The 71,547-nt window shown below is 41.9% G+C and overlaps 5 protein-coding genes across 7 annotated transcripts; 4 read left to right on the top strand and 1 right to left on the bottom strand.

The window, feature by feature from the left end:
- Positions 1-15,138: 15,138 nt before the first annotated feature.
- Positions 15,139-29,836, top strand: ubtd2 (ubiquitin domain containing 2). Its single transcript, XM_053648896.1, has 4 exons — positions 15,139-15,726; positions 15,971-16,167; positions 23,252-23,488; positions 28,324-29,836. The coding sequence occupies exons 2-4, from the start codon at positions 16,098-16,100 to the stop codon at positions 28,707-28,709; spliced, it is 693 nt and encodes a 230-aa protein (XP_053504871.1). The 5' UTR covers positions 15,139-15,726; positions 15,971-16,097; the 3' UTR covers positions 28,710-29,836.
- Positions 29,837-30,550: 714 nt separating this feature from the next.
- Positions 30,551-39,338, top strand: il12bb (interleukin 12B, b). The gene is made up of 9 exons (XM_053648895.1): positions 30,551-34,028; positions 34,162-34,246; positions 34,621-34,893; positions 36,321-36,423; positions 36,506-36,675; positions 37,853-38,028; positions 38,125-38,240; positions 39,019-39,049; positions 39,176-39,338. The coding sequence occupies exons 2-8, from the start codon at positions 34,162-34,164 to the stop codon at positions 39,044-39,046; spliced, it is 951 nt and encodes a 316-aa protein (XP_053504870.1). The 5' UTR covers positions 30,551-34,028; the 3' UTR covers positions 39,047-39,049; positions 39,176-39,338.
- A 2,953-nt stretch (positions 39,339-42,291) lies between these two features.
- Positions 42,292-49,335, bottom strand: ublcp1 (ubiquitin-like domain containing CTD phosphatase 1). Of its 3 annotated transcripts, none has more exons than XM_053649278.1 (12): positions 49,276-49,335; positions 48,686-48,743; positions 48,238-48,405; positions 46,542-46,633; positions 46,252-46,337; positions 46,029-46,144; positions 45,286-45,384; positions 44,848-44,885; positions 44,628-44,726; positions 43,988-44,104; positions 43,742-43,869; positions 42,292-43,084 (listed from the first exon to the last, which is right to left on the bottom strand). In XM_053649278.1, the coding sequence occupies exons 3-12, from the start codon at positions 48,389-48,391 to the stop codon at positions 43,057-43,059; spliced, it is 957 nt and encodes a 318-aa protein (XP_053505253.1). In that variant the 5' UTR covers positions 48,392-48,405; positions 48,686-48,743; positions 49,276-49,335; the 3' UTR covers positions 42,292-43,056. The 3 variants fall into 3 exon arrangements, with proteins under 3 accessions (XP_053505253.1, XP_053505254.1, XP_053505256.1); XM_053649279.1 differs by having other exon boundaries at positions 48,708-48,743; positions 49,276-49,334; XM_053649281.1 differs by lacking the exon at positions 45,286-45,384.
- A 1,387-nt stretch (positions 49,336-50,722) lies between these two features.
- LOC128622627 (protein kinase C epsilon type-like) lies at positions 50,723-54,335 on the top strand. Its single transcript, XM_053649277.1, has one exon. It carries the CDS (start codon positions 50,924-50,926, stop codon positions 52,202-52,204), a length of 1,281 nt encoding a protein of 426 aa, XP_053505252.1. The 5' UTR covers positions 50,723-50,923; the 3' UTR covers positions 52,205-54,335.
- An 8,356-nt stretch (positions 54,336-62,691) lies between these two features.
- Positions 62,692-65,739, top strand: mrm3b (mitochondrial rRNA methyltransferase 3b). Its single transcript, XM_053649453.1, is given in 7 exon segments — positions 62,692-62,767; positions 62,899-62,982; positions 63,114-63,197; positions 63,329-63,412; positions 64,878-65,012; positions 65,142-65,171; positions 65,174-65,739. Coding segments are annotated over 7 exon segments (957 nt in total). The 3' UTR covers positions 65,638-65,739.
- The last annotated feature ends 5,808 nt before the right edge of the window (positions 65,740-71,547 follow it).

Below are 71,547 nucleotides of genomic sequence, written 5' to 3'. Positions count from 1 at the left end.
AAAGGGTTGAACATGAACATGTGACCTTTCTTACTCGCCCGAGGTCGCGGTGGTTTAAGATAAGTTAAAATACTTTAGTAAACGGAACCAACTAAATTTGTTCGAAAATAGCACTGAGAGGTGCAAACAAAAATGATAACATAGTGGGTTTAGACCACACCCACTTCACGTTTAGATCCAAATACAGATACAGACACATAAAAAAATATATTTAGAGTACTGAACAAATACAGACAGCAGCATTTTGTTACGCACCAAATGCTGAGTCTACTATCTAATCTTTTTGTTTTGTTTTGTTTTGTTTAGGTTCAGTTTGTTTAGTTTTGTTCTGTTCTGTTTCATTTCATTTTGTTTTGTTTTGGCTTGTTCTATTTTGTTTTGTTTGTTTTGGATTGGGTTGGGTTTGATTTGTTTAGTTTGCTCTGGTTTGGTTTGTTTTGGGTTTGTTTTGTTTTGGCCTGTTTGGTTCGCTTTAGTTTGGTAGGTCACACTACAGCCAATCAGAGTCGGATAGAAAAGCTGTAACAGTGAAAGCTCTAGTAGTGGATCGAGGTCGGTTGGTTCTGTGATTACGTTGTCAGTCTTCAATTGATGCAGCACAAACCCGTAATTACTGCGGAAAAGTGTTGTAATTGTCAAGCTTATCGGTCAGTTGCCAGCAAGGGCTTCGCTGATGGAAACTGAAAGTCATTTTATTCATGTGCAACACGTTCAGCCAAAAATTCAATCATTTGATTAAACACTAAGCTGTGCAGACCCTCTGTAACTTCCTGTGGCTTACGTTATCACAGCAAATGGCTGCTGTTAGCAGATAATGGTTTGGCACCGGGGTTTCGGACGAGTCACACGCCCTGACATAGAGGTTTAAACCTTTATTATGGCTGCTGCAGTGTTTTAGTTAATACACTTGAGTGTTTCAGTGACTTCACAGCTTCCAGTTTATAATCACTGGCCTTAAAACAAGTGCTAATATGAATAAAATGAGGGTGAGGCAAACATAAGCCTTAGGGGTTTTTTGGTTTGTTTGGGTTTTTTTTTTTGCATTGTTTATTGCAAACTGGTGTCACACAAGTGGCATTAAAGCAGTAGAAGGAGATTTTGAGAATATGTGCTCAATATCAAAAATAAAATCAAAAATAATAATGTTAACGACTTTGACTCACCCTCACAGCTACGGCCTGCTCCTACTCACATTAGCAAATATTTACTTCCACCGGCATGCCTAATCTCCTTTGGACCCTTTATCCATTATAAATCATTTTTGTGTGGTAAGTGTGAAAGAGACTGGCACAAACATGTTTTAATCTGTGTTTTATAGCACAAATGAATGACTACATTTGAGAAACATTCTCGTTAGCTGAAAAACTATATCATATTAAAGACATAGTAGCTTGTCCATGGTTAATCTTCCTTATTACACATCCTTATTCATAAATACGTACACTTAGCTGTTTAGTTGTGTTAGTCTAGATGTTGTGCATTTTAACTTTAACCATAGAGTTATTATTGCACCTAGTGGTCACAAATGTGAACTGCAACAAGCACTAATAAAACGAGGCCAGGACAGATAATGCCAGGGCTGCCAAGGTCGCAATTTTTCTTCTTCTATAGATTGGACTATTTTAAAAATACTCAGCGGCCACCGAGATCTTGTTTCATATCAAATAATCGGAATTAAATCTAATAAATTTCCACAAACAGCGTGTCTATGATGTACGGAACCCTTTCTATTGGAAGATTCTGTATATCGCAGAAATCGGGAGAGGGAAAGCGGGATTATAGACCGGATAAGGTCCGTACATATATGAAATATGAAATATGTGTTTCAGGGTTCACTATCACTAGGTAGAAGCCTAGGGCATAACTCAATCATGATGGACTCAATCATTAATGTCACCCTGTCCTAACAAAATCGCGTACAGTCACGAGCCAATACGATTCAGAGATTTATACTGATGTGATGTTTCACATGCTCTAATAACTTTTCTGACAAGTGTTTCCATTATTTCATGTATTTAATGTTCGACTGTAGCAAAAATAAAATAAAATTTAAAAAAAAAGTAGACAGGCCGACTGAAAAGACATTCCTTACACATGGTACCTAGCCCTGATTTCCAGGCCATGTCATTTGCACAGATGGCACTGCCAGTTTGCTCTCAGCCTTTCCATTAGGAGAAAGCTAGAGGAAACATCAAACATTACCCAGACGTTATACCCGAGCGTGACAGATGTGTCCCGCTTTCACGCAAGTGTTGTCTTACCGTTCCAGCTGGATGGGGACAATTCAGTTCAATCCATTCAGAGCGTGAATCGTTTCCAGTTGTCACTACGACTCACGATTCATGACGGGATTTCACCTTTTAAATTATACCTGCTTATACCTCGTTATACGATATAATTCAAATTATTTACAAAGTTTATATTTAATGCGCTCTTTCTAATATGCTATCGTTTCTCATTCTTTTTTTTAAAAAAAAAAAAAATGATTTAACAAGGAAAAATAACTGAACGACGCTAATTGTTAATGTAACATTTATGGAAGGAGTCTCCAGCGTCAGCTTTTTTTTACGTAACGGTAACGTGAAGTTTTCCGCCACGAGCGACTCTTCACGACAGAGGGGTTTACGCATCGCGGTAGCTAAAAAGTGCAAATAAAATAAAAGAGTGTACAGCTGCTATAACATAAGTGAGAACAGGAACTAACTTGTCTTGCAGAAAAGAACGAATGTGGTTCATAAATGCATTAAGAAATTGTTATTCGTGGGAAGTTGCCGCTGTATAAGAAAATTAAAACCCTTCGGCGTTGTGCTGTAATTGGGAAACAATCCATTTCAGCCCGAGAGCATGCATCGGGCCGCATCACAACGCCCTGTCGTTGATTATTTTCCTATAACAGCATGTCATGTCATGTTTTATCCCTTACTTTATCCCTTACCGACTCTTATCTAGGTTTTTAAAACACGCACTGATAGCAGGTTTCTTTAGAAAGCGTCAAATTTCCATGGAATTACAATAAATAATCAGCTATAATTAGGTTTCATTGTCACGTATTAATAACTCACATTGTAATTCAGCAACACGACTTTCACAGAAACATCAAGCTGAACTTGTGACAATAATATCCTGTTTGCGCGGCTTAATATGTGAAATGAAGAAACAAAGGAAGGAAGTAATCAAGGAACTGCTGCAAAAGCACAGCAGCCTTCCCAGGACTTCCACCCGAGTGCTAGGAAGCCGTAACGGGGCATTGTTGATGTTCTGAAGTCTCGGGGTTGAGTGATATAGTTACCTCTGGCAACAGAGCTCATATCGGTTATCATGTACAATTAGAAAGCATGCGTATATATATATATATAGGTATATGCTTACGACGGTATAATTTAATACGTGATATAGCCGTGAAACGTGTTTATTTAGTGTTTATGTTAGCAGCACTTAGAAAACAGATCGACAGAGTAATCTCAGGCTTAACTACACCATCAAACCGGGAACAGGTGGAGACCCACAAGCTCCAGGAAACAAAATGAATAGTAATTATCAACACTTCCACAATGCAGTAAGATGAAACCCAGGAACTACATTCACTGACACCTGCTCATTCATGCCGTTATCCAATCCGTTGCATTAACGCGTGCATATACAGGTCAAGAGCTTGTTCGTGGCAAAAATCAGAATGGGGAAAGTATCTGAAGTGATCTCGGGGACATTGAGCATGGCGTGGTTGTTGGCACACACGACAGGTGCTAGAGTTTACACAGAATCGTGCGAAAAAGAAACAAACGAAAATATTCTTGTGGATGAAATAGGCACTCTTTACAACCGTGCTGAGCTGGAAAGCATCTCAACAACATCTACAGCATCCAAAGACCATATCAGGTTCCTCTCCTGTCAGCCAAGAACAGGAATCTGAGCCTACAGAGAGGGCACAGGATCACCCAAACTGCACATTAGAAAAAGATCAGATGAACATTTTGTGTGCGAACACCGGAAACCCCCACGCAGATATATGACACGAACCTTAGCCGAAGGATCTGTATCAGCATGATTTTAGGAATGCAGGGTGAATGAGCTGTAAGTGAGCAGGGTCACATGATCACCCAGACCACAAACACCACGGCCTGGCAGGAAAGGAAGAAGATTCCAGAAGGATTCTGTGAGGAGCTTTTTTGCTTCCGTAAACCCTGAGAAACTCACCGGCGTCCAAACACACGCTGCGGAACGATAGGGACTTTTCTAGCGGCGTCTTAAACAACAAACGTGCTTACCGCACAGGCCCTTAGGTGATTGTGCACCTTTCCCAAACGATTGACTTTTCTCTGTCGCCTGCGTGCGAACCGTCCAAATCAGCTTATCCTGGAGGTATAATTCTCAACCGAATGTCAACAGCCAAATAAAAATCGGATTGGAGTTAGTTTTTGTGCTGTTTGTGCCTCAGACGCCTCGCATCATGCTCTTTTTCTTTTCGCATTTTTCCCTCTTTCAGCCCTTGAAGAATTCAACTCGGGCATATTCACCTGCACGTGGAACGCGTAATAAAATTGTTTTAATCTCACGTCGAGGAATTTTTATAGGGAGCGCATAAAAATCGATTTAATTATTTCCATCCAGGCGCTCTGTACGGTCGTATTATAGACACGTGCTAAAACACACCGTAGTTAAAATAATGAACGATCACCAGAACACTTCTCACCGGCCGGCACGGAACTGTAAAACGTGATGTTAATTATTAATGATGAAATCCTGGTGGGAGAATTCACTTGAGCGAGCAGATTACAAGCAGAGCATGCAAATCAACTGCTGGAAAAAATCTGCGATAACACCGAAAAACTGATAAACACGCACCGGACAGACGTTATCGAGCCAGTTGGGTTCCTGTATGCAAATAAACACCACGTGCCAGTAATGATAATTTCACACTGCAATGTACGACCAAGCGCTAAAGAAAACAACTTCTTCTAACAAGAACCGCTAGCATAATTATTTTCCCGTGTCGTTCCGCTTTATTACACATAACCTTAATTACGGACTTTGATGTCGTGAATTCTTTATATTTGTTGGATTTGGATTTCTTGCGTGAATACTGAAGTCTGGTGAAAAATTTCACGTGAACAACTTCATTGGAAATATATTTAGTGAAGAAAACGTTGACGCGTTCAGTACGAATTTCCCCCCGCTGTATTCCTCAGTAGGAGCAGATGGAGAAGTGATTGGCAGATAAGAATGCTTTGGATTGAATAAATAGCTCTTTTCTGCACAGAAAAGAGCTCGGGACGCATTAGCATATGCATCAGCTTGAAACAAAGCCGTTGAAAGCGGCGGATTGAACCCTGTATTTAGCCTTTCAGAGAGAACGTGACCAACGCTTCTGGTAGAGCTTTTAATTGGGAGTGACACGTCGCGCCTCGGCTGTTCTAGTTTCAAAGATCGAAGACTGACCAAAGCTTTATTTCATTTCATCTTATTCCATTAAAATAAATAAATAAATAAATCTTCAACCATTTAGACATTTAGTGAGATTTTACAGGTTTACAAAAAAAAAATAAAAATCTTAAAATGACGTAAATCTCAGCTTTCCGGTTCTTTCTGGAGTTTAAAACGTATCTTGTTTTTATTTATTTCTTTTTTTAAACAGGTTTTTTTTTTTTGCCGTTGTATTTGCAAGGACGCTCTCTATTTGCCATCAAGCCCCTGCGGCACGGCAGTACCCTTCGAGCTTTAGGGTTAAACATTCGCTCAGCATGTTCTGAAAGCAAAAGGGCCCTTTTAAATATCCGACCAGATATTTACTCTGCCATGGAAATTCAGCTTTGGGAGGGCAAGCACGCACTCACACACACACACACACACACACACACACACACACACACACACACACAGCACTATCGCACAGCAAGCCAAATATACCCTTGTGTTATCAGTGCACTCAGTCACAAGCCTGATGTAGAGAATCCTGAAGCTGGATGACAGCATGATACTTTACAGTCATTCAGACTGAACGGCCTTGGAATCGGAGGGATACAGATACACGCAGGCGTAGTGCTTCGTATAGATCAGGAGTGTTAAATATACGTAAAGCACGTGGGCCGAGACCGGCCCGATAAAGTTCTGATAGAATCCGTGATCTAAATGAAAAATCGTCTGATTGGATTAAAAGGTTCTAAACAAGTAGAACTTGAATCCAATGTCAGTACGTCTAGGCCTTCTTGTTAATAATTTGTTTGCCAGAAATACCCTTAAAGTGTACGTCAAACAGGAAGGAAGCTATCGAAGAAAAACTATTTCAGGGATTTGACCTTGCTGTGACCTTGACCCTATTTGGATCGGTTCTTAAATCGAATCGAATCTAATCTGCGGGTTACAATGATAATTCCGTGTAAATCCTATAAACGTTCAAACACCCGTTCTTGAGATATCGTGCTCGGACAAACTCGGACAAATGCGTGGACGGACATCGTGAAAATCACCGCTAGGTGGTAGAGGGATTAAAAAATCAAAAAAAGAGCTCTGTTATTCCACTAGGGGGCGAAATAAAGCAGCTACTGACAAAATGTGTAATTCTTCGTTAGAAAGCTAAAAAAAAAAATCCCAGTTAAGTCCATTTCAGTTCCTGCATGTAACACTACAAAATGTGGATCAAGAGAGGGTGAATATCGATTCAAAACACTTTGTGCTATGAATCACAATTTGGAAAATGAATTTTCTTGCAAATGATGACATGAAATTCATGTTGTTTTTTTTACGCGATACACAAATCCATTTGTAAATTCAGGATGTAGTTTTCGAGGTAAATGGAGATAAATTTGCCCTATCGTTGGGAGATCGCAAGTTTCAATCCCAAACATTTATTTTATATCCCTATTATTTTTCATGTCGACACGCAAGTGTTTAGGTGCCTTAATTTCCAAATATGGCTGTTCACGAATTCTTCTGAGCCATAAAAGAGCAATAAACCCGTTCTCACAGTGCATTATAGCACGTGTTTCATTCATCACGCCATTTTTCATCCTTGTATTCATGATTCCATCTGTAAAGCCATGGCACCATTCCACAGAAGTGTGCTCACGTGTAATGAAAAACTAATTGCCAGAGCCACCTTTTTTTTTTTTTTTTTTTTTAACTACTCGGACACCTCTGAGTATGTCAAATGTACGATTTTGAAATCTTTTCAAATGCTTCTCTTCAAATTCCTCATTTTTTCTCCTACGCGGCAAAAACGACACCTTAGAGTAGAAAAACGTCTTCAGTATACTCAAAAATGTGGAATATTTCCTATAATAGGATTACAGTAAACTGAATATATGATTATTAAACCTGTTTCTAGCCGTTTCTCACGCTTGAGATGATCTGCCAGTAGACTGAGAACACTTAAAGCATGAGATGTGTTTAAATGCATCTAAAAACAGGATGATTTAAAAAAAAAAAAAAAAAAAAAAAAGGTTCTTGCTTCTCACAAATAGATAAAGACTTTAAGCCCTTCAGAAACATACTGGAGCTGTGTGAGAGGAAGACGTAGGATGATTAGTGACCCTGAGCGCCTCTTCCGCGCACAGCAGGATGTCTTTACAATCAGGACATGAAAGCGAGAGCGCAAAGAGAACAAGAGACTCAAGGAGGATGGAAACAGAAGCTAAATGTAGATGGCAATTCACCGTTCTGGTGCAAGCGAACTCCACCACCCACTGACTCCGCTGAAAGCCAGTGATGATTTCACTCAGTCCTGGTGTTGAGATCCGTAACAACAACACAGGCGAATGGTCGTAACCCTGCCCTGCCAGCAGGTGATCTGCTGTTGGAATAGATGTGGCAAGAGGCGAAGAGGTCTTTGAAGCAACTGTTGGTTCTAATTTTAGCACTCTCCATTTACTGGGAATGTTTCTGAAGTTGTGATGTACGGACATTATCTATAATCCTCCTTTCCCTCTCTCAATCTTCACAATATACTGTATCTTAGAACAGAAATGATTCTGTACATCATAGAAACACTGTCAGTACTCACACTTTACCTTAGTTTGATGAAATTTGTTGGATTTAATTCCTGATTATTTGCCTGATTTGGTGTAAAAACCATGACCATGGCAACCCTACCGTTATCAGTCCTATCCACTGCACCATCTCCACTGATAACGTTTATAAAGCAAGCATGGGGCAGCGTGATTCCTTCCCCAATGGGCCTCTATTTATTAGTGCTTGTTGCAGTTCCCATGTTTGACCAGTAGGTGTGATGATAATACTATGAACAATCACAAGACGTCTAGAAAGGCAAGCAAATCGACGGAACGTCGGACTATATCTATTTAAAATATATGGAGTGTAAATATACCTCTCACTGAGAGGTGTGTTGTTTTCCAAACGCAGTCTATTGTGAGCCATAATGTAAACGTGTTGGAGAAGGGAAAGCAGAAAAATATGTAGAGTAAAAATCAGTGTTTTCAGCCACATCTATCCCTAATATACAGCAAAATAGTCACGAGATAAAATACTAATGGGTTCTACTCATAGCCTTGACACTTCCCATGAAGTAATTTTGCCACCGTTCCAAATAACAGCGCTCGAGAGAAAATTGTTTGCGGCTCTGAACGTGATAGATGCCTTGTTGACAGCAGGGGACAACGGACAGGGAACTAATCTCGGAAAATAGATCTGTTTCGAGATGACTTCCACGGTATAAGTTATGACCACGATGCCTTTTGTTTTTTTGTTTTTTTGAAGTACCAATAGGCTTTGGATAAAAATGCTAGGAAAAAAGCGCTAGATTGTAAGAATCTCCACATCAGCAGAAGGATAAACTCTGGATGATAGAAGATGTGGAATGTTTTATAATGGTGCATTGAAGTATATTATAATGCAAGTCATATAGTTTCATGCAACGTTTTGTTTTTGTATTTTCTAAATTAAAACTGTTAACACGACATCTACAGAGAACAAACCTGAAGATCACATATTTCTGCATGGCGATGTAGGACTCGAGTCTTCAGATGTTTCAAATTCTGACTTGGACTCGTCAGTTTTTGAGCATTATTACTCTGTCTAAATATGGTCGGTCTCAACAGTTGTCTTTTCTCTTCACATACATTTGGCAGGAAGTAATTCCTTCTTCTAGACACAGCCTAATCGTTGGCGCAGTCCATGAATGAAGTCGTCTAGTTGCAGTAAAGTCTGGACATCAAGAAGGATTTCAGTCTTGGTCTTGATCTTGACTCATTTCAGCTTTCATTTGGACTCAGTCTTGACTTGATCAAGTCTACAGCCCTACTTACATTTACATTGACATTTATTCACTTACCAGACGCTTTTATCCAAAGCGACTAGCAAATGAGAAAAGTACAAGCAAAACTTAAGGACTTAAGGACCTTTAATGTTTTTCTGTTAAACTTTTCTGTTGAATTGGGGGGAAACATGCAATGCAAAAGTTTAAGCCCTTTTCAGGATGATCCACTGTGGTTTTTTTTGTGTAGAGTCTCACAACGTAATTGACTTGTTAGAACTCCAAGTCCAGTGCAGACAGTTCCACAGCTGTGACCCTTCAGGGTGTCCTCCTTAACACTCAACATCTCTGGGTCTCTCTAAACAGCTGACTGAACATCTGTCAATAAAGATAATTAACACTCTCAAAGCAGGAGAAGGCTATAAAAAGATCATCTTTGCCTGACTTGGAGTTTCCACTGAAAGCTAAGGAACGCTGGTCAAGTTGAGCCAAGATCTGGAAGACCAGGAAACCTCCATGCTTGTAGACTGGTCAGGAATGAAAAGCAAAACCCTCAGTATCTATCTATCTATCTATCTATCTATCTGTCTATCTCTCTCTCTGTCTGTCTGTTTTTCTGTCTGTCTGTCTGTCTATCTATCTATCTGTCTGTCTATCTATCTATCTATCTATCTATCTGTCTGTCTGTCTGTTTTTCTGTCTGTCTATCTATCTATCTATCTATCTATCTGTCTGTCTATCTATCTATCTATCTGTCTGTCTGTCTGTTTTGCTGTCTGTCTATCTATCTATCTATCTATCTATCTATCTATCTATCTGTCTGTCTATCTATCTATCTATCAGTCTGTCTGTCTGTCTATCTATCTATCTATCTATCTGTCTGTCTGTCTATTGGTCTGTCTGTCTATCTATCTATCTATCTATCTATCTATCTATCTATCTATCTGTCTGTCTATCTATCTATCTATCTATCTGTCTGTCTGTCTATCTATCTATCTATTTATCTATCGTTCTGTCTGTCTATCTATCTATCTATCTATCTATCTATCTATTGGTCTGTCTGTCTATCTATCTATCTATCTATCTAACTATCTATTGGTCTGTCTGTCTATCTGTCTATCTATCTATCTATCTATCGTTCTATCTATCTATCTAACTATATATCGGTCTGTCTGTCTGTCTATCTATCTATCTATCTATCTATCTATCGTTCTATCTATCTATCTAACTATCTCTCGGTCTGTCTGTCTGTCTAATCTGTTAGACAGAGACAGTAAATTCAGTCCAGTAAACTTCTCTGACATTCGGCTGTGTGCTGCCACCGTGTGTCTGTCTGCTATAAATCTGAATAAAACTGGTGTACACAAATTTGGGCTTCACATCGTCCTCTCTATCACTGCACTGTGCTGATTAACACACTAGAGAGCACCACAAGCTGCTCTCAGTAAACATTTCAGGGGAAAAAAGGAATTAATCTGCCGAAGTAATGCTGGCAGACTGTGAAATTCCAATCAGCCATAACATTAAAACCACCGACAGGTGACATGAATAACTTATTTTTAGCTTAAAACATGGTCAATGTTTGGATTTATTTTAATGAAATAAAATAATTACATTTATTATAAACAAACAAACAAACAAACAAATAAATAAAAGAACACTGTCCCTGATGCGGCTAACATCACATCACAAAAGCTCCTGTGACCATATTCTGGTTTTCCAAAAAGAGGACACTTTTTATTTTTGGTGGGGGGAGTCTTAATAGCGTTCAAAACTATAAGTTACTATAAATGCAGACTTTAATACACTGAAAAGACACACTATTCGCGTCACATAAATAAACATAAATAAATTTGGTTTTACTCCGCCCACGTTTTACATTTTTTTCCTCCGTTCTTTTGAATGTCCATGGAATAAAATATAATATCAGATGTCGAGAGTGAACCTTCTGGCATCATTTACACATTTGAAGGACCGCGTAATACGAAGCAATGCGATAACATGAAATAAAAAAATGACCGTATATGGTCATGGGCGTCGTTTCGACTCAGAACAGCTGTCGTTCGCTGCTATTGTGGAGTAACTGTTTGACACCGAACACAACAGCGCTTCACCTTCGTGTGTTCGCTGAGAGGAGGATAACGGTCGAGAGGCAGGAATTTGGCCAATAGTTGCTGCAAGTCTTTGATAATCGACCAATCGGTGTGCGAGAAGGCGGGACTTACAGAGAGGGTTAAAGCGATGCAAACACACGCACACATGATGCAGTATTAGACCATAAACACATCATAACGACACTAAAGCGGAATCCCGGGCATTTTCTCGAATTTACACGCTTATCTAAGGTCCAAAAAAGAAGACATGTCCTCGGAAAAGAGGACGTATGTTAGGACCCTAACAAAAGTATTTCAGAGAACAATTCGTGTTCATTTCTACCAAGTTAACATATTAAATTATTTGCGAATGCACCAGGAGGTCGCTCATGTGAGTCACGACTGGCGAGAGAGAACCAGAACTATAATCAAACAGCTGTCCGTATTGTCTTCTGTCAAAACTATTCATTTACTTGGATAATTGTTAAAACTAATTGTAATCCTGATTGTATTCCCTTTTTATTATTATTATTATTTTTTACAAAATGTACCTGTAATCAGATTACTTTGTTTTGTGAGTTAACTGTAACGGATTACAGCTACCAGTTTTTTGTATCCTGATTACGTAACACCGCTACATGTACTCCGTGACTCCCCGAGCTTGCGCACCTGTCGAGGGGAGGGATATATTAGGCAGCAGGTGAACGGTCAGTTCTCAAAGTTGATGAATTGGAAGCAGTAAAAATGGGCAAGCATAAAGGCCAAATTGCGATGGCTAGACGACAGGATCAGAGCATCGCCAAAACGACAGGTCTTGTGAGGTGTTCCTGGTATGTAGTGGTTAGTACCTACCAAAAGTGATCCCAGGAAGGACAGCCGGTGGCACCAGGAAGCACTACGGGAAGAAGGGAAGCTGGCGGAGACAGTGTGATGCTAAATAAACATTGGTGCAGACCAAGTATACCCCTTTGTGGCAATGCCTAATTCCGCTAAATTCACCTAAAATTGTTCAGCAACGGTCAGCAAGTAACAGAATCTGAGGCTATAGCAGACAAGATCCTTCTGCTCTTACAGCCTAACTGCCACAAGGTCCGATCTGCCACAAGGTTCGATCTGCCACAAGGTCCGATCTGCCACAAGGTCCGATCTGCCACAAGGTCCGATCTGCCACAAAGTTCGATCTGCCACAAGGTTCAATCTGCTGTGTGTTCTGAGATGCGTTTCTGCTCACCACTGTTGTACAGAGTGGTTATTTGAGTTACCGTAGCCTTCCTGTCAGCTCGAACCAGTCTGGAACCATTCTCCTTTGACGTCTCTCGTCAACAAGGCGTTCTTGCAATTCAGTGAAGGCTAACTTGCAATAATGAACGTATTACACGACAACAACAACAAAGGTAATATACCGTACGTAATCATGAGAAACACATCATCGCCTCCGCAGATCAGCACTACATGAACACAACTTGACAGACATATACACACAATCACACTCAGAAGGAACCTATTGGTTTACATTTAGTGGCCATTTTATTAAGTACAACTAAGTCAGTAGCAATTTTATCTTTGCTTATGAATTCCCTTTCCACCTTCCACGTTTCTACAGCCCAGCTTAAAACTTTTCACTGTTCTCAACACTTTCACTCTTCTCCTCATGCCAGTTGATGTTCATTTTACGGTATTTGTGTGTATTTTGGCTGTACGGTGACCTTGGGTATGAGAAAGGTGCTACCTAAATTCCTCTTCTTCTTGTATGTGAATAATTACTGCTTGATGCTTACGGCGATTTTCTATTAAATATATTTTCCCATCTCTGTTGTTATTTACTGTTATTGTTCATAAAATCACGCAAAGGATTTGAACAGTACAAGCAGTATGGAATCTGTCGATATTTTATTTGCAATATTGACCTGCATAAATAATTACTGCATGTCTGTTTGCCTAAAAATGGAATTAATGTACTGGACATTTCCCCATCATTACTGTTTGCCACCAAAAACTTAACAATAATTACTGAATAGCAGTTTGATTGAGAACAAAAGAGTGGTCCCTGACTACTGCAGAGTACTGTACTTACCTTGTTGATAAATATTTCATATGTACGGTTTTACAGTGTATTCCTCATCTGCCACCCCTCCCCCACCCCCACCTCTACGATTCGTGTCAGTTGTTCTCCAGATAGACGTGCCTAATCAACTCAGCACTGTATAGAACTGTCCCATTTATTAGAAGGAGAAGAGAAAGCCTCAACACCCAAGATCAGCAGAAAGAAAGAAAGGGAAGGATACACCACCTGGGGATGGAAGGTTGGATTGAACGTAATCGATAAAGCGGCGCCCCTCTGACGGACGCGTGCTGCTCGTAGTGCTGTTTAGATTCCTGAAGATGGCTGAGCTCCACAAAAAAACATCACAGGGATTTCCATCAGACATGAAGTGATGCGATTAGGCCAATTAATCTCCGTTACAAAGGGGAATACGCCAGCTGTCAAACAGCCCTGACCTAAAACGAACGGCCATAAATAATTAACAAACTCGTGACGAACAGGAAATGATGGTGAAGTACTGGATACCAAAAAAAAAAGACAAAAAGAAAGCTCTACTATGGATATATGTAAACTAATTAAACTACAGAGAGATTATAGGATAAACAGAGTTTTATCAGGGCATCAGTGGTCATCTTGGGCTCCTTGCCTTCAGTATGAAAAGACTGTCTGCTATACGTTATAGGAAAATGAACGTCGAGCCGTCACCGACCTGAATTGGCTTATTTTGTTCTGTCCTGAAGTGTTTTATTGCTCTTATACCACAGCCACTTGCCAATGATTACAATTTCACTTGTTGAAGAATGACACATCGTGCTTTTTAACCATTTATAGTTGCGTTTCATGTTGTCGAACTTCCGTAGGACGTTAATAAGTTGGTTCCTGTTCTCGCTTACGTTAGAACAGCTATAAACAGACGTTCCCTCACCGGACTCGCTGAATTCTCTTTCTTCAAGTTAAAAAGACAAAAAGCAACATGTTATCGAGAAGCATAAACTCCTCTGTCCTGAAGATGTCCGAACACTTACCGACTGTTACAAAGCTCTGACACTAGAGACTCCTTCCATAAAATGTCTCCTTACAGAAAGCTACACCATATCAACATTTTTCTTTGTTTAAATAACACAGTGTTTTGGTTTTAGAATTTGATGATGCAGACTAGACAACCTGTGATTTGCCCTGTGGTTGGCACAAGTGTCATCGTCATGTTGTTGTACAAAATTCATCAACGGCTAATGTTGTACGTGCGGTAGTTAATACCATCTTTGATAAAACGTCATCTTACTGCTTTTGCAGAATACACAAAGGTTAGTGAGACTTCATTGAACCTAAATTCTTTAACTTAATCTTTAAAGATTTCCTGTTTGCTAGTAAGCGAGCTAATGTCATGCTAACCACTGTGTATATACTAAAATTAGCCGAGTTTAATCTCAAGTGAGCTAACGTTACGCTAACCGCTGTGTGTAAATACTAAAATTAGCCGAAGTGAGCTAACGTTATGCTAACTACTGTGTGTAAATACTAAAATTAGCCGTGTTTGATATTACGTGAGCTAACGTTATGCTAACCGCTGTGTTTAAATGCTTAAATTAGCCGAAGTGAGCTAACGTTATGCTAACTACTGTGTGTAAATACTAAAATTAGCCGTGTTTGATATTAAGCAAGCTAACGTTATGCTAACCGCTGTGTTTAAATGCTAAAATTAGCCGTGTTTGATATTAAGCAAGCTAATGTTATGCTAACCGCTGTGTTTAAATGCTAAAATTAGCCGTGTTTGATATTACTTGAGTTAACGTTATGCTAAATGTTGTGTGTAAATGCTAAAATTAGCCGAGTTTGATATTACGTGAGCTAACGTTACGCTAAACGTTGTGTGTAAATACTAAAATTAGCCAAAGCGAGCTAACGTTACTCTAACCGCTGTGTGTAAATACTAAAATTAGCCAAAGCAAGCTAACGTTACTCTAACCGCTGTGTGTAAATACTAAAATTAGCCGAGTTTGTTAGTAAGCGAGCTAACAGCCCCAATTTTATGATTTCTCTTTTTTTTTTGGAGTTCGTTTCCAAATTCAGTTATTTTATTCCCGACATTGTGTTCATCTGCTGTGTTCAGACAACAAAATTAGCCGCGTTTGATAGTAAGCGAGCTAACGTCTCCAATGTTGTATGCCTTTTGACTTTTATATATCATAACAATTCAGTTGTTTTATTCCTAACGTCGTCTTCGTTCTTCGTTCTCCGAGGACAATTTCCATTCGCGTGACTTCACTGTGCTAGCGAACATCAGAGGAATTGCTCTGCCAGTCGTAGGATTGCTCTCGAGTTCTCGAGTTTTTCCAGCAGCCAGTGATCTGTGCTCATTAATAAAGTGTCGAGAGGAAAATCCGGTTTGTCTGTTTTCATTTACATGGATGCATTTCTGTAAATTTGGTTCATTTTTGTAGATGTGATCGATGAATTAATGCAATATTGTGTGGTAGGATATGTTTATGGTCTCGTGACAACCCTTTGTATTTGTAAAAACAGAAAGTAAAAGAGACAGAATGTTTGCTTTTGGTTAGTGAGGTTGAAGACAAGTTGGGGTTGGAGAGTTAGGGTAAGTGTGTGTGTGTGTGTGTGTGTGTGTGTCAGTGTGTCAGTGTGTGTGTGTGTGCACTCGGCAGCCCGCCTCTGGCCGGCTGATGCTTTCGTCTCGTCCCTGTCCATTCGGTTGAGGAAAGGGGGGAGAGGAAGAGACGCGACGCGAGAGGAATCATCCATGGGTGGCTGTGTGGGCAGTCATCATGACTCTTCGGGCAGCTTAAACGAAAACTCGGACGGAACCGGAGGTAGGAAATGAAACTTGCACACAGCCGGCCATGTTTTTACATCATTATTATATGCTCTTTTCTCTCTCTCTCTCTCTCTCTCTCTCTTTCTCTATATGTGTCTTCTCTCCTCTTCTCTTCTGTCCTCACTCCATGTCCTCCATGCTGCCTCAGGAAATATAAACACCTTTAGACACATCAAATGCCTTATTAATGCATTACATGTTCGCTTTTGCACTCTTTTTTTCCTCCCCTCAGGCGCTTGCTATAAATATTTCATCTTTGTGCTAGCATGCTAACCCTGGCACAGAGAGAGAGAGAGAGAGAGAGAGAGAGAGAGAGAGAGCATGCTAGCTTTGTGGCTAGTAATAATGTGGGTTAGTGTTTTCACCACCATGCATCTCCGTGATGATAGTTTTTACCAAAATAAAAAGTGTACATGTATATAAAACACCGACTAACATGTCCGTTAGGTAGATAGTTGACTTTATTTTTTACAACATGGTGGTTTTGGGTTTGATTAAAAACAGCCAGCTGTAAAGTCTTAATAAGACTTTGTAAACTTGACAAGGCACGAGACCCAGCTAACGGTTTCTTTTTTTTTTTTTATCTTCGTCGCGTTGCCACGGAAACGATCGGCACGAGCCAATCCTATGCTGCATTTCCGTTTGTAATTAGATTGTATTAAGAGTGTCGAGGATTATCAAGAGGATTGTTTATTAATGCCCCTTGTGGCATTCTTCCTGTTGCCCCTGGAGGACTTCCGGTACAGATGTTGATAATGCTACATATTTTTTTTAGGGGCGGGGCTAATGAGACAAAGGAGACTGAGTGACTAGGTTTACATGATGGACAGCAGTAATGTAGCTAATTACTGACCTTATTCTGAATAAGACAGTATTCTGATTAAGGTGTTTACACGAGTCGCTTTTAGAACGTTCCTTTCACGTTCCCGTTTTTACACGTTATGGAACGTAGATCGAGTTCGTCCGAGTTCGCTTTCACACCGATCAGTCCGATTACAGAGTCCGGATCAGATCGACGTTTGGTTCTTTTCACTCGTTTTGCTGCAAGGTTTGGTTTGGTTTGGTTTCTCTCTACGTGTAAGGAAACGAAATAAAATTAAATAAAATGTCGAACACACATGTGCGCGTTACAATAAATTAAACGGATCAAAATTCATGGCTCAGAAGTACGGCAACGGAAGAAGACTTAAAAATCGCCTGCGCGCAGATGTCGCGAGGAAACCCGAAACGCTCCCCGCGTTCGGAGCCGGATCGCTTTCTCGCCGAAATCGAAACGGTCCCGCGTCCCGATTCGCCTACTTATAGGACGCGCAGAAAGCACGTGCTCTTTTTGCGAAGGAAAAGTACACACGTTTGAGCGTGTAGCAAAAGAGTACGCACGTACCGGGACGTTCTATCGAACGTTTTCCACGTCTCTTTTCAGCACTACACACCTCACCGCAACATTTTTATTCATTTCATGTTTTTTTTTGTTGTTGCTTTTTGGTTCATTTACGGTACTTACGTGCAGTGTGAAAACGAAAGAAAACCAAAATAGCAAAAGTACGAAACGTCGCTCTGATTCCGATTCGGTACCCGGGCTAATAGGTGCGAAAGCACTCGCAGGTTTCTTTAACGCAGTTTACGTTTCCGTCTTGATTAAAACCCCGTCGAATCGAACGCACGACGTATTCTCGGGTGTGTGTAGGCAGTTATTGAAATGTGAGCCAACGAACCCGTCACGCGAGTGCCAAATGCGAAAACAAATGCCCGAGGAGAGACCTGGAGGACAACTGAAGTAAAATATGTTCTGGGATAAAGAATCCAATTCATTTCTACAGTTTTGTAATAGTATGCACTGTTAGTCACGCTGTATAGTCCTCCTGTCACCATAACTGCTGTTGTTGGATGATATATTGTCCCAGAAATAATCGCAATAAACGATATTATTGTCATTTCAAGACCATTTTATTCCACTGATATAACGATAATATAACAGCATACTAATCCAGGCACGCCCTTTCGAAGAGCGATGAACTTTTCATTCTTAAGAATTAAATTCAGATTGGGATATTGGGAATTCTTTATGCTTTAGTTATTAATTATGCGTGTTTTAGCGCGCTGTTACGGAAAGAGCGCGTTCACAACGCGACTTACTTCTTGATATGGCTCATACCTTCACCGTCGTATTGATTCTTTTGAAGGACACCGTGGGCGTGTGTGTGGTGAAACACGAACCGTTGGTCCGTCTTGCATTACGCAGCGGTGTACTTCGTCTCCAGGGTCATCGATTCGTCTCGGACGGGACGCATGAAGAGATGCTTTTTAATCTGTCTTCAGTAAGAGCGACGTATTTTTCCAGAGATTTTTAAGACGACACGACATTATTGGTCGCGATATTATCGGTGACGTTTTTGTCTTTTCTGTTGATCTTTATTTACGTGTAGCGCTTGCGAGTAAATAGCGGACGCGTACGATGACGTACGGTGAATTGTTTACGGAGTCATTAACGGTCTATGAGACAGCAACAGATCAACATAATGCGATAATAGCGGCATGAAAATTTTATGCCGGCCCAAGCATCGATGAGTCCTTTATAAATACTGTATTTGACATTCAGCACCTTATATTATCTCGTGTTCAGAGGTAGAGAGGCTGTTCTTTTTTTTTTTTACATTCTTTAGCTGTCCGGTTTTGGAGCTTACTGTTATCAGGAGCGGAACCCGACGCGTTCCTCTGCGTCCGATTGAAATTTCGACCTGTCGAGATGCTTTTCTGCTTACCGCGGGTGTACAGAGTTACCGTAGGCTTCCTGTGAGCCTCGAACCAGTCTGAACATTCTCCGCCTCCTCTTCCTGTCTCGCCGACAAGGCGTTTCCACACTAGATGTTTTTTGTTTTTCGCACCATTCTGTGTTAAAGACTGGTGTGCGAATAATGCTCATCCAGATACATTCGAAAACACGTACTGTTCTCTACGTTTCTGGCCTCACGTCCACACCGAGACGGCGTCCAGGGAAAACGGAGCTTTTTGAAAACGCTCTCCCGAGCGGATAAATACGAACCCGCCGTTTTCGCTTTGTAGCGTGGACTGAGAAAACGGAGATATTCAAAAAAAACAACGACGTGTTTGTAGTCATGTGATGCAGTCATGTGACCCATTCAAACTCAGCTCAGAACAAACAAGACGGTGGACGATGTTGTACGTTTTTTTTTTTTTTTAACATTTTTAAAACGGTTTTCGGATCGATCCGGATTAACTGGACGGATTAAAGCTCACACCAACAACCAAAAACAGTTCACTGAGATTAGTATTATTTCATTTAAAAGCCCTGTATCCACATGATTTTATGCACTGCTCCAACATGATTGGCTGATGAGCCATGAACAGAATATTGGCTGATCGTGGACGTATAAAGAGTTAACGTACAGGCGGAAATCACACGACACATCATCTCCGTCCTGTTTGTGGTTCCCCAGCGCAAGACAAGGCAGAAGTTGTGCAACTTGACCTGCCCCTTATCATGTGATCCGAGCTGAAGCGTTCACGTAAACAAGACATCTGTTGCCATCGTTTTCTTTCCACGGCTTTTCTTCACTCTGGGACACGTGACTCGGCCGGTGAGGATCTGAAAGACACAGATGGCACGAACGAAACTCCTTAACGCTTCACTGCTTTATTAAAAATATTACAGGTGTGACCATCTACCCTTATTATTCCAGCGTCTGAAACAGTCACACAGTCTACCTTATTATTAACTCTTATACATAGATAATGAAGACAAATTTATTCATTTTTTCCAGATGTAGCACAATTGCTATTAAAAAAACAACAACAACTACCAGACAAAATGTGGTCTCACACGCCAGACTGCCTTGTTCTTGTCCAGGAAATGCCTTCTTTCACAGCAGGAGGCCGTTTAACCGATAATCAACCACAGACATTTTCCCATCGGACATTACTCCTCCCGTCCAGCGGAGGCCACTGTGTGTAATCCGTTGCTCATTTCCTGTCTATTTCCGGGTCTTCAGACCTTTTTTTTATTTACAGCTGCTCTGCTGAGGTAATTCTAAGAAGATTACTGTTAAGAATAAAGAATCAACGATGAAAATGTTTAGATTTAATTTACGCTTTTCTCGGTTACTCCGTAATTCCGTACGTGTTATTCAGAGACGGACCGATAGTCGGTTTTACCGATATCTTTCCCGATATCCGTAATCGATATCGGTTTTGTAATATCGGATCCACCGATAAATGGTTTTAAGAGCCGCGCTCAGGACCACCGCACCCGGTTTTTTCTCCTTCTGTTTTTTAGATTTGTGAGAATTATTTTTGTGCTTTATTTGTTTACCTCATCGAAGCTAGTCAGTAACGGTGCGCTTTATTTTGACATTTCTTGCACTCTTTCAGACGCCTCTCTTGATGGATGTATGAATAAGAGTTGTTTGGTGTTATATTGGATGCGACGAGGAAGTGAAATTGACAAACGCGGTTTGTTCAGTTCAGTGGTGGTGTTATTGTGTCAAAAAAAAACAGAAGCAAAACAATAAATAAATATCAGTTATCAGGCACGTAAACATGCAAAGTATCGGTATCGGTTATAAAATATCTACATCGTCCGATCTCTAGGGTTATTTCCATGACGTCATTCCGATAAAATACTGAAAAAATATTCATATATATATTAACATACTACTCCGAGCATGGCAGGATTTGGAGAATAAACAGTCCGGAGTTTTCCTCGGAGTTTTCTCCACCACACGTTTGGCCTGTGCGTGTGGACGATGTATAAGATCGACTTTGTTATTATTATTTTTTCCTTCAGAGGATGTTGGTTTGGGTTGAGCCGATAGCTCCCAGATGTCGGCGGAGCGCTGTGCGGCGGTTCTGTTCTGACGAGAAGCTCACGCAGTCCGAAATACGTCATTACTTTTTAACTGCGTGTTTTAATAGCAGGGCTGTGTGACTGCTTCTCTCTCGCTCTCTCTCTCTCTCTCTCTCGTTCACACACTCGGCAGGTAAACGCTCGTTTGGGATCGTTCTGCTAATTAAATTCACACAGTAATCCTGAACAAACACGCCTCAGTCAGTGGCTCTCCAATCTGGGGAAAGAGCAAAGGAAATAAAAAAGGAAAGGCTTTTTAAATATACCTGTTCAGATGCTCGTTAAAATAGCTGATTGTTTGCACGTGTCGGTTTGGAGCTGCGTACACCACGTGAGCGGTCGGGTTTCGAAGCGCGAGTACTCCGCCGAACCGCCGGCTTCCTGTAAAGAAATACAATCCGTTAATGATGAGCTGTGGGTGTCTTCCTGTCTGTCTCTGATCTCCATTTGTTCAGTTATTAAGCTGTCAGACTTTACAGCAATAACATCTCCAGACTCGTACATCGAGGACCGGATGACGTGATCGCCTTCAGTGTTCAGAGCAGCACAGGCTGGATAACAATGATAATAATAATAATAATAATAATAATAATAGTAATATTACCGGCTGTGCATTATTTCAGGTGTAATTTCGATTTGTTTACTCAAGATAAATGGACACCAGGGCGTTCCATTTACTTTTTAATTTGTGTAGGAAAAAATGTGATAAAAACATAACGTCAGTCCGTACAGGATTTCGCGGAGTTCTTTATCTGTGATCGTTGTGGCCAAAAAAACGCTCGATTTTGCGGCGGCTTTTTTCAGTTTTTCGTTGAAGGATAAATGGCGCGTTTACCATTTTTCAAATCTCTGGGGACTGGCCGGGGCGTGGAAATACCCTGAACTCGTCGTGTTAAAGCAGTTTAGCGACGTTATTAAGTGGTCGATGCTCGATTGGAATTAAGGTGCCCGGCGTTTGTCAAGAAAACCTTCCTCGCACCATCACACCACCTCCACCAGCCTGAACTGAACGAAATCATGGCTTTGACGCCAAACTCTGACGCCGTGGTCTTCATCGCTAATTGAGAATGGCCGCTTTTTCCCAAGAGCTGCATGTGGTGTGATAAATACGAAAGATTTCTTTTCACTAAGCTGTGTTCACTTAGCCCCGGTGTTTGACTTCTCGGATCTCTTAAATGTCACATTGTGTTCTGGACACCAGTGTAATATAACAGCAGGCAGATGTTTGCCCTAATAAATCGCTGTCTCTCCCCGAGGGGCCTCTGAGGTAATTGTTTGCGATCCAGTCTCTGTGAAAAGCAGCCAGCGAGTTTATCCGTTAGATTTTGCCGTTTGTGTTCGAGCCAGGAGCCTCGGCTTCTTCTGAGGCACCGCGGCCGTTTTCTCCTCCAGCGTAACGCGCGAGGGAATTTCAGATATTTCAGCAGACTCGGTCTGGAAACGGAAACATGAGGCAGGGAGATGTTAGACGAAGAGGAGAATCTCTGCACAGCGAGAACACTTTTTATTTCCCTTGATATTTTTTATTGATTTGTTGCTTTCTGGCCTTTGGTAGAAAACAGTCCACTATTCCGTACTGTATTCGTTTATTCCGTTTATCCTTTTTTTTAAAAAAAAAGTCTTGTCTAAAAATAGCTTCATGTCAGTATCTATAAACAACAGGTAGAAATGCGAAGGCTGGAACGTGAAATTCTTTTGAAGGTTAGCTTTGTCATAAAATAAAAACGTATCGGACCCTAACCCTAGATTATCCGGTTTTCTAGCTGGATCGCACATTTATGGCTGTATTTGTTTTTCATCCTTCCTGCCCTATCGGAAAAAAAACAAACAAACGTCGTCTCGGGCTATTTTGGACGAAAAGTCGGCACTAGAAATGCAAACGATTGATCGATTAGTCTAAGAGACGAACGTTTTCTCGCTTCGGAACACGACTCGTGGCCTGAAACGTGTGCGTTATCGGGGAGTTAGCGTTTCTTTCTGTGTATATATGTTCCGGGGCACGTCAGCCTCCATCTTGTTTTCGGTTCACGTCGTCAAGCCCGAAGCTTTGGAGTCGATCCCACACACTGAAAACTCAACATCGCCACCTTGAGTTAGTTTGTGTCTCATTCGGCCGTGAACTCGTGCTAATCTTCTCATGCCGTGACGGATGAGCCAATACGCGTCAGTAATTCGCTTGTATTTCTCCGATTTTCTCACATGTCCCTTGGCGTAGTGGCGCTGGGGCGCAACCAGCCCCTGAAGAGAGAGAAGCCCAAATGGAAGAGCGATTACCCGATGACGGACGGCCAACTGCGGAGCAAGCGCGATGAATTCTGGGACACGGCGCCCGCCTTCGAGGGCCGCAAAGAGATCTGGGACGCGCTCAAGGCCGCCGCACAGGCCTTCGAGAGCAACGACCACGAGCTCGCTCAGGCCATCATCGACGGAGCTAGCATAACGCTTCCACATGGTAAACACACCACAAACCACTTCTCACCACAAATACCTTTTTCATAGCCTTCGGTTTGCACAGTGTTTTTACTAAGAAAAAAAACACAGAAATAATCCGATTAATCGAAGAAATAATCGACTGATTAAACGATTATCAAAAAATAATAAAAATAATTTCCGCCGTAGAGGAAAACAGGAATTTGATCCGATCCTGTAACAAAAGAAATTGGGTTTGGAAAAGATTTATTTATTTATTTATTTATTTTTACATACAAAGACCATTTGATTGTATTTCATTGGTCAGGATTGCTTTTTTTTTTAAAAATATCGTGTTCAGATACGGTTTTATTAAAGTCTTATTTCAGTGCTAATATAAACACAGTGCGGTGTGTCCCGAAATGTGTTCTTCCGCTTATACCTCGGTGATTTGCCAACAGTTATCATTCTTAATATAGTCTAGAAGAGCACGCTGTTTAATATTAAGAGTGAAATCTGAATATCTGGCGATACGATACGAGCGTATAATGTGGATATTTCTATCACTCATGTCACAGTGTACTTATCAACGTCATCGTGATCTGTTTCCAACATTTAAAAAAAAGAAAATCCTGAATACAATGCGCTGACTTGAAGTGTAATGAAGTCAAATTTAAGTAAAATATTTAAGTATGATTAGAATTTATTTAAATATCAGAAATTCATTTCTGTAGACCTTTTAAATATTTCTTTTTTTTCTTTTCTTTTTCTAATGCAACGCTCCTGCATGGCTGGCGATGAGAATTTGATTTGATTCTGAATGGCGTATTGTACGCGTTGTGATTGTTTTTTGGGTATTTTTTTGTCTCGGTGTCAGTCACGGCGCTGCTGCGTGTCAGCCCGGTCGGTGGTTTGACCCAGCTGGGGGGGGATGCACGTGCTCGAATGACAAAAAGCAGGTCTGTGGTCAGTGGGGTCTTTACAGAGGTTTCAGCAGGCGTCCTCGTTGCGGCCCGTTCTAAACTTTTCCTCCGCGTCACGCTCGCGTCCCCTCAGACAGAAGAGAGAGAAACATCAGTCATAGTGAACGTCAGCGCTCTTCAGGTTTCCCTGAAAGAGCTGAACTTAAAGGAAGGGATCTCACTAGGGTTTTCATCTCTCGCTCTTCAGCTCTGGAGTTAACGTGGCCTCAGAAGGGTCTTTTTATAGCGGCGAACGCTATATTCCGAGACCCGCTCGGATAAAAGGTCACGCCGTGAGGTCATACTTTCAGCTGCCTGGTGGTATTTCTAGCCGGAACATGAGATCACGAGAACCTGCCAAGCAACTGGAGTTGTGAGGAATTTTAGATATAATTTTATTTGTGTAACACGTTTAGCAGTAGGCGTCGTTCGGGCTTTAGATTTCATTTGGACTGTATACGGAGGCGGTATAGCACCGTGTGAAAAGCCGGGCTGAAATCTTTCAATGGACCACAAGTTCTACCAGTCTTGGTTAGATCTGCTGGTTTTCTCTTTTCTCCACCTGAGCGACAGAACCGGGAAAGCCCTGCACGTTCGTTCTGATCACGACGACCGCTTTCGACTGATCATTCGCAAGCGAGCTGAGGTTACGCGGTCTTTGTAAAGGGGATTTACGTACACTCATTCGGGAAATGAAAAGAGAACCTGAGAGGGTGAGAGTGAGAGGTCAGGAAAGTGTGGGCTTTGAATCATTTCAGTGAAAGTAGTATAAACATATACTCTTACATCATCGCCAGTGAAACCCCAACACGCTAGCTGCTAATCTTCTCCACCGGGTTTAACCTACGCTATGTCCGAAATGTCCGTATCACCGCGCGTCTGTGAACGTACGTGACACGCAGCCACGCCGTAGCACCGTGCGACGCCATGCCCGCGACTGACTACAACGAACTAGTGTCGGTTCGAATCGAATTCGTATCTTTACGTACTATTCCAGGCCGTGAGTGAATACAAACACTATTACACATTCGCTATTACACTTAGTGCTTGAATTATTTAAAAAAGTCTGTTTTGAGTTCGCGATTTGAGACGCAGATCATGACAACAATCACGACGACGGCGGAAGGTTTTAAGAGAAACCGAGCTCGTGAGCGCGTTTAACGCTTAACGCTGTTCACGAAACCGCGAAAAACGTTTTTGCGTTCCGATTCGCTTCCGCACACGAGCGTAAAGCCAGGAGTCCCTGTCCTCCTTGTACATTCCAAGCCATTGTGTTTTGCAAACCATTTTTAACGAGAACCTGAATCTGAGAGAATGTGAAAACGTTTCAGAGAGGTTCTTGAGAACCTCCATCCGTGTGATACATCTGCGCTTCTCTAGCCAGCTTGTGTGCAGGCCTTCCCATGTTTTTCCTCTTTCTGATCGTTCAGAGCCATCTGGTCTTTTTCATTCTTCTCACGGCGCTGGAACATGGAGGAGCGCCAGCGGACGGTCTCTGAGCTGGAAACACACCGCGTCAGTGTAGTGTCCGGAATCTCTGCGTTCTCATCTCGTGTTCAGATATCGCTGGGAATGTCTGGAACGTGCGGAGACCAAACATCTGAGCTTTTTCAGGTGTTATTACGGGAGATAGACAACACAACGGAAACACTAGACGATATTTAGACGTGTGTGTGTGTGTGTGTGTGTGTGTGTGTGTGTGTGTGCGTGGGGCATATCAGATGTACAATAAACGGCCGGAAAAAAAGGAAAAAAATTGGGTCGCGACCAAAATCTATCTTTTCTCTGAATGACGAGCTATAATTTGCCGTCTGAACTTTTAAGAAAACATAAATCCATTTTACTAAAACTCCTTATTGAGGCGTCTGTAGAGATCACACCTGCGAAGGAGCCAGTTTAACAAACACAGCTGTGAAAACACTCTGCCGAAAGACGTCCAAACCCTGTCTCAAATCGACAACTCGGCCTAGCGTCAGTACTCGACGGCAGACCGGAGTAGTATATAAGTATGCGATTTGAGACACAATGTTAGTTTGTTCATTGAGTAGCGGAGACAGTAGACAGTGCCCCCCACTGTTGTACGGCGGTATTGCACCCGCACGTGATTTCTGAAGCGGCGTGCCAAAAAACAAACAAACCCCGAAACGCACGATACACGCGGCGACCGTCTGGCGTACGTGTGCTCACGTGTAATTAAAAGCAAGTATGATCTAGCCTTAAGACTAGTAAGTGTTCATCAAAAGCGTGTTACTGCGCTTAATGAAAAGCCAGGCTGGAATCTTTCAACGGACCACGCGTCAGATCTGCTCGCTTTCTCATTTCTCCATCCGAGCGACAGAAACGTGAAAGCCGTACACGTTCGTTCTGATCACCATGACCGCGTCGTATTCTCAAGCAAGGTTTCTGGCTTCGAGGCGAGGTCATGCGGTGTTTAGAAAGGGAACTTTCGTACACTCATTCGGAAAATGAAAAGAGAAGCGGCATTGGGATGACGGTGAGAGGTCAGGAGAGTGTGAATACTTTCAGTGTCCCTTCACTGTCCTTTATATTTATATATACACAGTATAAACGTATAGTCTTACATCATCGCCAGTGAAACCCCACCACACTAGCCTCCAAGAGTAGCATCTTCTCCCCCAGTTGTAACCTACGCTAATCGGAGCACGGACTTCCCGAAACGTCCGTGTCACCGCTCGTACGTCACCGGGACGTCGGGTTTAGACGATGGCGCACACCTCGAATGAAACCACACGTAGCGTCGCGTCATGGATTTCAAAGGGAGTGAAATTTTCCCTAATATTACCCGGGAGCTTCTTTATTTTCCTCTGCTGTCGGTCACTGATGCAGCGTTTGAACTTTGCTGAACTTCCTCTCAGAAACGTGCGCTGACGTGGCGCTTGTGTTGTTAACGACACGTTACAGAGCACACCGCACTGGATTATAATCTGTATTAAAACTTCGAATAATTAACAAAAGACAGGGGGAAAAAACAATACTATAAAAACTTTAACTTTTTTACACGAATCAATTTGAGTGAAGAAGTTCAGATTCTCGAGCTATTAATAAATAAACAAGACGACGGAAACGTCCATGTTTAACTGATATATATATATATATGTGTGTGTATATATCATGAACAAGCCTACTTAGTTTCTTTTATATATATATATATAGTTTTTATATATAGTTGTTTGCATCATTTTGATCTTGCCTTTTTTGAAATGCCTCATTTATTTATTTATTTATTTATTGATTGATTGATTTATTTATTTAACTTGGTTAGAAGTGACTGATCTATGCAGGTATTAACGAGAAGATTATTTTAGTTCTTGATTTTGGTCTCCAAGAGAATCGACATTCTCCGCACGTGAACCTTTTTTTCTTTGTCTTTGTCTTTATTCTTCAAATTTTGTCATCAAACACAAGGGGAGTGTCCGTAAAAGTAAATGTTGCGATAAATAGGACGGGGCGATATGACAAAAAAAATGATCGTATCGCGATACTCAAGGACGTTTCTACGATACACGATGCGTATGGCGATATATAATTTAGCTAACAAACTGTCAACAACACAGTGGTAAAATAACCATAAAAACCCCCGTTAAACTGAGTTTCATGATATCTGTCTTTAATGCCTACAAAGACACAGAAGATTAAAGGTTTTTTTTTTTTTTTTTAAATACATCAACTCAATAGTATCATTTAATTTGTAATTATTAAAAAATAAAAAGTACATCACCGTACCAACGATATCTCAGAAAGGTGTATTGCGTAATCATTTATCACGATATCGAAATATCGTCCAGCCCTAGTGATGAAACTCACCTAGATGTTGCGGTTTTTTTGCGTTCCTGTGTGTGTGTGTGTGTGTGTGTGTGTGTGTGTGTGTGTGTGTGTGTGTTTCTTCCAACTCTAGGTGCTCTAACCGAGTGCTACGACGAGCTGGGTAACCGCTACCAGCTCCCCGTCTACTGCCTCTCTCCGCCCGTCAACATGATCGAGGAAAAGAGCGAGATGGAGACTCCCGAGGCCCCCGAGGCCCCGCCCACCGAGGGACACGAGTGCCAGCTGCGTCTGCGTCTCTCGACGGGTCGCGACCTGCGGCTGGCCGTGCGCTCCGGAGACAGCGTGCTGTTCATGAAGCGGCGTCTGCAGGCTCAGGAAGGTCTCGAGGCGTCCAGCCAGCGCTGGTTCTTCTCGGGCCGGCCGCTCAGCGACCGCATGAAGCTGCACGAGCTCAACATCTCCAAAGACTACGTGGTGCAGGTGATCGTCAGCCAACCGCCGCCCGTGGAGAACTGACGGAAAACTGTGCAATCTTCCAGCATCTTCCCGCTGTGGAGACGATGATGGTTGCTGTTGGGGGAGGGGGGGGGCGGGGGAGGGGAGGTGTTGTGTGTAGAACGTCGGAGATCTTGCCTGGAGAGGAGCCGGGAGGTTTCCCATAAGCACGCTGCTCTAAGGACAGACGTGAGAAGATTCGTGAAGTGCTTTCTCTTCTTTTCTGTCTCTTATGTCTGCAAGGCAGACCTGGAATACGGACGTGTGAAGCTCCGTGGCTCTGAACCTCTGTGAGACTTTCCTACAGCCGGAACTTGTCTCGGCTTTTAACCAATCACTTCTTTTTTTTTTATTATTATTATTTGGTTTTTAATGGAAAAAAAAAATCAACTCCCGAACTAGTTAGGGAATATAAGAATATATACAAGAAGGAGTCTAAATTTCATTTCTTTCCACAAATGTCTTTCTTCTTCTTCTGCGCTTTTTAAGTCAGGTGTGCATTTAAACGACTGTCTCGCACTGTAAAACGATCCTGACGTGAAAAGGCGTCTTTTTCTTTCTTGTCTTATTTTTTTTTTTATTTTTTAAAGAGGTTCTGCAGAAGGGAACTTGTGTTTTTTTTCCCCCCTGTGTAATAAATCAGCTGTTTGACCTTTCGTCTAGATTTCGGCACAGGGGAAGTGTGTCACGTAAGGCTCCGCGCTGTACTGTACATCTGTCGCCATAACGTAGACGATACGCAGCACGGTCGTCACGGACACTCCGGTCGGCCCGCCGGGTTTCCGTGGCACCGTGTTTTGTCTCTTTTTCTTTCTCACCGAGAGGAGTGCGGTGTTTTAAAAGGCGTGTAATCACGAACAACCCCGAGGAAGAAAGGAAGGGTCGATCGATTGTCTCGGCGCCAAAATAGGTGCTACGGAGACAGAAAAAAGAGACGCTAATGCAGTTCGCCTGAACGTAGCGAACGTACGTGTTGGGAGGGGGGGGGGGGAGAGATGGCTTATTTTAATGATACGGAATGTGTTTTTTAAATAAAACATGAACGTTTTTACTCCATTTCTTTGTGGTTTCTCACTTCTTCGGCGCTGCCACTCGTTTTTGCTAATCTGTGGTCATGAGTGGGAAAGTCTCTGATATCGTTGGCGTGGAGTTTTCTGCTCTAAGTCTCTAAACCGCACGATCTAACCCAGATCTCATCACAGTGAAACTCTTGGTCTTTGTGGTCAGAACAGCTCCGTTCTTAAGCAGAAGTGAGAAGATTTTATTTTCAATACATGTGAGGTAGAAGCAGGAAACGGACTCAAACCGAGACACGGGATCATGTGAACGTGGCTCGTTGGAGCGATTTATTCGAGATAAAACAAACAAAAAACATCTCAACTAGGATCGGATCGTATCGTGTCGTATCGTGTCGTGATGTCATGATGAACCGGTGCGATTCCTCCCCGTGGTGGCGATCTGTCATCCCGCGGTATCGACGGTACAGGCGACGACGTGTTTACGCGCCACGACGTGGTCTTCTCGGACGTAGACCGAGAACAAGAGCGGCGGAAGGCGGGGTTCCAACCCTAGACGAGGAAGAAGAAGGAATCCCCAAAAACAGAGGATAGGATGCGAATCAAAGGTCTGTCATTTGCAAAGTGTGTCAAAAACCCGTATCGATAGAGGGCGGAAACGCATCAGATTTGTTTCGCCGCCTCAAGCAAAAGCACTTGCGTTACTCTTTTCATATCGTTACCGCAAAAATATACCATGAAATATCACGATATTGTTTTAAGTCTCTATCGCACATCCCTAATCTCAAGGTTAATAACGATTTATTCGTCTCTAAATGATATTCCACTTCCACCACATCCAGTTACATCTACTCTGATTATATTATATAACATTATATTATATTACATTATATTACATTATATAATATTGCATTATATATTATGTTATATTACATTATATTATATTATAATATATAACATTGCATTATATATTACATTATATTACATTACATTACATTATGTTATATTGTATTACATTATATTATATTATATTATATTATATTATATTATATTATATTACATTACATTATATTATATTATATTATATTAAATTATATTAGCAGGCCAAAAGAGCAGTCTACTCCTCCTCAATAAAATAAATTCCTCCTCGTCTTCAGTCACAGTAAATGGATTGTGTTTTGAGTTTATTAATCCATCCATCTTCTATACCGCTTTATCCTTTTCAGGGTCGCAGGGGAACCTGGAGTCTATCCCAGGGAGCATGGGGCACAAGGCGGGGTACACCCTGGACAGGGTGCCAATCCATCGCAGGGCACACTCACATACACACTCACACACCCATTCATACACTACGGACACTTTAGACACACCAATCAGTCTACCACGCATGTCTTTGGACTGGGGGAAGAAACCGGAGTACCCGGAGGAAACCCCCACAGCACGGGGAGAACATGCAAACTCCGCCCACACAGGGCCACGGTGGGAATCGAACCCCCGACCCTGGAGGTGTGAATCACCGTGCGCCCGAGTTTATTAATGTGAAACAAAATCTATCGATGTGTTCCACTTGCCTAACATTAGACAGTTTTACAGCGAACGTATCGTTAACGTATTTATCAGGGACGCCACCGAAAGACTTTGATTTTGACCCAGAAAGATTCAATAGTCCAACAACAAAATGTCAGGAAGTCCGAAGCGTCGGACGCATCGAAACACTTTGAGCAGTAGATCAGAAGTGAAAAGACTGAAAAGTGATCCAGACTGCTGGGACTACGGCTGCTCCTAACGCCAAACAGACTTCATATAAATCCATAATGAACTTTTTCACACTATCCGTCGTTCCCCAGATGAGGACGGGTTCCTTCTGAGTCGGGTTCCTCTCGAGGTTTCTTCCTCTTAAAACATCTTAGAGAGTTTTTCCTCGCCACCGTCGCCACTCGGTGGCTTGCTCAGTTGGGATAAATTCACACCTTTAATATCTGTACACCGTGTTGATGTTTCTGTAAAGCTGCTTTGAGACAATGTCTATCGTAAAAAGCGCTATACAAATAAAACTGAATTGAATTGAATTGAAAAATGTCGGTCAAATGTGGTTGGGAAATGGGTAAGCATTTCCCAACCACACAGCTGATGATATGATTACATCCTGGAGGGAACACCATCCGTCACACCGTACTGTTCACACGCTCATTCACACGCTCATTGATACACAGTGGAATGTTTTGGCTTTTGGCAGGTAGGAGGAACCTGGAGAACCCGGAGGAAACCTGTGCATGTGAAAGAAAAGCGAAACTCCATACAGACAAAACCCCGAGCCGTGAGGTGGCAACGTGACGCTCTGAGCCACCGCTGTGACGCCGTGGCCACGCGTACATCTTTCTTCATTTGACCGAAAACGAATCGCAGACAACGTTCACTGCCTTCTTAATTATTCATTATTTGCAGCCTGTCGTTTTACAGAGAAAACAGACACCGAGAGCACTCGCAACCATGTGATCATTGATCACGATATCGATATCAGAGTGATATATCGCCCAGCCATAACCTCACACAATATCCACATCGTGATACACTTTAAATACCGACCGACTGAAATATGGCGTCAGTCTTTCAATCAGATTTGTAAAATGTTAATATTTTTGAGACATTTTTATTTATTTATTTATTTTTAGTTCGTGTTAGTCAATGTTTTATTTAATGCCACACGCTGAGATCCCGTGATACATCCTGAACCGCAGAAGTGCCTTCGACACTCGCGATGCGGTATTCCTGTCACATCGCCCTCCTCTAAGCTCATCTTCGAGACTTTGTTTTTTCCGCTCCTTTTTTCCCCCCCAGGTCATTACCCGTAAAAGAAAGAGACAACGAAAAGTCCTCGCGATAAGAGCTCGGTGGAATTCCCTGTGTGTTTGGGTGAAAGTTGTAGTAATAGCACTTATAATGTGGACCAAGTAAACACCATTCCTTCCCTTTTAATTTTGTGAACTTTGCTCAAGTCTGAGAGGAATCTCTGACTTCCCCTGCTACATTTTCCCTGATTCACGTGTATGTGTTGGCGTGTGTGTGTGAGTGTGTGTGTGTGTGTGTGTGTATTTAACCCCAATCTTCATCTACCTACTTGCGTAATTATTATTTCACTTCCTCATTCTCTATAGCATCGCCTCTGACATGTGTTTGAGAATATAATACATTTAAAAAAAAAAAAAAAAAAAAAACATACTTCATTGGACCATAATTATCTGTGAGATGAAAAAGATACTGAATCTGTAGAAATAGTATGACTTACCTAAAACTGATTCTCACTGACGCCATTTTGCCTGAAAGCTTCATTCGATCTCTGTAAGTTTTGCTACACGTGTGTAACCGGCGCTACGTCGCTTCCTAACCAATTCATTAGAAGTAAGTAACCAATGTTGACCTAGAATTAGCTACAATTTGACTTGCTGGAGTCGATGCTAGTCTAACCCGGTATTAGCAAAGAAAGCATGCTAACAGCTACGTAAATATAGCCGGTTAACGTTCTGCAATTCGTGAAACGTGCCTCAACATGCTTTTAGATGGAGTTCATGCCTTCTAGGGAGGTAAAGGAGACGCCTCGTTTTATTAAAACCAGTCTTTACACCAGATCAGAGCGGAGGATGAATTGATTAACGGGTTCTGGATCGGTTTTTTCTACATTGATGAATTCGAGCTCACGTGATTGATGTATAGAGTAAAGTCATGATCTGGATAAGAGACGAAGAGACCTTTAAGATGAATTCGAGCTCATGTGATTGATGTATAGAGTAAAGTCATGAGCTGGATAAGAGACGAAGAGACCTTTAAGATGAATTCGAGCTCATGTGATTGATGTATAGAGTAAAGTCATGAGCTGGATAAGAGACGAAGAGACCTTTAAGATTTGTAGCGAGTCCTTATAAACAAGGTCTAAATAATAAATGTACACAAATTCGATTTCCATAACACTCAAGTGAAGTATCTAAATAATACTTCATTGTAGCAGTGACGATGTATATTTGATGGTGACCAGGACTGGTACTTTTTTACTCTAAAAGCCTCTGTGCACAAAGTAATTAGGTCAGATGTGTAAACTTTCCAAAAGGTCGCCGGTGTTTGGTTTTTATCAATGCCTTTTGTCAATGCGTTTACAGTTCCTCATTAGCTGGTACATTGTCCTGTGCTGGGAATTTTTTTTCTTCTGTCTCACCTGCCTATAAAGTCTCCTGAGTTCAGTCAGTTGTTCATTGTGAGCACAGCCTCAGAAACTTCATCGCGCTTAGACACGACCCAAAAAACCAAAAAACAAACAAACCAAGAGAAGAAGGTAGGATTGATATGACTTGAGTTTCTAATATTTGACTTCTTTACTATGACCTTCATATTATTCACGCGTATATGAACTGTATACACGTGGTAAGGTCTTACACGGTGAATAATCGCTTCGTTTGTCTGTTTAGATGAATTTGTTTTGCATCATTGCCTTGCATCTAACCCTTCTTCATGTCGGGGAAGGCAGTACACTGCGGGTTGTCAAGCCAAACGGTGACTATTAGCTTTATTTTATTACTATATTATTTTACAAATCGGTTTAAAACAAGTAGAACGTTTGGATCCGGCTTTAGGTTTCCGATGTTAGAATTGTAAAATAATTTTAAGCCATATTTTGGAGTAAAACATTTCACACATACTAATATATATATACATATATGTAGTACAATTCAGGGTCTCTATTCATATCTAAAATAATCCACCACACATTTCTTACACAGCTTTTAAAAGTGTTCAGTTTGTATTTAGGTATAGAATGACTGTACCGACCAAGTGTAGTACATTTTATCATATTTATTCATCGGTACAGCCGGAGTATCGATTAAGATGTTGCTGAAAGTCTTATACCCGGACCTCGTTTGTCACAGTTATTGCTTTGGAAGTAAGCGGAAACCCGATGGAACAAAAGACCAGAGTTGCGCTGAGTTGTGGCGATGAGTTCGAAGGCACTGAGATCCACTGGCGGAAAAATCAACATAACATCCCCACCAAGGGTAACAGTATAGAAGTGACCATCGAGGCGATGCTGGGAGGAAACTTCACCTGCCACGCCGCATCGGGAGACGTTCTGAACCACACGCTGGTGCTGGTCAGTCCACTCGACTTTGAGAAGGCCATTCTGCTACGAAACAATAACAAAGGTAACTGGGAAGGGGAAAAAATGAGAAAGCACAGGATCATTTACGTCAGTGAAAATATAGTCAAAAGTAGAAGTCAAAAAATTGCTATCTTTAAATGTACTCAGTGTAAAAGATGTAAATAATGCTGAAATCGTACTTATCTAGAAATAGTATGACTTACCTAAAACTGATTCTCACTGACGCCATTTTGCCTGAAAGCTTCATTCGATCTCTGTAAGTTTTGCTACACGTGTGTAACCGGCGCTACGTCGCTTCCTAACCAATTCATTAGAGGCAAATAACCAATGTTGACCTAGAATTAGCTACAATTTGACTCGATGCTAGTCTAACCCGGTATTAGCAAAGAAAGCATGCTAACAGCTACGTAAATATAGCCGGTTAACGTTCGCCAATTCGTGAAACGTGCCTCAACATGCTTTTAGATGGAGTTCATGCCTTCTAGGGAGGTAAAGGAGACGCCTCGTTTTATTAAAACCAGTCTTTACACCAGATCAGAGCGGAGGATGAATTGATTAACGGGTTCTGGATCGGTTTTTTTCTACATTGATGAATTCGAGCTCACGTGATTGATGTATAGAGTAAAGTCATGATCTGGATGAGACGAAGAGACCTTTAAGATGAATTCGAGCTCATGTGATTGATGTATAGAGTAAAGTCATGAGCTGGATAAGAGACGAAGAGACCTTTAAGATGAATTCGAGGTCATGTGATTGATGTATAGAGTAAAGTCATGAGCTGGATAAGAGACGAAGAGACCTTTAAGATGAATTCGAGGTCATGTGATTGATGTATAGAGTAAAGTCATGATCTGGATAAGAGACGAAGAGACCTTTAAGATGAATTCGAGCTCATGTGATTGATGTATAGAGTAAAGTCATGATCTGGATAAGAGACGAAGAGACCTTTAAGATGAATTCGAGCTCATGTGATTGATGTATAGAGTAAAGTCATGATCTGGATAAGAGACGAAGAGACCTTTAAGATGAATTCGAGCTCATGTGATTGATGTATAGAGTAAAGTCATGATCTGGATAAGAGACGAAGAGACCTTTAAGATGAATTCGAGCTCATGTGATTGATGTATAGAGTAAAGTCATGATCTGGATAAGAGACGAAGAGACCTTTAAGATGAATTCGAGCTCATGTGATTGATGTATAGAGTAAAGTCATGATCTGGATAAGAGACGAAGAGACCTTTAAGATTTGTAACGAGTCCTTATAAACAAGGTCTAAATAATAAATGTACACAAATTCGATTTCCATAACACTCAAGTGAAGTATCTAAATAATACTTCATTGTAGCAGTGACGTAATAACTAAGGTATTATTATTATTATTATTATTATTATTATTATATTATTATTATTATTCCTGAATCTTTAGTAACTTGTGTATATTAATCTATCTTAATCTTTCTTTCCACGTAGAGTACATTACATGCATAGCGAGAAACTACAGTGGCCCGTTCCACTGCTCTTGGAAATGGGATCCCATAAGGAACGGCGTCGTGGTGTTTTTCACAGCTTTCCGGTAAAGACGATCGAAACCGTTAATCGAATTTGCCGGACTGTTTGATTTGGTGGCCTAGTTTTAACTAAGGTTTCTTCCGCAGGAACTCGAGCGCTATCAACTGCTCCCTGGACGCTGATAGCGGCGGGCTGACTTGTGAGGATCTGCAGTGTCCCTTCTCCGAGGAGGTGACTCGCATTAACCTCACCTTGCTGGTCCGAAACCAGTACCGCTTAGAAGAGCACCAAAGGGCGTTCTTCATCCATGATATAAGTAAGAGCTGGCCTGAACCCTCTGTTATACACACTGAACTTAAGCTAATCGGCTTTATTACGTTCTATTTTCTCCCAAAATCTTTTAGCGTGCTCCGGATCATGACGTGCAAAAACGTTCGCACTTATTTAAGAGGAGAATGTACGAAAACTATATAGTCATAGTCTATATATATATATATATATGTATATATATATACATAGTCTGCTGGCTGATTACTCTATCCTGTTTAGGACCCCTCATCATGTCATATGTTCTTCAGTAAATCACTCGTATTTTGGTCAATCGTAGCATGTTCACAGTGTGTAGCGTTAAATTTCACGTAACGCTGCTATAGCTGTACTAATCATATTTAATTATGTGCTTAGTGTGAAATCATTGAATATTTATTGTTATGAAAATCTCCCCTAGCGTTTATTAGTTTGTCAAAACAATGGGTGTCGTTCACGTTCGCGTGGATACGGACAACTTTATTCGCAGATCGTCCTCAGGCGTTTCGTACTGACGCATCCCGTCACGTCGTCAATTACGGCCGCTCGGTGATGTCGCTCCTTATTCGTAAATTTCCACAAACTCGGCAGGATGCGAAGGTTTTTCCGAACGAGCGGGGTTTTCACGAACGATAACGCGACGAAGCGCGACGCACGGAAGTTTTTCCGCGGAAATCACGTGACGTTCGCACCGAGATCAGCTCTACGGGTATAACCTCACGTTAACATCGTAACGGTTTCCGAATGTTTTTTTTTTTAATCGTACCGTCGTTTATCAGACCCTTTACTATACGCTATTATTCGTTCGTTTTCCTCGACGCTGCCATTTTGCCACGCTGCACTTTTTTGCCCTGAATGTCATGGAGTGTCTTTAAAAGGTTATGCTCTGGATATCGTGTCACGCAAATAATTCACTGCTCCTGCGCCGTAACTAGCGAGTCACGCCAGTGCTACGTCACGTTCGATATCCCTGAGCTGAGCGTTTCGCTAGCTATCACGCAGAAAATCGAAAAAGAATTGATCCTGATCCTTGCAGTAGAAAGCTTTAGTACAGCGAAACGTTGATGGAGATGGAGCCCGACATCTGCCCGGTTACCACAGCGTCTGTAAAATAGTTTCCATCACACAGTAAGTTTGGAGTATTTATGTTCCCGGTCCACATTCTGACAATTTTCTCGATTGTACAGTCAAGCCGGGAAAGGTCGACATCACCAAGGCCGAGAACAACGAGTTTGAGTGGGAAGTCCCCAAAACGTGGAACTCACCGTGTACGTTCTTCCCGCTGCGGTACGAAGTGAAAGTGATGTCACATCGCAAGGACTGTGATGACACATCACATGACAACGGAGGAAACCATCCAGATGTAAGCACCTGGTCCAGACTGTCAAAGTGTTTTGCGAGAAAACATGCTCTGAGTCGAAGTACCAAATGAATAATCTGAAAACCTGACTTGTCTTAGAGCCATTACATCAGCGAAACCCGTTATGCGGTCTCCGGCAAGAGGAGTTATACGTTCTGCGTGAGAGCTCAGGACTCCTTCACCAATAAAGTCTGGGGAGACTGGAGCCAGCACAGGTGAGTCGGTTTTATCGTCACGTTTTCTGACTTTCTTCTCCGTTTCCTATGGATCGGTGTTTAAACCAAGAGCTTCAGTTCATTTTCACATCAAACAGGAACATTTTTTTAGAAACTGCTGATCGGGACGACTACGGCAGTGCTCACCAACCCTGTTCCTGGAGATCTACCTTAAAGTAGACCATAATCGTGCCCACCTGAACATCTAATCACTTCCCTGAGAAGTTCTCGATCAACTAGAACGGGTGTCTCAAGGAAGATGGTTGGTGATCACTGGGCTACAGGAACCCAAATAAGCATTCTCTACAACCGTGGTGAGCAGAGAAGCATCTTCACCAGGTCATTTTCCGTTCTTCAACCGGAACGAGTTTGGGTGAGTCTGCGCTCCCTGTAGCCTCAGATTCCTCTTCTAGCTTTCCAGGACTGGAACGCAATAGGATCTTCTGCTGTTGTAGCTCATCCACCTCAAGAGATGCTTTTCTGCTCAGCGCAGTTGTAAAGACTGGTTATTCGATTTCCCTTCCTGTCAGCTCGAACCGGCGTGAACGTTCTCCTCCGACGTCTCTCGTCAGAACCGTCTTTTTATGTTCTGTGTAAAATCTAGAGACTTTGATCTCCGAAACCCGTACCTGCGTGATTTTGTGCATCGCTCTGCTGCCACGTGATTGGCTGAGGTCTTCCTAGTACTGTATATTTAGCGGTGTAATTTTTTCACGATTTGTTTGTGTTTGTTTTTTTCCTTATACCTCAAATACCAAATACTCTTTCCTTTACCAAGGGTCATCAAACAAAAATCGAAAAAATGAAAGGTAAGAGTAAATATATCACATTAACTTAAACCGTGTAATTAATTCCTGACATTATTAATATATTACACAGTATCACATAGACATACATATACATCTAAAATATATATATTTTTTTGTTTTCAACAGGGCAAGAAGAAAACATCCCACTTCCGTCCACTATACATCCTGCTTGTTTTTACAGTATGACAGCTGTGGATCTGTGCGTGTTGTGGTGGTGTGATATTGTTTTATTCCTGTTATACTACAGCAATTCACCAGTATTTATTATTTATTAAAGAATGACACTTCAGCCACCTGTCTCGTCTTTCTTTTTTTTTTTGAAGTTATGTGACAATTTAGCTCGCCGCATACATACGCCAAAGCGCTTGAAAGTCCTGAACATTTCCCCCACGGTGGTTACAATGACAAATAAACAACGCTCCGATACCGAGGTTTATGTCCGTAAAGGTTATGCTGCGTTCGAATAAACTTGGACGTGGGAAATTTTCCTTCATTTTCAAGCTACAACGTGGGAAAAACACACACATGACTAACCCGCTAACATGAGCGATGACGAGTTTATAACGCATTTACATCCTCGAGACTGAGAACTGTGGGGTCAGCGTGAAGCCGGGGTTGGAGGACGGAGAACTTCCCGAATTTCCAAGTAGAAATTCCAATTTGAGGGATCTTTGTTTTTTTTCCCCAGGCTGGAAATTCAGTGTTCTGATATTTAGTCGAATGCAGCATTAGCTAAACGTGTCCCTGTGAATGAGTTCTTACTATAGAAATTGGCAAGGCCAATTCTTTTTTCTTTTCCGCTGTAGACTGAAGACATTTGGGTTTGAGATCAGATGAATAAATGAGCAAAAATATTGGACCATGTGACTGACAGGTGTTTTTTATTCGATTGACTGTTTAAACAGTAAATAGCTCTGACTATCTACTCTTGGTTTTAGCCTTCAGTTTCACCTGTGAAGACTGAATTCGATGTTAAAAAGGATAAACCATCATAAAGACCAGCGAGCTGTCTATGGGAGAAACGTGAGCCATTTTGAAGCTGAGAAAAGAGGGAAAATCTATCAGAGGCATTGCACAGACACTGGGTATAGCAAATACAACAATTTGGAATGTCCTGAAAAATAAAGAAATCACTGGTGTACCGAATAACAGACACCGGACGGGTCGGCCGAGGAAAACTACAGCAGCTGATGATAGAAACAACCTCCACAGGGCCGAGGTGAAGGTCTCACAATCCACCGTTCAAGGAAAATTTCAAGAGCAGAAATATCGAGGCCGTACCACACGATGCAAACCCCTCATCAGCAGTAGGAATCAGAAAGCCAGACCGGAATTCACAAAGAAATACAGAGACGAGCCACAAAAGTTCTGGAACCGAGATGAACCTCGACCAAAGTGATGGAAAGTCCAAAGCATGGAGAAAGAAATGAGCTGCTCATGATCCAGAACATACAAGCTCATCTGTGAAACATGGTGGAGGTAGCGTCATGGCTTGGGCTTGAATGGCTGCTTCTGGAACATTCTGAACAGACTGAAGGGAGAAACCCCCCGAAACAAACAACTACTGAAAGAAGCTGCAGGAAAAACCTGGAGAAGCTTCACAGAAGAAGAAACCAGCAGTCTGGGGTCAGCGAGTCGCAGGATTGACGCAGTTACTGCGAGTAAGGGACATGCAACCGAATATTAAGTGCTGTTTACGTTAACTTATCTGTTCCAATACTTTTGCTCTCCTAAAAGTTGGCTGGTCTAATACAAAAGGTTCAGTGTTTTATGTTGTTGAACACGTCTAGATGTAAACACCAGGAGATAAAAGCTGAAATCCTAAACTCTCGTCTCACCTCCATCTAAAAACCAGATGTTTGGTGGACAGCACAAATAAAATGGCCTCGCCGTTCCAATAGTTTCGGAGGGGAGCGTAACATACTGTATTTTATTATTCAACAAGAGACGCTCACATTCAACGCTCACGACAAAATGATTCTTTTTCTTACGTTTTTATTTATTTAAACTCGAGTTGCATCCATACACTCATTGCTCATGTCAGTGTTGTTGGAATTAAATAAAAAAAAGACAAAATACCACGAGAGGACAGGAAGCGACTTGAGGTTACACGAGTTCATATTACTATATACACAGAAACAACGTATAAAAAAACAACTCCGTTCTCAAAAAACAAAACACAAGTTTTTGTTCTTGTGAATCATTTTCTGCCAAACTAAAACCACTCGGTTAGAATCAACGCTCAGCACAAAGGTAACACACTGTAAACAAATCATTAAATAAGTCAAAAATAAATACCACAAACAGTATTTATGTAAACCGTTAAGATACTCCCTGTCCTCTGTTTACCGGCTTTAATGAACTTACTGCCCAGTTAAAAAAATTTAAAAATCAGCTTCGTTTCTGGAGGAAAAAACGAGAGACGGGGCGGGGGGGGAGAGAGAGAGAGGGGGGAGAGAGAGGAGAGGGAGGGGGAGAGAGAGAGGGGGGAGAGAGAGAGAGAGAGAGAGAGAGAGTGGGGAGAGAGAGAGAGTGGGGAGAGAGAGAGAGAGAGAGAGGGGGAGAGAGAGAGAGAGAGAGAGAGGGAGAGAGAGAGTGGGGAGAGAGAGAGAGAGAGAGGGGGAGAGAGAGAGAGAGAGAGAAGGGGGAGAGAGAGAGAGAGAGAGAGAGGGGGAGAGAGAGAGAGGGAGGGGGAGAGAGAGAGAGAGAGGGGGAAGGAGAGAGAGAGGGAGGGGGAGAGAGAGAGGGAGAGAGGGGGAAGGAGAGAGAGAGGGAGGGGGAGAGAGAGAGAGAGAGAGGGGGAAGGAGAGAGAGAGGGAGGGGGAAGGAGAGAGAGAGGGGGGGGGAGAGAGAGAGAGAGAGGGAGGGGGAGAGAGAGAGAGAGAGAGAGAGGGGGAAGGAGAGAGAGAGGGAGGGGGAGAGAGAGAGAGAGAGAGGGAGAAGGAGAGAGAGGGAGGGGGAGAGAGAGAGAGAGGGGGAAGGAGAGAGATTATTGCATGTTTCATTTTTAAATTTTGCTGTTATGTTCTGATTTTTGTTTTATTTGTGTTTTTAGTTCTGCTGTATTAGTCAGTTTTGTTGTTCATCGTCTTGTTTTTTTGTCATGTTTTGCGTGTCGTCGTCATGTTTTGCGTGTTGGCGTCGTGGTGTTTCAGTTTTGTGTTTTGTTGTTATGGTCTGTCGTCATGTCTGTTGTTTTGACGTGGTGTTTTTTCTGCGCTGTTATGGCCGTGTTTTTCGTCGTGGTGTTTCCCGTTTTGATGTCGCCGTGTTTTCCGTTTTGTCGTGGTCACGCTTTAGAGTTTCTGTGTTTTTTTTTTCTCCTCGTCTTTTTTGTCGTCGTGTTTTCCGTTTTCTCCTCGTCGTGTTCTTTAATTTTCTGTCACGTTTTCCGTTTCGTCGGAGATGTTTAAATGTCACCCGTGACCGTGTAAAAAGCTTTTCCCAGGCCATTACACAAAAAAAGCACACGCCGCTTCTTAAACACGTAAAAGAAACGTCACAATAATAAGAGACATTTTCTCAAAAATATGAACAAGTGCAAAGAATATTTGTGGGTTTGTGGAAGTAACTCTACTTGCACCGAGCAAGACTTTATTATTTATTAAATGTACCCTTTTCCGAGACGGTTCTGTTCAGTGGCTCAGAGTGAGGAGTGTTTCTGCTCGTTTATTCAGCACACCTGTGTAACTGTAAAGGTGAGTGTTTCAAGTCCTTTTCCCTTCTGAGATGGTTCGAGCATGAGAGAGAGAGAGAGAGAGAGAGAGAGAGAGAGAGAGAGAGAGAGAGAGAGAGAGAGAGAGAGAGAGAGACACAGAGGGAGGGAGGGAGAGAGAGAGACAGAGAGAGGGAGGGAGGGAGAGAGAGACAGAGAGAGGGAGGGAGGGAGGGAGAGAGAGGGAGGGAGAGAGAGAGAGGGAGAGAGAGAGAGATGGCAGGAAGTTATTTGGTGACACCTTGCAGGTATCCAGCATCACGTGTTCTTGAGGATGAACTCTCCAGCTACTTCACTGGCTCTGCTTCTTTGAGAGGTACCTGCAGGGGTCAAAGGTAAACACCACCACCACCATCATCATCATCATCATCATCATCAGGTCTTCTCAGTAGTGAGATTTCCATCCAGCAGGTAACGCCATCATGATGAACACGTTCTGACGTAACTGTTGCGTTTTAACTGTTACGCTGCACACGACAAGATTTAATACGTCAATTAGCTTTTAATACATTTTTATTTCTGCCAATTTCACCTCCGCTACCTACTGCAACTTAATCTCTGGTTTTAACTTCGTTTTACTTGATTGTTTCCCTATTTTTAAAAGTATTTTATTTATCTGATTGTTCGTATACATTTCGATCATTAATTGTTTGTTTATAACCTTAACGAGAACGGGTCGAAAATCACACCATCCTGCCGTTCGTTATTTTTCCACACCGGCACGCCCTGGAGCGTTTTATTCCTTATCATTACATAACCTCCAAGGATACGCTCGTACACTAGTCGTTTAATTGATCAAAAGGAAAGGAAGATCGTTCTATCCTCCCAGAAGGAGATGCAGACGTACACGCAGCGGAAGCTCGGACGCAGGCAGAGAGCCACCGTCCAGCCCTGGCTACAGACTCGGATTGGACCGCGAGTCGTTTTGGATAGAAGTGTCTGGAAAGTACGTGAACAGGTTTGTCGTTTACACGAACCTTTCCCAGTGCTTGTGGTTGAGAGCTGAAAAGTCGTCCAGCTTGGCGATCTCCTTCAGGTAGTGAGACAGTTTGAGAAGCTCCTTGTCTCTCTCTCGGTTTAAGTGCGCCTTCATGAACGGTCTAATCTACACGCACAGACACAAAGAAGAAGAAGTAGAAGAAGAGTTTGTATGCTTTCTGTATATCTGAGATATAGTAGCGTGCGTAGTGTAGTGCAGTGCAGTGCGGACCGGCTTCTCGTACCTTCAGTCCATTTTGTGGGTTCATGAGAAAGTTCCTCCCGATGTCGTCGAACATGATGGTGTTCTTTCGGTTGTAAAACTCGCCGTACTTTCCCCAGATCACTCCGAGCGGCTTCACCTAAGAATCGACACAATCCGCTCAAATCTGTTTTCCGGTTTCATTCCCGGTACTGCGGGTGTAAACCTCGCACGTCCAACACCATTAAAAAAAAAAAAACCCAAAAAGCATTCGGCGATAAAACCGAATCCGACGCAGAGATACAATCTTTAAAACCGGCTGCACTGACCGTGCAACGATCCAATCGGCCGATCGTTTAGAGTAAAATCACGCGAGAGCCTCGGTTAATCTTCGTGTCGGAATGCGGAGAAAACCTCGGCGATCTCGACCGTCGTGCATCGTCCGTGCCGGATTCGTCCGGGTATTTCTGAATCAGAAACTGCTGATTTTCTTGGGATTTTCCACAAACGACAGTCTCCACAGAGTCTACGTACAGAACGGCGCGAAAAACAAAAAACGTCCGACTGGAAATGTCGACGTGGATGAGAGAGGACGGAGGAGAACGCCCAGACTGTTTCGAGCGGACAGGAGCGCCACGGTAACTTAAATAAAACAAGTTTTATAGTATAGTACAGTACTTCACCTCCACCACGCCTCTTTTAGGTGTGTGAACTGTGATCATGGCTCCACTATCCAGCATGAAGGTGATCTTGTAGTTAGAGTTATCCGACACACCCAGCTCCTGGGATATCACACACACACACACACACACACACACACACACACACAGAGAGAGAACTAATAAGCTTTCAAGAAGTCATTTTGAGATTTCTCGTTCACAATCGCTATGTGGATATTCCTACCTTCATTTTGGCATCGATCCACTTCATGCTTGTTGCAGCTGTAAAGGAACCACAGATAGAAAAAACAGCGAGTTTGTATTTCCATCCATCCGAAATGACGAGTTTAAAATGATAAATTGATGTTAACTATCATAATAAGTACTGTTATATGTGCCAGTGAGGAATACATCACTGACCAATCACATCGTATAGCAAAAAAACAAACAATTATGACAGGGATGCAAATATGACGTCCAAAGGAAATTTTTCTTCCGGCAGAAATACTTCCTTTCCATCGAAACAAACTTTAGGAAGACGAGACGATTATTAATTTGATTAAACCATTTAAAAAGTCTTGACTTTTTTTTTTCTTTCTCAAAACTAAAAGTTTATAAAGTTACACGAAACGTGACGCTCGTAAATTCTACTGTGAACGCTCAGGACGTCTCGACCACTCACACCAGATGACGATGTCGTAGTCTTCGTACGCGGACGCGAGGAACTCGTGGAGGAACGGCCTCATGAGCTCTTGCCCCGTCTCGGCACACGACTTGTGGTCTGAAAACAGTCGAAAAGATCCGCTATGAGCAACAGATACGATCTCGGCGCCAGATATAAAAGATATACACCATTTCAGAACGTCGTTCTCTCCGGACCGACGTCGTTTCAGAATCTGGGGTGATGATGACGGAGAGGAGAACTATTTTAAAAGGATCGGGATTAAACGCGGCGTTACCGCGGGATGTTTGCGGAAATTACGGCATGGACGGGATCCGTTTGCAGACGCAAAAAAAGGAAACAAAAAGCGATTTTTGTAAAAAAATATCAATTTACAATCATATGACAGAAATCAAATTAAATAAGTAGGTACATAATTGCGTACATAAGTACGCAAGTATGTACGTTATTATGGAAATAAGCACGCAAGTACATAAATAAGTATGTGAGTAAGTTCATAAATAGGTTAGTGTGTATGCACATAAGTAAGCACTATGTAAAGAAATAAGTACTTTAAGACATAAGTAAGTAAGTAGCTAAATGTGTAAGTATGTAAGGAAGTATGGAGTGAATGAATGAAGCTGTTAGATAGATAGACAGAGAGATAGAGAGATAAAACAAGCATACAATGAACTAAACAGGCATTATTTGTTCATCTACTAAATATCCCAATTCATAAATTAGCTCGATTCTTCCCGTCTCACCGAACAGCGTGTAATCGACGTCTAACACGAGTAATCTCTTCCCCTCTCTGGGTGGGTTTAACTCCTCCACCTTGTACTCTTTGACACGGCGTGCGATCTTAGCCAGATTCTCCTCTCTACATATAAACGTTCAGGTATAAACAGGAGGAAAGAAAAGGTTCAAACGTGGCGTTATGGCAGATAAACATACACAGGTGATTTGGATGCATTTCCAATAACGCACCGGTTTTCCACCTCGATCACCTCCTCTTCGATGTCAAAGTCGTTGATGACATCATCGCTTTCAGGAGGAGGAGCCAGGATGTCTTCCTTCGGGGGAAAACACAATCGAGAGACCGATTTTTAAAATTTTTTTTTTTTTTTTTAAAAACACACACACACACACACACACAAACTATGAAATTAATTCCAAAACTATCCGAGCAAAGATGGCAATTTGGACGTTCGCCATGGGAGAAAAACAACCGGCGCAAGCAATAAATCCATAATAATACACGGTGTGAAAAATCATACCAGACTTTCCTCTCTGCTGCCCATCATCATAATCTTGGTGTTGGGTTTAAGCTTCAGCAGGCCGAGCTTCGTGCCGTCGTCAGCCGGTTTACCTGCAAACGGAACGGTTTATATCGACTCTACATGAGATGATTACACTGCAACGACATCCACTGACGTTTACTCTCATTACGTTATAATATATTATACCTCCGTGAGAGCTCGGCAATTTAACATCAGAGTACGCTGATATGAATCGTCACTCCAAAATACACCGGTCTCTTTCTCCTCAATAAAACGGGAGACGATCCGGTCCACATATGAATCGGGAATGATTCGCGCCGGTGTTTTGAGCTCTCGGATTTTAACCGAAACCGCCTGGAAGCCCCGCCCCCTCCTCTTCTATCTCACACGCTCTCGACCGGACTCGCACCGCGCCCTCGCTTTCCGTCACGGTACATAGAGGACGTTTTGAGGTCATTCGTGTGACGTCATCATGGGGTATTGTTTGTGGAATTTCGAGGAAAATAATGAATTTAATCCGTTTTGGAATAAGGCTGTCACATAACAAAGCGTGGGAAAAGTGAAGCGCTGTGAATTCTTTCCGGATGCACGGTGTATTTATTACTCGAGATGAAACCACTACATTTAGGGTGAACATGGTCAAAAACGCCACTTTCAGATGAAAATTCTGACTTGACATGATTAAATAGTCCTACAATAAAGTGTCAAATCTATCACTTTACAAACAACGTTAATTATGATTAGAATTAATTCGCATATAATTAAATACGCTTTTTTATTTGTTTGTTTTGGGGTTTTTTTCCCCCTTTCCTGCGCCGGTCCGCGTTCAAATACACCGAGCAGCAGATCGACGGGGAAAACGTCGGCCATGTGGGTTGTAAAAGGATTTCATTGAAAACGTGAAACTGTTTTGTTTACTGCGGAATCACGGCAGAGTTTTCGTGATTGGCTCTGCCTGCTCAGCAGTTCCCGACTGCACAGGTGGACATATTACTACACCTCACCTACAAACCTGAAATACTAGAAATGACTGTTTTAGCGTCTTTACTTAGGCTCTCGTCGGTTCCGGGAGATTTCAATTCGATTCAATTCAATTTTTATTTGTGTAGCGCTTTTAACAACGGACGTTGTCTCAGAGCAGCTTTACAGAAATATATAAACACAGGATGGAGATTTTAAGTGTGTGAATTTATCTCTATTGAGCGAGACGGTGGTGAGGAAAAAACTCCCTGAGATGATATGAGGAAGAAACCTTGAGAGGAACCGGACTCAGAAGGGAACCCGTCCACATCTGGGAATAGTGTGAGAGTAAAAGAAAGGTCATTATTTTTTTAACATGAAGTCTGTTTGTTGAATCGTCCACTGTTCACTAAAGGAGACCCGAGTGTAAAACTGCATGTGGTAATCGCAGTCCAAGCGGTACCATCCTAAGCAATCTCCAGGCTGTAGCCTCCAGTTGATGAGGGCTCCATCCAGAGGTAGGGCATCAGATTAAATCGTTCAATCATGAGCAGGGACAAATCACTAACAAGCAACAACGGTAGGTATGGTAGATGATACGAGATGGTGAGATGGCGGTAGCCGAAATGGTTATTATCTGGTGTGAAATTCATACACGTGAGAGATTGAGTGGATATTAAACACAAACAGGAACACAAGACGTAAGATTAGAGGTCTTTCTGAGCAGTTCTACCTCTGATCTTTAAACCCAGCAGTTTCTGGCGTTCGGGCAGGACTCCCGTGAGAGATTTAATGGACTGTTTCAGGTCCAGCACGGTGTCGTCTTCGGACAAAGCGCTGATGGAGTACTCCTGTCCTCCCCACTTTATTATCACTGACAGCGACATGATGGGGAAAATCTCTGTGGAGGGGGAAGAAAAAAAACAAACAACAACAACAACAACAACCATGAACTCCTGCCCATTGGCTTCAATCACAGTTCAGCCATCAAGCAAACGCAAAGACTGTCTGAACTGTAACCTGCTTTGGATGGAAACACACATGCAGGGTGCACACATGTTGTGTGTTTTTAGAAAGGTCATGCATTACAGGTTGGTGAAAACCCCTGGCTTGTACACTGGAGCCAAGTATGTACATGGTTCACTTATAAAAGAATAAATAAGTTAATTAATGAGAAATACCTTTTTACAGGATGCCGCTCACCTTAATGACACCTTATAACACACCAGACTCCCAAATCTGCAACACATATAATATAACAGCCCTGAAAACCTGAACAGACTAACACTAACACCGAGATATTTTCATTGGTTATACTTTAACTAGCTAGTTAATTAGTCCGTCGTATGTTTTACAAGCTTTGCTGCATATATATGTAGTGACTTTTTCATAGAAACGATCCTGTTTTCCGTATGCAGCGCGCCAAGATGATAAAGAAACTGAGCTAATTGTCTTTGGATTGACATTAGTAGCCAGCTAGCTACCGGCTCATTCCCCAAACGGCTACCTTTAGCATATAAAGTGCACTATATAGGGTGCAGACGCCATGTTTTTCTTCCTTAGGGAAAGCGCTTACGGGGAGTTAAATGGAGGTGATTTGGGACACAGCCACTGCTTATGAATCACCGTTAAAGCGGGAATGTGCCGAGTTTACTAGGATTTATTAGCGACTAGGATTTATTATTATTATTATTACTGCTACTACCACTACTACTACTACTACTATTATTATTATTATTATTATTATTATTATTATTATTATTTCACTTACATCAAATCGAGTTCATTCTGTAGATTTCCATCGACCATGTTCTTCTTCGCCCGCCTGCCTCCATTTATTTTTGTTACATGAACTCAATAGCGCCACCTGCGGCCTGGAGGAGAATTAAACTTCAAGGTGTACTTCTCATACATATATTTTTTCTTTATTATTTATTTATTTATTTTTTAAATCTCCTGGATTTATGGTTTAGCTCTGATGATGTTACTCCTATATTGGATTCCTATATAGGATCTCTCTTGCCCATGTGATTTGCTCCTCCAGTGCTTGCAGAACTTGTATATAAAACCTCAAATAGGTTTGCTTACAAGAAGCCTTTCTATGAGGTGATTGCATAATAACAAATCAAGGAAAACTCTGGTCTTTGGTCTGAATTTACTTATAAATTATGCTGATTTAAGAGATTTGAAAACATTGCTTTATTCTTTTAAAGAAAGAAAGAAAGAAAGAAACAAGCTATGTTTGCAGGAAATTCATGAGTACCTGACATTGGTGTGTAGTTTATTTATAAAGCTCACATAAATTAGTGTCAGGATTGTATCATGTATTGTGTTGTGCATTTGTATTGTGTTTGTCCCTGTTAAATAAATAAATAAATAAATAAATAAATAAATAGTCCAAGTAAAAAGTAAGTAAATAAATAAACAAGCATGCAATGATATGACTTTAGTCAGATTGTTGTGAACAAAAGACTTTTCTGTTATTTGTTTGTTTAATTGTTTGTTTGTTTATAATTTAGGACCTCACATCAGACTGAAAAGTATCAATACCGGACCAGCAATGACACTATCTGTATCTGTATCCGCATTTAAACCCAAAGTGGGTGTGGCCTAATCCGAAAGTTTTTTGTTTTTTTTTAAATATCGGACACATGTATGTAATTTTCCACTGCGAGGACACACACACATACACATACACACACACGTACACACACAGACACATATATATACACACACACACAGACACACACATACACACACACACACACACACACACACACACACACACACACATTCAGGCTGAATTTCCAAGTCCAGAGCCATCTTTGTGATATAATTTGATCCCACAATGCAACATGATCATTTCATTTGTTCAGTGTAGAAACATTGTGGCAATTATTAACACATTAATTATTAACAAATTACTATGTTTTTTGTTTAACTGTGACTTTATACAGAACAGAAAATGATCTATTTGCTATTTGACATTGTACTACTGTTCCAAAATGAAGGCTGGACGTGTTTGTGCCTGACTTCTAGCTGTTGTACACGTGGGCTTTAGACACCTGGAGAGTGAACACATTTCAGGTAACAGTTCCAGTCTGTTAAAGTTAAAGTCAGTGGTCTAGCAGGCGTCCCAGACCCCGACTTCGGGCACAGGGTCTATCCCTCAGACCATGCCGGACCATTATGTGTGATTTTGTGAACATGGCAAGAGTAGAGAGAAAAAATGTGTACGATGACATCATAGACAAGAATGATGTTACAGTGACATCACAGAACTTTCACAGTGGACATCATGGGAACACTTTCTAGAATCTTCTCACAGTTCTGTATTCTCTGCAGTTTGTGTTTTCGCGCTCGAGCATTTACAGCTTTATATTTGTCTTCATCTGCGTTTACAAGAGCACTGATCTGCCATGGGTAACTCGACGTCTTTTTTTCATCCTTTGAGACTGAAAAAGAAGAACAGAGTGAAGCTGGGAGTAGAGGAGGGAGCGCACGCCGTCGGTGTGGAAAGTTTACAGAGATGGAAAACCCTGAAACATCTAGAAGAGGATCTCTCTGAGTCCGGCATGTGTGACGGGGACATAACACCGCCCCTTGATCACATGGAGCGGGAATTGAAGCCCGGTTCATCCCTGAACGAGGGACATTCTGAGGAGAGCCGAGAGAACGAGGAGCTGCAACCTGAAGGAAAGAGCTTGGAGGACTTCAACCTCCTCGGCCTGCTTGGAAGGGGTGGACACGGGAAGGTTTTTCTTTCTGAACTCAGAGGCACCGATGAGCTGTATGCGCTGAAAATAATGAAGAAAGACAGGATTCTGGCTGACAACACCATTTACAACACGTTTATGGAGAGACGCACACTGGTTCTGGCCAGCAAAAACCCGTACCTGACCCACCTTTTCAGCTGCTTCCAGACCACCGATTATTTGTGCTTCGCCATGGAATATGTGAATGGAGGGAACCTTTCACATCACATACCATGCCCAGGCGGCTTTGACGAACCCCGCTCCCAGTTTTATGCTGCTGAGATCTCCTGTGCCCTCATGTTTCTACACCGCAACGGGATCGTTCATCGAGATGTCAAACCCGAAAACATCCTCTTGGATGCAGCTGGCCACTGCAAGCTTGCAGACTTTGGCATATGCAAAGAGGTCCTTCAAGATGTCAAGATGACATTCTGTGGCTCGGAAAACTACGTGGCGCCTGAGATGATACAGGGACAGAAATGCAGCACATCGGTGGATTGGTGGGCCCTGGGTGTGGTCATGTACGAGATGCTGACGGGCTGCAGGCCGTTTGACGACGAAGACTGGTTGAAGCTGTGTGAGTCCATCATCGAGGATGAACCGGAGTACCCATTAAGTCTCAGCAAAAACGCAGTCAGCATCCTCAAAGCCTTCCTGAAGAAGGACCCCAAGACTCGTCTCGGCTGTGTGAAGTCGCGCTTCAGGAGGAAGGAGGAAGCTATCAAAGTTCATCCTTTCTTCAAAACAATCAACTGGGTGCTTCTGGAGCAGAAGAAGATTACGCCCCCTTTTAAACCCCTAATAACAACAAAGACGGACGTGACTAACTTTAAAGAAGAGTTCACCCGTGAGGAGCTCACGCTCTCTCTAGTGAATAACGCCATCATCGAGGACTTCAGCCAAAAGGAGTTTCAAGGCTTCTCCTACATTAACACCATGGAGTAACTGCTGTTAATGTAACATGAATGAGATCATGTTATGGCTAAGGTAAGTTCTTTTTTAAACAAACAAATTCCCCGCCTCCTCTACATCTGCACAATGGCAGGAACTCCAACCATTCATAAATATAAGCATGACGTTATTGTAACTGGAGACTGTATTGATGAAATAACACGTGTTGGACATAGCCCTAAACATTTTAGAGGATTTCTATGCACGTTTTGTACTTTTTTTTATTTAATGTGTTAAATTTTAGATCTAATGTTTTCATTTTTTTTTTTCTGTTCGGAATCAATGCTCCTCGTATATGACAATCGAGAGCGAACTCTATATAGGCGAAGAGTTATTTCGTTTTAAAGTAACGCGTCGGTCATGCACAATATGTTTTGGAGCTTCTGCATTGAGGGATAACCAAATATTCAAAATATTACGTTTCAGAACTGCAGCACTCTAATGCAAAGTCATTTCCAGCAGACACTGATGAGGAGACCAACATCTCACCAAAATGGATGGAAAACTTTAGGGGGAGGAGCCACAGTGCCAAAAACAGGTTTCCATACCTCGGCAGCACCCTGTCAAAAACAGCCAATATCGACGAGGAAGTGAACACTAGAATCTCCAGAGCCGGTGCAGCTTTTGGAAGGTTTCAATCTAGTGTTTGGATTCGAAGGGGCATCAAGACCGAGACCAAACTGAAAGTGTATTCGGCGGGCGTCCTGCCCACCCTCCTCTACGCTTGTGAGACCTGGACTGTCTACAGTCGACATGCGAAAAAGCTGAACTGAAACTGTTGAAGATAAGATGGCAGGACAAAGTCCCAGACACCGATGTCCTTCTACAGTCTAAGAGGACATGTGTCTTGGTTTGAGTTTTTGTGTGCATGATTTGTTGATTTGAATTGTACAGTGATGCACTTGAGAAGATGGGTCTGAAGAGAAAAGTGACACCAAGTCAGATCACAAAGAAATGGGAGAAAGCAGAAGCAGCACTGTGCTGGATTTTCTGGAGAACGAGGCAGAAAAAGATGAACGATTTCGTGCAACGAACAAACTAATGACCTCTGCCAGCAACAGGGTCCTTGACCTCTTTGAAGAATTAATAAAAAAAGATTTAAACATGATCCTGGAGTATTCGTTTTGTTCTGAAATAGTTTTGTGAGACTTGATATTCCTTAATAGATGTTTTTATTCCAAACACACTTGTCAGATGTGTACCGTTCCGGACCGTGAAGGACGTTAATAAGAAGTTATATTTATCATCAAAATGGTTAAACTTCTCTCCCAAAAGGATGCCCAGATGTACGTGTCGGGGAAAAATCCCTCCAACAAAGTATAAAAAGGCAGGGTATTGGCCTTTTCTTTCTAAAAACAAACCAAACTCTGTTGTCTTAATGAATTATTCATGTCTATACGATATCTTACACTTCTACCACCTTAAAGACTTTCTGGCTTTCGTCCCAGCTCAATACACCAAAACTAAATGGTGTGTTCCAGGCCTCAGAGTCGCCTTAATCGGAAGAGCGGTTTCGGCCGTACATAAAAATATCGAAATGCTAATTTACTGCTGTGGGACGAGAGATACAGAAACACACAGAACTCTTCTAACTGAATATACACAGGAAGTACAGAGAGAGACAGAAAAACACCTGCTGTGCAGTAAAATACACGAGTCTTCTAGCTCAGTACACACTTACAACATAACCATCAGAAAGTGTTCTATGGTTTTAGATCATGCTTCTAAAAATAGATTATACGTATTGATTATGCTTGTTAACTCATACTGATGATTAGATTATGCTTTTAACTATACCGCTACAGATCCATTCATATACAGGACATACATTATTTTACTGCTGCTTGAGTCTTAAATATGTCATAATTTTAGAACAGGAGGCGTGTAATGTATGCGGTCAAAACATTCAAATAATATTGATTATTTAAACCACAGACAGCGCTTCTGTGGCACCTGTGGGAAGAGTTTCGAATGTGTTACAGAGCAAAATATCTAGCAATTGTTAAAATCTACAAAACTGTGCCTAAAAACAGGTTAACGCAGGGGTTCCCAAACTTTCCCAGGGCAAGGCCCTCCAAATGGAAGCCCCCTTTTGCAAGATGTCTTTAAAACAAATTAAAAATACACATTTCTGAATATATCCCCCCTTTATTTATTTATTTATTAATAATTACATCTAACATCACATTAGGAATTGATATTGTGTGATTGTGTGTGAGAGAGAGAGAGCGCGTGGCTGTCTGAGTGAGAATTTATTTTCCACACCAAACTGTTGAGGCCCCCCGGGCGCCCCGCCCACTCGGGGCGCTGACGTCGACCGCCTTTAAAAGCGAGCGTTTGGGGCACCTGGTCCTTTCGCGCGTTGAATCCAGGTGAGTGTATCTGAAAGCGTGGTGAAACTTCATCGCGGCCTAAAATCAAAACGCCACGTGGTATTAGCAGGTCTAAATTCTGAGTCATTTCTTCGTATTCGCAACAATTAACGTGATCAAAATCAATAATTCTATAAGATATATAATACTTATGCCTTCTATTAAATGTGTATCTCGGTTTATTATATCTAATTTAACTCCTTACCCATGTGTAGCTCTTAGCTGCTAGATGCAAACGCTCGAATAACATTGAGTGTGATATGGGTAATGTTATTTATTATTATCATGCATAATAAACCGAGATACACTTAACGGAAGACGCATATTGTATCTTAGAATTATTGACTTTAATCACGTTAACTGTCGAGAAAACGAAGCCGTGACTCGGCATTTAGCTTTCCGGCCTACTAACACCACTTGGCGTTTAGTTTAAACCGCGCCAAGAAGTTGAACCACCCTTTCAGATGAGAATTTATTTCGCGTTCTCCATTAAAAACGCTGTACAAGTCAAATATGCGACCGGTTTGCCTTAATTGTAACAAGTTGAATACTATAACTATTAAACAGACTAGCGCGCGGCCTCCATCTTGCTATACGCGTGCACCCTATTACGTAGTGCTCTAAGCGGCGGTTTAGGATCGAGCCTTTTCGAGCGAACAATCCAGAAAATGTTCAGTAGCCTGGCCGTTTCTCGGATTTTCTTTTGTTTAAAAAGACAGAAAGCCGTAATGTCCGTTTGTCGTCTCGCAGGGTATTGTGGCTTAATTTGGAAATAAAAACTTGGTCGGATTTAATGCGCATGACCGGGCAGCTAATGCTAATAGCGTGTGGAGTTTTGGCTTAGGCCGCGACAAAAATATTTACTTTCAGATGTAATTATCTGCTGCGATTATTGGCGTCTCTTCTCGCTGTTCCAGACGGAAACGATTTAAAAACGTGAAGCTTTATTCCGTACCGATGATTAAAAAAAAAATTCTGACCCTATTTCCGTGTACCTGCATTAGCTGAAAAAAGGTTGACAAAAGGGGTTTGACCTCCTTTCAGAGCGCCTCCCGCTCGTGTCAGTCGACCGATGGAGATTTAAAGTGAACGCCGCCTTTTATAACTCCTCCCCTGTGCCAAATGTCCGCAGGTATAGCGGAGCATTTTAGTTTCGTTTGTATAGCGATTTTAACAACGGACATTCTCAAAGCAGCTTTACAGAAACTTGAACACGGTATTTCGATCTGCTACTCAGGGTTCCAGCAACCTACCAGACCTCAACGAAGGAGAAATGAACTGCATTGATCTACACCCATCACTTCGTCCTACCCCCAACTGGGCCACTGCTGCACACCTGTTGGAAGGCATCTTTGAATGTTACCCTGCACTGCTACTAGGTGAGTCGAGGAAGCTGTTAACTCTTTGGGGACGTGAGACTCGCCGGCGAGCTCCTGAGTGCTCAGGTTCACTCATGTCCTCAAGTTCTCACTTTATAGCATGATGAGGATGTATTGTATGATTACAGATTCTCAAAATGTTTGTCGTAAAGTCTCCACTTTCAGACGTGTGCTCATGTAGACCATGCAAACATTAGTGAAATTTCAGAATTGTAGCATGATTGAGGTTTGACCTGTAGTGTGAAGGAATGAACAGAAAGTGAAATGTGATGTTCTCTCCTCCTCCTGTTCACATATTAATGACATGTTAGTCACTCTGCAGGACAAGCAGGACTGTTTCACTCTGATTGGTGGAGAAATGCTCAGGAAGTGAATGCTAATATTCAATATCTTTCAGTTGTAATGTCTGTACACTAAAAAATCCCAGAACACGACGTGGTCCTTTTTATTCTTCTGATATTTTTTGTTAATGTGCTGAAATGTACATCTGTGAATATTATGCATGATTGTCATATAATAAAATCTTAAAATGTGTGAAGTTGTATGTGGTGGTTATTGTACACTATGAAAGCAGTATAAAAGTGGTATTTATGTATTTACTTCTCTGACTGTATGAACAGTTGGAGAAACCTTGGGTGTCTTCAAAAAAAAAAAAAAATCACATTATTCCGCATCAATGAATCTTCTGGAGGAGAAAACAAGTTTCAAGCTGGCAATTTTATTCACCAACTAATATATTCTGCATTAATCTAGATTCATATCTGAATGTACTCTACACTTCCTGTTTTAATTAGGATCACTTGTACGTTGACGGTTATCTGGTCATGTGCCAGCAGCACGGTGCGTTAGATCATGAATGGAAAGAAGGGATGTCTGATTTTTAACTAGAATGGTTTGTTTCCACAAAACATTTCCAAAAGCCTTCTGGCTTGTCCACGTGATCTTTTAGTAACCTGCAGAATGTGCAGCAGTGTTCTTTTAGGAGAGCGGTGGCTTTCTCCTTGCAACTCTGCCATGCACACCAATGTTCTCCTGATGGTGGACTCATGAACATTAAACTAGTTCAGATTGAGAGACCTTTAGCTGCTTAGTTAATGTGGGTTCTATTTATTTATTTATTTATTTATTGACCTCCTGGACGATTACACGCCTTGCTCTTGGAGTGATCTTTGTTGGTCTTCTCTCCTGGGGAGGGTAACAATGGTCATACATTTCCTCCATTCGTACACAATCTGTCTGACGGGATTGGTGGAGTCTAAACTCTAGAGATGGCTTTGTTACCTTTAGCAGCCTGATGAACAACAGCTCTTTCTGATGTCCCTCAGACTGGTGGATCCCTGTTCTTTAAATAAAGCCGTGAACTTTGAAGTGGATGGGTGGGAGATCACATCAGGTTCTGCTCCTGTCAGCAAAGAACAGGAATCTGAGGCGATCATGGATACAGACTCACCCAAACTGGCCAGCCCCCACCCCCCAGTTATTGCTTCATGTTGCCAAGTGTAAAAACTCACTATCAAATAAGCATCATTGCATATTCACTAAGACTAAAGAACTCAAATTGAACAGTTTATTAAATTAACTGATTATGCATTTTTGTATATGTATATTTGCAAAATTGGACAGCTGGATTATTGAAAAATGGTACAGTATTGCCATGTTCAAGTGTGATGTAAGGAACTTCTGTCTTAATGTACAACCCCAATTCCAAAAACAGTTGGGACGCTGTGTAAAATGTAAATGAGAACAGAATGCAATGATTTGCAAATCTCATAAACCCACGTTATTCACAATAGAACATAGAAAACGTATCAAATGTTTAAACTGAGTAAACGTGTAGTTTTAAGAATAAAATACGGTCATTTTGAATTTGATGGCCGCATTACTTCCATGTAGAATCAATACTTAAAAGCGTAATCTAATAATGAGTTAACAAGCATAATATATGTAATCAATATTTAGAAGCATAATCTAAAACCATAAAACACTTCTGATCAAGTGAAGTAAGTGTGTACTGAGCTGGAAGACTCGTATGTGTATTGAGCTGGGACGAAAGCCAGAAAGTCTTTAAGGTGGTAGAAGTGTAAGATATCGTATAGACATGAATAATTCATTAAGACAACAGAGTTTGGTTTGTTTTTAGAAAGAAAAGGCCAATACCCTGCCTTTTTATACTTTGTTGGAGGGATTTTTCCCGACACGTACATCTGGGCATCCTTTTGGGAGAGAAGTTTAACCATTTTGATGATAAATATAACTTCTTATTAACGTCCTTCACGGTCCGGAACGGTACACATCTGACAAGTGTGTTTGGAATAAAAACATCTATTAAGGAATATCAAGTCTCACAAAACTATTTCGGAACAAAACGAATACTCCAGGATCATGTTTAAATCTTTTTTATTAATTCTTCAAAGAGGTCAAGGACCCTGTTGCTGGCAGAGGTCATTAGTTCGTTCGTTGCACGAAATCGTTCATCTTTTTCTGCCTCGTTCTCCAGAAAATCCAGCACAGTGCTGCTTCTGCTTTCTCCCATTTCTTTGTGATCTGACTTGGTGTCACTTTTCTCTTCAGACCCATCTTCTCAAGTGCATCACTGTACAATTCAAATCAACAAATCATGCACACAAAAACACTTTGGTCAAACCAAGACACATTACTAGTTCATCCATCGAGGTCGATAAGGACCACACAGTATCATCAGTTTAGAGGGAGTGGGTTCAGAGATGGCTGATTAGTCCAATCCAAGCCCGGAATTGAGAGTTGCAGGTGGGACATAGAAGATCAGATTGCCGACTTGGTGAAGAGGTGAAAAACCTTCCCGTGTCCACCCCTTCCAAGCAGGCCGAGGAGGTTGAAGTCCTCCAAGCTCTTTCCTTCAGGTTGCAGCTCCTCGTTCTCTCGGCTCTCCTCAGAATGTCCCTCGTTCAGGGATGAACCGGGCTTCAATTCCCGCTCCATGTGATCAAGGGGCGGTGTTATGTCCCCGTCACACATGCCGGACTCAGAGAGATCCTCTTCTAGATGTTTCAGGGTTTTCCATCTCTGTAAACTTTCCACACCGACGGCGTGCGCTCCCTCCTCTACTCCCAGCTTCACTTTGTTCAGTCTCAAAGGACGAAAAAAAGACGTCGAGTTACCCATGGCAGATCAATGCTCTTGTAAACGCAGATGAAGACAAATATAAAGCTGTAAATGCTCGAGCGCGAAAACACAAACGGCAGAGAATACAGAACTGTGAGAAGATTCTAGAAAGTGTTCCCATGATGTCCACTGTGAAAGTTCTGTGATGTCACTGTAACATCATTCTTGTCTATGATGTCATCGTACACATTTTTTCTCTCTACTCTTGCCATGTTCACAAAATCACACATAATGGTCCGGCATGGTCTGAGGGATAGACCCTGTGCCCGAAGTCGGGGTCTGGGACTCCTGCTAGACCACTGACTTTAACTTTAACAGACTGGAACTGTTACCTGAAATGTGTTCACTCTCCAGGTGTTTAAAGCCCACGTGTACAACAGCTAGAAGTCAGGCACAAACACGTCCAGCCTTCATTTTGGAACAGTAGTACAATGTCAAATAGCAAATAGATCATTTTCTGTTCTGTATAAAGTCACAGTTAAACAAAAAACATAGTAATTTGTTAATAATTAATGTGTTAATAATTGCCACAATGTTTCTACACTGAACAAATGAAATGATCATGTTGCATTGTGGGATCAAGTTATATCACAAAGATGGCTCTGGACTTGGAAATTCAGCCTGTGTGTGTGTGTGTGTGTGTGTGTGTAAATGTCCAAAGATAATTTAGTAAAATCCGAATAAGCGTTACAGATGTTTATTGGAAAGGGTTTAAATGATGTGTTTTCGCGCTTGTTCGATAAACCATAAACGATTATTGCACATGCAGCTGTGGAACAGTCCTTAAGACACGAACAGTTTACAGGCGGAAGGTGATTACGGTCACAGTTACAATAAGTTAGGACACTAAAGAGACCTTTCTACTGACTCTGAAAAACACCAGAAGAGAGATGTCTAGGGTTCCTGCTCTCCTGCGTGAACATGCCGTAGACCTGCTGCAGGGACGCATGAGGACTGCAGATGTGTTCAGAGCAATAAACTGCAATGTCTGTAATGTAAGACGTCTAAGACGGTGCTACAGGGAGACAGGAAGGACAGCCGATCGTCCTCGCAGTGGAAAATTTACATGTAACCGTGAGTCCTCCAGACGTGATGGAGAACTTGCAGATGCCTTGGTGGAAGAGTGGAGGAACATCTCACAGCAAGAACTGACCAATCTGCTGCAGTCCATGAAGGTGAGATGCACTGTAGTATTAAACCAGCTGGAGGTTACACCACATACTGATTGTTCCCTCTGATATCGACCTCCACTTTGTTCAGGGACTCGTTATTCCATTTCTCTTCCTCAAACATCTGAGAAACTTCTTCAGTTTATGTCTCAGTTGTTGAATCTTTTTATGTTAATACTCATATTTCTGACCGATTCTGAATGTGTTTTCTACCTTTAATGTGATATCTACCTGTGTCGGGGATCTCGGGTCATTCCACAGGTTTTCACTACAGGGAATTGGATCTTCTCTGTATTTAATCTTCATGAATAAATCACGCTCTTAATTAAAACCCCACTTAAGTTGACTGGTTTTGTTATTGACTACACCACTCGAGCCCTCATACTCTCATCTTTCAGGTTAGACATCGTTGCAGATTTCTCCAGCTGGTTTCACGTTTTCTGAGTTGCTCAGTAGAAAAAGCTCTGCAAGCACCTGCATGTGAATGCTGATGCAAATGTTATGCAAATCATTTCACTAAACTCTCCATTCTGCTTTTTGCATTCAGACCAGACAGGATTTGTTCACAGAGGTCATGTGACCTGGCCACACCTTCAAGAACGTTTTCAGCACAACGGTGTGTGAGATGTTTCAAAAAACGAGTTCTGGTGTCTCTGTAAACGTCCCATCACTAGGATTTCCTACAGGTTAAAAGAAAAACACTTCATTCTGGAAGATGGCACAACGAAGTCTGCTGGACAGTGTTCTTCTCTTCCTTCATCATCATCATCTTCATCATCATCATCATCTCCTTCAGTAAGTGTTATTGCTTTTATCGTTAGACGTATGTGGTGTTTGCTTGTATTGTGTGTATAATGGTGAAATATTCAGTATTCCGTGTGATCGTGTGAGCTCCTGTCTGTAATAAGTCTGAATATCCAGCTGATTAGACTTGAGAATGGTGGGTGGAGTTGTGCAGTGCTGTAACCTGAGCTCAGGTATGAATAGTAAACAGGTAAAGCGCTCACACCTCATTCATATTCAGCGAGGACGAGCAGCTGGCCCCGCCTTTATCTCTTTATGTAGTGAAGAAGTGAAGACCTCAGAATACTTTTATCCATTTATTTCTCCATCAGACCACAGTTACTAAAACGTTTTAACATGTCCACGTACACAGCACCTCAGTGAGTCGGTTTGACTAACCAAACCAGTTTGTCCCTGATGGATAATGTGTCTTTTTTTACAAGATTTCTGCAGACAATCATGACTACAGTTTACAATCTGTGTTTTCAGAGCTAATTAATGACCTGTCTATGAACCTGACCTACTTCCTGGTCGTATATTACTGTAGCGCCGTTTGAGATGAAAATAAAACCGTCGAACATTTCGTGATCATCGTGTATGAAGTTAATGGATTTTAGACAAACGTCACAGGGTAACGCTGTGAGCAGCTTCGGTCCGTTTACACGCCGACCTCAGAGGGTTAAAGACACGTTCGCGTAGCTGAAGCTAAGGAGTGAGATCAGAGTCATAGCCATGCTGAAATAAACTCTGTTGTGCTTTTATTCCTCAGGTTTGAAGATGGAGGCTGCAGAAGATGACCTCTTCAACACCACTCCTGACCTAAAGGAGAAAGGCCTCAAAGCCAAGCTTCAAGGTAAAAACATTGCTGTAATTCTGCAGTTATTGGACTTTATCAGACAGTTTACTTCAGACATCAGACAGATACTTTCAAGATCAGAGTCATATCCATGCTGAAATAATCTCTGTTGTGCTTTTATTCCTCAGGTTTGAAGATGGAGGCTGCAGAAGATGACCTCTTCAACACCACTCCTGACCTAAAGGAGAAAGGCCTCAAAGCCAAGCTTCAAGGTAAAAACATTGCTGTAATTCTGCAGTTATTGGACTTTATCAGACAGTTTACTTCAGACATCAGACAGATACTTTCAAGATCAGAGTCATATCCATGCTGAAATAATCTCTGTTGTGCTTTTATTCCTCAGGTTTGAAGATGGAGGCTGCAGAAGATGACCTCTTCATCACTTCTCCTGACCTAAAGGAGAAAGGCCTCAAAGCCAAGCTTCAAGGTAAAAACATTGCTGTAATTCTGCATTTATTGGACTTTATCAGACAGTTTACTTCAGACATCAGACAGATACTTTCAAGATCAGAGTCATATCCATGCTGAAATAATCTCTGTTGTGCTTTTATTCCTCAGGTTTGAAGATGGAGGCTGCAGAAGATGACCTCTTCAACACCACTCCTGACCTAAAGGAGAAAGGCCTCAAAGCCAAGCTTCAAGGTAAAAACATTGCTGTAATTCTGCAGTTATTGGACTTTATCAGACAGTTTACTTCAGACATCAGACAGATACTTTCAAGATCAGAGTCATATCCATGCTGAAATAATCTCTGTTGTGCTTTTATTCCTCAGGTTTGAAGATGGAGGCTGCAGAAGATGACCTCTTCAACACCACTCCTGACCTAAAGGAGAAAGGCCTCAAAGCCAAGCTTCAAGGTAAAAACATTGCTGTAATTCTGCAGTTATTGGACTTTATCAGACAGTTTACTTCAGACATCAGACAGATACTTTCAAGATCAGAGTCATATCCATGCTGAAATAATCTCTGTTGTGCTTTTATTCCTCAGGTTTGAAGATGGAGGCTGCAGAAGATGACCTCTTCAACACCACTCCTGACCTAAAGGAGAAAGGCCTCAAAGCCAAGCTTCAAGGTAAAAACATTGCTGTAATTCTGCAGTTATTGGACTTTATCAGACAGTTTACTTCAGACATCAGACAGATACTTTCAAGATCAGAGTCATATCCATGCTGAAATAATCTCTGTTGTGCTTTTATTCCTCAGGTTTGAAGATGGAGGCTGCAGAAGATGACCTCTTCAACACCACTCCTGACCTAAAGGAGAAAGGCCTCAAAGCCAAGCTTCAAGGTAAAAACATTGCTGTAATTCTGCAGTTATTGGACTTTATCAGACAGTTTACTTCAGACATCAGACAGATACTTTCAAGATCAGAGTCATATCCATGCTGAAATAATCTCTGTTGTGCTTTTATTCCTCAGGTTTGAAGATGGAGGCTGCAGAAGATGACCTCTTCAACACCACTCCTGACCTAAAGGAGAAAGGCCTCAAAGCCAAGCTTCAAGGTAAAAACATTGCTGTAATTCTGCAGTTATTGGACTTTATCAGACAGTTTACTTCAGACATCAGACAGATACTTTACAACTGATTTTGTTTGTGTGGGCAGGTCGTGGGATCCAGGACCATCTGAATGCAAACTTCGGATGGCCCAAGATATTAATTATCATCATAATCATCACTCCATATGGAGTGATTGTTGTAATTATTTACATCTAAGCAATGTTTGAATAAAAATAATAAAATAAGATTTTTTTGTGTCTTAATTTGTTTGCTACTACTAATTATTATTTTCTGTCTTTCTCTCTCTAGACACCGTGTCAATGTTAAAAAAACAGAAACGGGGAAGTGACTTAAAAAATAAATCTAAACATGTCATGTATTTTATTTCTTTAATGATTAATATATAGTATACAGTTATCATGTAGCAGATGTAAATCAAAGCTGTATCAGACTTGAATAGAGAGCACGAAACAGCTTTTACACGTTATTGTAACTTTAAATAAATAAATGTGTGTGTGTATATATATATATATATATATATATATATATATATATATATATATATATATATATATATATATATATATGTATACGTGAAAAGTAGAAATACGAGTTCTCCAGCTCGGAGACTATTTCACTTTCTGTACAAATGTATCACGTGTTCCATCTCACGCACCAGTTCGTTTGCTGTTTCGTAATAGAAAATACTCACTTAATAATAATTAAAAAAAAATAAATAAAAAAAATAATAATAATAATAGAGTATAGAAATAGAGTATGAAGTGCAAAAATGTAGGCTCAGTGTCTATCCACTAGGGGGCAGCATTGCTCTCTCTCTCTCTCTCTCTCTCTCTCTCTCTCCTACTTCTCCCTCTCTCTCTCTCGGCCCTGGTGGAGTTGGATGAGTGCAGGAAGATCGTATTCATCCCTGGCCAGCCCATCCCTTTGACGCTGGTGAAGTCGGACGGCGGCTACACGTACGACACGTCAGACCTCGCAGCCGTGCGCCAGTGCCTCTTCGACGAGAAGGCTGACATCATCATCTACATTGATGGACAGGTGTGTTAGTATCGCCTCTCGCCTGTGGTGTCGGTGGGATCATGGGAACAACGTCCAACCTCTGACCAATCATATTGCCTTGTCAGTTCAGAAAGCTCCGCCTTTCACTCTAGCATTCAGATATAGATATATGTATACACACACACGTGTGTTTTTTCCCTGATAGGCTACGCACTTCCAAGTGGTGTTCGCTGCGGCGAGAGCGATTGGCTGGTACGATCCCAAGGTCACAAATTGCTGGCAAATTGCTGTTGTGGAGGACGAATAATCATTCATCAGCCCAGCCTATCTTTCATTGAGTGATTATTTTCCCACAACAGCATGCCTTGTAATGTTTCATTACATAGTGTGTTTCCATTTAGAGTATTTCCGATTTCCTTAGTAATAGAATGCCATGATGTGGCTTTGCAGCTGTCTTCAAACGTCCAGAGGTGTCCCAGCTGTGATTTTCTGAGGAGAAATGTGGGAAGGCGTTGCCTTTGACACTTATCTGCGATAACATGCGGGATCCAGGGAACCTGGGATAGAATGTGAGTCTAACCAGTGGCTTATCACGCAACTGATAAACATTCCATTAGGGTTATTTCAGGTTTGAATGTAAAGATCAGGATTGAAGTTGTGTTATTTTCACATTTCTATTATTCTTTACAAATTTCCCTTCCGATCTTTTGTCAGGTTGTGTGGATGTCTGGGAGCCCAAGGTCCTCTGTGCTGCCACTTTCGCCTTCCCGTAATCCCTAGTCTGTCCTGGTCCCATATACAGTTTCACCTTCCTCCCTCGGCGACTGTCCACGTAGCTGACAACTCGAGCAGCTCCGTGACCGAGCTGGAACTCGCAGACTACGGCTGGGTCAGCCGCCGCCATATCTCCAGGAAAGTGTATTGTGAAGATGAGGATGAAGAGGACAAGGTGGGTGGGTCTAGGCAGGCAAGCCCGGTTTTAGAGACTCAGCATTATCATATGAGTTGGACTGGTAACCACACGGCCATCGTGATTGGTGGAGAGACTCACGGTTCGAGCCAGGAAGCCTTGCTGTTGGCTGAGGAAACGAGGGGGCGGAGATTATCGATCCCCATGGTTTGAGGAGTGGACAGTCAGAATGCAGCCATGGCTGCGAGTGTGCTGCTGTTTGAGGGAAGGAGACAACTGAAAGGGCAAGTTTTAGAATGACTTGTACAATTCCCCCAACCCAAGAAGAAACAGTGCGAGAGTTGGATTCTCGAATCTGATTGGTCAGAACCGTTTATTAATTTTCTATAACAGCAGCTTGGACAAAACCGCCAGCCACAGGTTTATACGAACACCCTCGTTCTAATACGCCATCGTTTCTATAGTAACTGGTCATTCACAAGCGACTTACATGGCGGACTAGGTTGAAAAAAACAACAACAAAAAACCGTGGAGTTTATTTACCATTTATGGAAGGAGTCTCCAGTGTCAGCGCTTTGTAAGAGTCAGACCTAGGGCTGTAACTTTTACGACATAGGGAAGTGTTCACAAGCTGACGGTTTGTTTCACGGACGTTCCACGATATTAAGCGTAACTATAAATGGATAAAAAGTGCAACGTGTCGTTCTTTAATAAATAAAATTTGTAATCATTGTCAAATCGCTGTGGAATATGAAGACTTGTTGATATTAATGAAAATGTTTGAATATAATCTTATATGCAGTATTTTCTACTGTGGATTGTACTGGGGTTATTTAAAAGTAGTAAATAATGATCTGTTGAGAGTAATAATGAATAATGAACTTGTTCGTTAATAGCTAGGCGTAATGTTTGTCCTGAGCTCATACGGTTTGTAACTCGACGACTTGCCTTCTAATTCTTATTTCAGTAAAGCGATATTTGCTTTTATGACCTTTTACGTCGCCCTGCTTTTAAACGATGCGGTTTCGTTATGACCCGATGCGTGCGAGCTGTCGATCTCTGGATGTACTCGACGTCTCTTGAAGAAGCAGCAACCGTCGTGTCGCCTTTCATCTTTCGGTTGACGTTGACGTTAACGTTTATTGGCACGATTCTTCAGAACGCCGTCGTCAAAGCAACGTTCATGATTTGCGTTACAGCTGACAGCCGTCGCAGTTCAGAGTCACGTTAAAGACCGAGAAGAGGCACAGCATCTGTTTGAATCTTGAACGCTGTCAAGTCTTGAATATTACCGCCGTGATAATAACGGACTCTGATGAGCTTTGAAATGGTCTGTATCACTGAGCATACAGTATACACCAATCAGCCATAACATTAAATGCCTAATATTGCGGAGGTCTGCGTTGTACCACCAGAACAGCTCGGACCCGTCGAGGCACGGACTCCAGAAGACCTCTGAAGGTGTGCTGGGGTTTCTGGCGCTGAGACGTCAGCAGCAGATCCTTTAAGTCCTGTAAGTTGTGAGGTGAGGTCTCCGTGGATCGGACTTGTTTGTCCAGCTCATCCAACAGACGGATTGAGATCTGGGGAATGTGGAGGCCGAGTGAACACCTCGAACTCTTTGTCATGTTCCTCGGACCGTTCCTGAACAAGTGTTGCAGGTCGCGTTATCCTGCTGAAAGCGGCCACTGCCGTTAGAGAATACCGTTGCCATGAAGGAGTGTACTCAGTCTGCAACAATGTTTAGGTAGGTGGTACGTGTCCAAAAACATCCACATGAATGCCCCGGATTAAGGTTTCGCAGCAAAACATCGCCCAGAGCATCACACTTCCTCCGCCAGCTTGCCTTCTTCACATAGTGCATCATGGTGCCATCTCTTCCTCAGATAACAGACACACATACTTCTGGCTGTCCACATGATGTAAAGGAAAACGTGATTCATCAGACCACGCCGCCTTCTTCCATCGCTCCGTGGTGCTGTTCTGATGCTCACATGCTCGTTGTAGACGCTCTCGTCGGTAGACCGGGGTCAGCGTGGGCACTCGGACCGGTCTGCGGCTACGCAGCCCCATACGCAGCAACCTACACTATATTACGCAGGTGCATTTAATGTTCTAGCCGATCGGTGTATGTTTCATATCGGACAGATTTTCTGAATGTTTTTGCACTGTTATCCAGCACACGCAGAATTTCCGCTGGACTCCACTAGAGGGAGCAAGTGTGATAAGATTTGAACCAGGTGTCACGCTTGCTCTACTACAATCCTTGAGTTCTTTGACAAGCCTCGAGTTTCTTTAAACGATATAAATAAATTAAATTACCATATCATTACACCTGAAATTGCTAATTCTCAATTAATGCTCGCAGATGTTATCGCTTGTAATCAATCTCATAACGAGCAGAAGTAGATCTCGAGATGCTACTCAAACTTTATTTTTTTCCCCCCTCGACATCATGAATGCACTTGAGGGTTATGATCAAAACTTGCACCCAAGGATGAAGGTGAAGCGGGTCTTTAAAAGCAGTTTATGATTACCTTCCTATGCCACTATTAATTGTTGATGAGCAACAGGGAATATCATTAAGAATAAAGCTTGATGAGAAGGCTGACCCGGGTGTTGATTAGGCAAGAGTGAAGGGCTCATTATACACTCGTTATGAACGATCCAGGTCTGCTGACTCACCAAAGACATTTCCTGGTGTTTTGCTCATGCTAACACAATGGTACGAGATGGACAGTAGGAAAGCATCACATACACACACAAGTGTGATCCAAACCGTCCTGTGAAATCAGACGTGAAAAGAAATCAAATCCGATATATTAATCCTGGTCAGAAACAAAACACTGCAGAATCACTTACGTGATTAATTCATATTTTCAAATTAATATTCTCCAGCTAAATTAATCTTCAAAGTTGAATGATTTCTGTTTAATATGAATCGCTTTTGTATTGCACTGTTAGAAAAAAATAATTGATGACACTAATTTGTTTGGTGCTCAGACCTGAACCAGAGCACTGGGCTTCACTGTGGATTACTCGCCTGTGAATATGGATAATTAAAAAAAAAATACTGAGAACAGCCATCCAACCTTTTGCTCGGTACTGATGAGAGCCTAAATATAGCATCAGGCTGAACACAGAGAGAGAGAGAGAGAGAGAGAGAGAGAGAGAGAGAGGAAGGGAGAAAGGTAGAGGAAGCTTTTGACGTCAACACTGCGCTGATGCTTTCATAGATGAGGTCTGGTATAGGTGGTTTTCTGAAAAGATTCTTTTTTTACCTACACATACGCAAAATGGCTTCCTGTCCCCTCTCACACTTACGCTTGTGTGTCGTCTGGTGTTTTAATTTTTAAAAATTTTTATACACAAGTTTATCATTCCGTTCATTTTGTGTTATTGCTTTTCCTTTCCAGAACCATCTACGTTCTTGATCACAGCACGGACATTGTCTGTGCTGCACATGATTCCTCTTGTGATCATGCTGATGATCAAAGGACTTGTTTTGTGTGTGTGTGTGTGTGTGTGTGTGTGTGTGTGTGTGTGTGTTTTTTTTGGCCATTTCCTGTCACTGTGTGAGCTGTTGAGCTATCTGGTTGGTCTTGTCATGCTAACAACCTAAATACATTACCTCTAGATCCTTTTGATATTAAAATACTAAAATATTAAATGTCTTTTGACAATACTGAACAGAATTTTCTCCCCAGTTCTTACCCACCAGCCAGATCTCTGCTATCTTACAGCAGGATAATACGCGCTTGCGATGTAACGCGCTCGGAGGAAAGCGCTATTTACCCAATTCCGCATACATGACCTCTCTGATTAACTAGAGATGCAGAGAGCAGGGCCAATTTTGTTCCCTTGGCTCGACGGATGGCTGCGACGTCGTCGAGATATGAACTTGCGATCCGGAAAGGAGAGAGCTAATTCTATTTCTGTTGTTCAACTCAAGAGTAAGGACCAATAATCTTGCTAAGATCAAGGTACCAACAAACAGCCTGCACCTTTTGATCGAAGTAGGCATGGCGGAATGCAAGCTGCCATGCAAAGATCTAGCTTGCCATCAGGAGCAACTTGGAGTTCAGTGTCTTGCCCAACGACCCCGAGGACACTTCGGCACGTGAAATCGAACCGCCAACCCTACGATTAGTAGACAACCTGCTCTACCACCTGAGCCACAGCCGCCCATAAAAGACCAAAAGTGCAATCAGGTACTGCGGTGCGAGACCATTCAGCGGTTTATAGGTCAATAGAAGTATTTCCAGTCATCTATACACCAGTCCTACAATGACATGAATTTACACCATAATAAAGCAGTGGTAGCTCAGTGGTTAAGACGTTGGCCTACTGATGGGTCATGAGTTCAACCCCTTCACCGCCAAGCTGACACTGTTGGGCCCTTGAGCAAGGTCCTTAACCCTCAACTGCTCAGAGATGGATGAGATAAATGTAAGTACCATCACTTGGTACTGGATGGTACCCTTTCGTATGTTCAGTGTGTCTTTTACCTGAAAAGTTGCGTGTATTATACCTTTTAACGGTAATTATTGGTACAAGACTGGTCCTTAAATCATTTCTAAAGGTCCACTACATTCACATTAAAATGTAAACGGTACACACAACATTGACGGTACAACCCCCGAGACCTGGGAAGTACAGTTCGGTGTTTTATTTTTCTCTCCGAGTGTGTGGGATGAGTTCTAATGATCGCAGTCGGCTATGACTGTTAATGCAGCCTTAAACTAATTGCAATTCCTTCACGGTAGTTTGTGTGGTTTATGAGTGCCGTGTTTTGATCTTTGTGTGGGTGGATTGCAGAACAAATAAATAAATAAATGAAAAAGTATGCATGACATGCCTCGAGGAATGAGAAGATTCACTTGTACTTGGTCATCAGCAGGGAGTGAGTGGTATGTGATCCGGCATGAAAAACAACATACACACATACACAACCTTCCCAGACACCTCCGGGCTTCACATCAATCTTCCATTCCAAGATGTTCATTTGTACCAACACTCACACACACACACACACACACACACACACGCCCACACACACAAAAAGATACAAATATATTTTATTCATAAACTAGGTCACCGGGGATGGTTTGGAAAGTCAATTGCCTTCTGCAACTTTTTGTTCTCGTCTCTCGCGGGACATGTAGGAGGTGGAAGTGCAGCAAGAATCGCTATGCTAGAAGTATCACCCAAAATAACAGCTCTACACAAGCGAATGCAAGCGTATCAGACAGCACTGGCTCATTAAAAAAAAGGCGAAATTTGGAGGTTACTGCTGATGAAAAGAATGGAAGTTGTACGAGGGAGATAAGGATATTATGTTTGTGACATGTACAGGTTTAAAATTCCTCTGGGATTTTAACACCATTGGTTGGTGAGCCTATCATTTACTGCAAATGTATAGAAATGCACACGTCTAAGTCAGAGGTGTCCAATCTTTTCCGGAAAGGGCTGGCGTGGGTGCGGGTTTTCAGCCTCACCTGAGTCTACTGAAAGCCAAGATCAACTGATTAAACCGGTGGAATCAGGTGTGGCTCCTGCTCGATTGGAATAAAAACCTGCACCCACACCGGAACGTTCCGAATAAGATTGGACACCCCTGATCTAGCACTAATTTTAAAGCAAGAAATCGGTAACCAGACAGCGCATCGGGTAGCATCGCCGCCTCATACTGTAGCTCAAGGGTTCCTCGTATAGATCCTGAGCTTTGTGGAGCTTGTGTGTGCTCCCTTTGTCTGCGTGGGTTCCTTCCAGGAACTCAGGTTTGCTCAAAAATATGCCAGCACATGGATTGTCTATGCTAAATTTCCCCTAGGTGTGAAAGTGTGTCTCCATGGTGTCCCACCTTGACCCAGTGTTCCTGGAAAAGGCTTTGGTTCCACTATGATCCTGACCAGGATAAAGCGATTACTGAAGATGAATAGATGAAATAAATCGGTAACCCTGTTACTTAGTTTCTAAAAATGTGGTCAGTCTAACTGGTAGCAAAACAGAAAAGGAAACTACCGGACACCTGATGTTTCCTGAGGGATGTGAAGGAAGGAAGGAAGAGAAGACTGCGATAGGAACTCGCAGTGTATCCCAGGTCTGTCAAGACTAGTAATCTTTCAACCATGAGTTCATTTTTATTAGATCTTCTGTCCTTTAATTTCACCAAATTGACTATGTGGAACAGATATCTCCGAGAGGCAG

Source organism: Ictalurus furcatus, chromosome 18 (genome assembly GCF_023375685.1).
Source record: "Ictalurus furcatus strain D&B chromosome 18, Billie_1.0, whole genome shotgun sequence".
Taxonomy (NCBI): domain Eukaryota; kingdom Metazoa; phylum Chordata; class Actinopteri; order Siluriformes; family Ictaluridae; genus Ictalurus; species Ictalurus furcatus.
This window is presented reverse-complemented; position numbering and strand designations above follow the sequence as displayed.

Excerpts from the sequence above, each read along its gene's own strand:
- ubtd2 (XM_053648896.1), top strand. The coding sequence starts at position 16,098 with ATGGGTGGCTGTGTGGGCAGTCATCATGACTCTTCGGGCAGCTTAAAC. Across the intron at positions 16,168-23,251 it reads AAACTCGGACGGAACCGGAG|TGGCGCTGGGGCGCAACCAG; the intron begins GTAGGAAATGAA and ends CCCTTGGCGTAG. Across the intron at positions 23,489-28,323 it reads TAGCATAACGCTTCCACATG|GTGCTCTAACCGAGTGCTAC; the intron begins GTAAACACACCA and ends TTCCAACTCTAG.
- LOC128622627 (XM_053649277.1), top strand. The coding sequence starts at position 50,924 with ATGGGTAACTCGACGTCTTTTTTTCATCCTTTGAGACTGAAAAAGAAG.
- ublcp1 (XM_053649278.1), bottom strand. The coding sequence starts at position 48,391 with ATGTCGCTGTCAGTGATAATAAAGTGGGGAGGACAGGAGTACTCCATC. Across the intron at positions 44,886-45,285 it reads CTACGACATCGTCATCTGGT|CTGCAACAAGCATGAAGTGG; the intron begins GTGAGTGGTCGA and ends GTTCCTTTACAG. Across the intron at positions 43,085-43,741 it reads AACCACAAGCACTGGGAAAG|GTACCTCTCAAAGAAGCAGA; the intron begins GTTCGTGTAAAC and ends TGACCCCTGCAG.
- il12bb (XM_053648895.1), top strand. The coding sequence starts at position 34,162 with ATGAATTTGTTTTGCATCATTGCCTTGCATCTAACCCTTCTTCATGTC. Across the intron at positions 34,247-34,620 it reads GCGGGTTGTCAAGCCAAACG|TTATTGCTTTGGAAGTAAGC; the intron begins GTGACTATTAGC and ends CGTTTGTCACAG. Across the intron at positions 34,894-36,320 it reads GCTACGAAACAATAACAAAG|AGTACATTACATGCATAGCG; the intron begins GTAACTGGGAAG and ends CTTTCCACGTAG.